The sequence below is a fragment of the Cynocephalus volans genome, chromosome 10 (assembly GCF_027409185.1).
Source record: "Cynocephalus volans isolate mCynVol1 chromosome 10, mCynVol1.pri, whole genome shotgun sequence".
Classification (NCBI taxonomy): Eukaryota; Metazoa; Chordata; class Mammalia; order Dermoptera; family Cynocephalidae; genus Cynocephalus; species Cynocephalus volans.
Window position 1 is genome coordinate 52,550,914 of NC_084469.1, and position 71,595 is coordinate 52,622,508.

Below are 71,595 nucleotides of genomic sequence, written 5' to 3' on the forward strand. Positions count from 1 at the left end.
AGCGGCAGAGGAGGGGTTAATGGGGACGGGCCTGGCAGGGGCGGGGCCTCGGCTGGTGGCTCAAGCCAGGGGGCCGGGAGGAGTCGCCGCCGTCCTGCCCCGCGGGGGCGTCCGCTGGGTCCCCGCGCCGCCGTCGAGCCGGTCGCTGCCGAGAGAGGCGCCGCCGCCCGCCCCGTCCAGCCGCCGAGCGCAGGTAGGCGCCGGTCCCTCCCCGGCCCGCGCCGCTTGTCCGGCCGCCCGCAGCCCCAGACTCCTCGACGCGGGGCCTCTCCTTTCGGCCTCCTCGGGGGCTTCGAGTCCCCACGTCGGCCGCCTCAGGCTCCCGCGCCGTCTCGGTCCCGGCCCCTCTCGGGTGCCAGCTCTCCCAGGTCTCTGGCAGCTGACTTCGTCCCTGGGTCTGTCCCCATTTCTCTGCCTGTCTTTGATGTCTCTGCGTATCTGTGGTCCCTCAGCTTCTGGGTGTGTCTCCCCTTCTGTGTCTCTGGATGTCTCTGCGTCTATTCCTTTATCTCTGCCTGTCCATCTCCGTCTGTCTCTACCTCTCTGGCTCTGCGTCCCTACCCACTGTGTCTCTGTTGGCCTCTGTCCCTCTGTCTTTGTGGAGCCCTCAGGATCTCTTTGGATCTCTCTGCTTCTAGCTCCATCTCTCCCGGTCTCTGTGCATCTCTTTGCCTTTTCGCTTCTTGTCTGTCTGTCTCTCTCTATTGCTCTGTCTCTGTCTCTCTCTATAGAATTCCCTGTTTGGGGGCCTTTAGCCCAGTCGTCACTTCCTTCCAAATCTCCAAACATGTTGGAACTTTCCTCTGGTCTGGGGAGCTGCTTGGGAGTGGGATACAGAGGTTGTAGGATCATGACCTGGAACAAATGGAATCTAAGTGAAACTGTGACCCCAGTGCCCCCTTCACAGAGTCACCCTACTGCTCCTGAGGTCGCACCCACTCCACCCACCAATTTCAGGAATTCCTGGTTGGGGGTGGACTTCCTCCCCCACTTCCTCCCTCCCAGGATTTGGCTGGCTCACCTTTAACTCCTTCCTGCCTCAGCCTTGCTCCCCCACCTCCTAGAACCGGACAACCCCCAACCAGGCTGAGAAACAGCTCTAGAATCCTGTGAAGTATCAGTTTAGGGGTGTGTGTGTGTGTGTGTGTGTGTGTACTCAGGCCAGGTATACACTGGGGGATTTGTTTGGGGGCACAGATGGAGAGGATGGGGGACACACCCCCAACGCCCCCTCCAGGGCCCACCTCCACCCCACTCCTCCTGAACCCACCAAGAGGATCCTCCCCCAGCTCTGTCTCGGTGGATGAACTTGACTTCAGGTTTGGGGTGAAGATGAAGATGATTTCCTTTGTAGTGGGGGATCCCAGTAGGAGGAGATGAGAGAGACCAATGAGGGTCCCAGAATGTATAATCGCAAACCCTTGAATGTGAACAGAAGGACCCAGAATGTTAGAATGATTATAGTGGAGGACTGGGAATTCGACATCCTTCAAATCAAAGGTCCTGGGGATTTTGAATCCTTCAATCCAAAAGGATTAGTGTTGAAATCTTGGCACTTTTCAGTGTTCTCAGCTGAGATCTCAAAAAGGCTTCCAGTGCCGTCTAGGCCAAGCCTCCCTTGCCCCCGCCATTTTACAGATGGGGAAACTGAGGCTCAAGAACAGACGTCCCCACAGTGAGTCAGTACCAGGCTGGGGGTTGGGACTTCACTTCAACTGAGGCCCAAATCCAGAGAGCTGGCTTCTTTTGCTACCACTAAGTCGGATTAATTTGGGAACCAAGTCTTCGCAGCGAAAGGGAAAAGGGAGGGATGCCGGGGTGAGTATGAATGGCTAGAATGCAAAAGGGAGGGTTTGAGAACCAGAGAAGAGAAAATATTTTTAAAACCACGGAGGTGGGGAGGGAGAGGGGGCAAGCGCTGGTTTGGGTAGAAGGGGTGGAGTTTCAGAGAAGCAGGGCAGAGAGGAAGGCGGAGGGCTGAACTCCTGCTTCTGTCTCCTGACCCTCCCCATGGAAGCCCACTGTTCCCTCGGGACAGGCCCTATAATTTGGTTTGTGTCTAGACAAATAATAACTCAGCTGGTGTGAGCGGGAGGGATGAGGCAAGGCCTGCTGGGCAAGGGGTAGGGAGGCAGCCTGGCCCCCGAGTGTCCCCCCCAGAGGGTGAGAATTTAGGGGCTGGGTGGAGGTAGTGACTAACTCCCCTCCGCACTTTCCTGTCTCCGTGAATCCATAGTATCTTAAAATTCTGCACCATCTGAGAACTCAGACTGTTGGAATGTTAAAAACCAGAATAGATAAGCGGGAAAAAAGGAAGTGGGGCTCACTGCATTTAGAGTATATTCCCATTTTTGTAAAAAAGAAAAGGGAAATACGTATCTGTGTTTGCTGGGCAAAGATGAAAATCATTGAGGATTCAATAATAGATTATGATAGTCATAGAATGTTTAAAAAAATCATAGAGCAATCTAACAATAGAACTTTAGAATCTTGGAATGTAAGACTCCTAGAATATTGGAAACTTAGAAGGGTAAGCACATACAAAGCCACAATGATAATAATAATGGATTGCAAGAAGAGTAAAGCTCTAGAATGTTATAAGAGAACATTAAACCATGAACAGGACTAGCGATAGAACCTGAAGATTTGAGAACTGCTGGAATCTAGAACATCAGAGGGGTAGAGTCTGAGGACCCTAGCATCCTTTCTGCACAATGTAGGCGTGGGGGGTGGATAGAGACGCCCTCAGTAGAAATGGAGAAACTGAGGCCCAGAAGGGCGGTCAGGGTGGCCTGACTGCCCCCTGGTTTCCGCCGGCTGCCAGGGCACCAGGTGGGGAGCGAGGCACAGTGATCACATTTCGTCCCTAATGAGCAGACCGGAGCTGGCCGGTCCCCTGGGGCTGCTGGGGGGGTGGGAAGCAGGAGTCCAAAGAGGAGGGAAGGGGGGGAGAGGCAGCCTGGTGACTTCAGGAAGAGGTTGCTGAGTGAGTTGAGGGGCAGTGGGGCTGCGCAGGGCTGCCTCACTCCTCCCTTTTATCATCAACCCTCCAGGTCCTCCAGCCTTACTGGATTTAGGGTGGCTGGCAGGCCTAAGGACCTACGGGGGCTGGGGGACAGGGTCTGACCAGTCTTCTCTGTTCCCCCACTATTGCTCCACACCTGGGCTTATTTCTCTTCCCTGTCCCTCTGGAAGGGGATACAAGGGACTCAAGGGGGAGGACTGTGAGACAGGGGGAGCTTCTGTGGGCTGTGAGAGTTGGGAGTTTGCCTCCCAACAAAACCTGAGGGAGTCAGGCAACTTAGATCCCAATCAAAGAGGGTCTTGGTGGGGAGGGGCTCTACAAGGAAGTGAAGTGATGGAGGGGCATTCAGGACACTGAGTCACTTGCTTTTTTTGTGAGAAGTTCCTATATCTTTTAGCAGATTCTCAAAGGGTTCTACGACCCCCAGAAATATTTGAGAAAAACGGTGAAAACATTCAGGAAAGGGGAAGCTCTTCAATGAAGAGCGACAGGAGGTATGACCAGTCTTGACACATCATGTGACATAGACAACTACCTTGCCCCTCTGGGCCTCAGTTTCCCCATCTGTACCAGGAAGCGTTCAGAAATAGCCTCGTACCCCTAGTTGTCACATATAGATCTGTTGCATTGTGGAATTCTAAGGGCCTGATGGTACGTGGTGACTTTTGAGGGTTCAATAGTGGGCAGGTCTCAGGTTGGGGGAGAAGGGAGGGCTGTCTAAGTGCCCTTCCCCCATGCCCAGCATCCCAAAGATCAAGGTGGGTTGGGGAGGAAGGACAGGAGGAGGGAGGGGTGAGTGCCAGACTAGTTCCCCCTTGAGGAAATTAGCAATGGGAAGTATATTTCCTCTGGCTGCAGGAAATAAGTCTCCTGCCTGTGTACCCACTCCAGTCTCAACAGAGCCCTGGGGGTTGAGAGAGGGTGGGGCACAGGGGACTCCCAGCTCTTGGTGGGTATCTCCTCCTGTTAAGAACTGGTTCGGGCCGGCCCGTGGCTCACTCGGGAGAGTGCGGTGCTGATAACACCAAGGCTGTGGGTTCGGATCCCATATAGGGATGGCCGGTTAGCTCATTGGGTGAGCGTGGTGCTGACAACACCAAATCAAGGGTGAAGATCCCCTTACCGGTCAACTTTAAAAAAAAAAAAAAAAAAAAAAAAAGAACTGGTTCAATGGGGCCGGCCCTTGGCTCAGTCGGGAGAGTGCGGTGCTGATAACACCAAGGCCATGGGTTCGGATCCCTATGTAGGGATGGCCGGTTGCTCGCTTGGGAGAGTGTGGTGCTGACAACACCAAGTCAAGGGTTAAGATCCTCTTACCAGTCATCTTTTAAAGAAAAGAAAAAAAAAAAGAACTGGTTCATTTCTTGTCTCAGCTCTCCAGTGGCCATGGAATAATAAAAATTGTTCAAATACTGCATCTTTTACAGATGCTATCACATTCTACCAAGGATTTTGACATCTGTGATGTGATTAGTATAAAGGTTGTGTCCCCTTCTACAGAAGGGAAAACTGAAGCTCCTCAAGGAGAATTAATTCCCTCAATGTCACAGGAGGAAGGAAGGAGAGACTGAGGGGCAGAGAAAGAGGGTAAGGGTGGGGGGAGGGGACCGAGGGGCAGAGAGAAGGGGGGACCGAGGGGCAGAGAGAGGGGAAGAAAGAGGCCAGGAGAGCGGAGAGAGAGGTGTTTTGAGTGACTTGATCTGGGTGGGAGGTTTCCTCTGAAGGGAGGGTTGGATTGCACTGCTCTATGGAGGAGAAGCCTCCACCCGTCCCATCACCACAGGACCCAGAAGCCTGTCTGTGAGTCTTCTGCTGAGGACCCCACAGGGGGTGGGATTGACTGAGCAGAACTCAGCCCTGACCTTTCAAAGTCAATTGTGGATAGATCCTGCCCTTTTCATTTTCCCCCTGCCCACCTCTTCCCCTGGGGAGCCCCCCATCCCCCCCACCCCCCATCGGGACTTGTTTGAGCCTGAGGTGGCAGGTGGCGCTGCTGCCCAGGGAGAGAGTGTGTACTGGAGGACGGGCTGACCAGTGCATATCCCTACTCCATGCCTCTGGCCTCTGCAAAGCTTCTGGACTGGCTTCCATGCATAATCATTAATTGAGCACTTACTGTATTTTGGGCCTGTCCTGGTTGCTGGGGACACGGGATATGGGATATGGCAGTTAAGGAGACACCCAAGATCTCTGTCCTCCTGGAACGAACATTCTACACAGACAGACAAACAGACACAAACAAGATACAGGACGATGTGAGGAAAGGGACCTGGGGGTGGGTGGGCAGGACTTTGGTTGAAGAGGGACTCCCTGAAGAAGTGAAGGAAGTAAGGAAGACAGTAAGTGCAGAGGTTTTGAGGCTGGAAAGAAGGTCATTGGCATTGAGCCTGCTGAAGCAAGGCGAGCTAGGCTGCCCAGAGCCTTGACACCTGGGGCAAGTGCAAGGAGTTTGGATTTTACTGCAAGTCCATCTGGATGCCATTGGAGGGTTTGAAGCAGAGAAGTAACAAGAGCTGGTTTCCATGTTAAAAAGATCTTTCTGGCTGCCATGTGGGAAGTGAGTTGAAGGAAACAAGAGTGGCAGCTGGGAAAAGCAGCGATGATGCCACCGCAATAGCCCAAGCAAGTGATGATTGTGGTGCAGAGCAGACAGTGGCAGGGGTTTTAGAGAGACATGCACAGATTCAGGATTCAGTGTGGAGATGGAGCCAAGAGAACTTTCCCATGAAAAGACGCTCAGGCATCTGGGGGTTTCCCATAGACCTGCTGTGTGACTTTGGGCCCATCCCTTCCCCTCTCTGGGCCTCAGTTTCTTCATCTGTCTGTCCTGGGATTCATTCAAAGTATGTCCTGGGGATCCTTCAGAGGTGGCCTCCCCACCCCCACCTCATTTCATTCACAGCACAGAGCAGCTTCTCCTTTTCACTGTCTTAGATTGGGTTTCTAGTTAAGATCTTGTTTTTTGTTTGTTTGTTTTTTAAAAAAGGTTTCACCTCCCAGAAAAAACTATACATGTGTAGACCCTTTGATGGAATGGCTTCCAAAGATGCCTGTGACGCAGGACTTCACTCCCCCTCTCTCTGGGCCTGATGAAATTCAGGATCTTTGTCCATGACTACACTTTTCCCTGTGCTTGCAGATCTTCCCAGAACCAAGGGGGTGATAGGCCCAAGGTTCTTATTAAAAAGGAGAGGGAAGACACAGTGAAAGGTGTGGTCTCAAGAGAGGGGACTTTTGGTGCTGACCCCAGGGCTTCCCCTTGCTCCCCAAATTTGACCTTGACCAAGTCCAGCACTCCTCCTCTCTCCCGTTTCCCTCAGCCCTCTGCAGCTGTGGTTCCCAGTCCCTGCTGCCATCCCCGGGATCTTATTTGTCCAACTATTCTTTGGTGGAAACTGAAGCCCAGGCTGGAGAGAAGGGCTGAGAGCAGAGATTTTCCCCCTCCAGGCATCAGGACCTTGGACAGGTCTCATAACTGCTCTTGTGCCTCAGTTTGTCAAATACGGAGAATTACTACTTTTCTCATAGGGTTCCTGAAAATTTTAATAAAATACCCACAAAAGTGCTTAGGACAGGGTTTGCTATTTAGTAGGGCTCAATAAAGTTTAGCTGTTATTATCACCATTGCCATCATTGTTGTCAGGAATGGGGTGCTCTGGGTTAGTGGTGGGAGACCGGCCCCAGCCCTGGCTCCATCTTGCTGTGCATCCCTAAGGGGGGGTGACCCAGCCTCTCTGAGTTCCTTCTCCCTGTCTGTGAAATATAGGGTTTGCCTACTCCAGCGTTTCCTGAAGCATGATACAGTACTTGTGCCAGTTTTACATGATTTCCGGAAGAAAGTTATAAAATCTGAGTTGTGTTTTTATTTTAACATCTATTAGGGAAATACGTATACTTGGCACCTCAAATCTGTGTTCTCAGACATCTGTTGCTTGGGATGGGGCTCAAGTAGCATCATCGGGGTGTCCACCCTCTGTAGTCCACAGGAATTATGGAGAGGGGCGTGGGGAGGAGAGGGTAGGACTGTCCGTGACTCCCTCACCGTTGCCCTCTCTCCCCACAGGAGCCAAGAAGTCAGCTTTGGACTGGGCTGTGAGGTGGGGCACTTCATCCCAACCCCTCAGACCCCATCAGAACCAAACCAGAGTTCCTCCCCTGCCCCCTTCCAACGCCCCCTTCCATTGATAACACTTTCTGATCTAGCCTTACTCACCTCCTTCCTGTTTCCTGAAAACCCTTCACACAGTCCCCAGGCTTAGCCCTTCCTCTTTGTCCACCCACCCCAGGACACCTCCTTGTCCTTATCTTCTCATTGATGACCTTACTTATTTCCTTATCTCCTGCTGCGTCCTAAGAAATGCCAGCACTCCCATTCCCATTGCCTGGTCTTTCCAACACTTTCTAACTGTAGTCTGTCCTATCTCAACATTGTCCTGTATATTTCCTGTGTCTTCTAGAATATTCCATCCCACCACTACTTAAGTATGATCACACTTACTTCCTAGCTCTTCTACAAACATCACCTTCTCAACACTGCCCACAGATACCCTCATTTCCTCTATAAACACTCCCTTCTGCCAATTTTTTGTGTTACCCCCATAATCCCTTATTTACACCCAGATTAAGTCTACAAACACTCCCTTGACAAACCTCTTTATTAATCCCATCATCCCCCAAACCTCCCTCCTGACATAACTCTGTCTCTCCTCCCACTTTTCCCCCTCAACTTTTCTACCCTTCCCTGCCCAGCCTGCCCCACGATTCACAGTCAACTTCATCTCTTCCCCGTGGACTGTCTCCCACCATGTTTCCCTGAGCCTCCAAGGAGGGGGCTCAGGGGGCCCCATGGCCTCCCAGCCCCTGTGGGCCCATAGCCCCTGTGGGCCAGGGGAAGTGCCTCGAAAGCCCCAGTGCCAACGATGGGCAACCGCACGTGGGAGGGCTGCCATGTGGACTCACGCGTGGACCATCTCTTCCCACCATCCCTCTACATCTTTGTCATCGGCATGGGGCTGCCAACCAACTGTCTGGCCCTGTGGGCAGCCTACCGCCAGGTGCGGCAGCACAATGAGCTGGGTGTCTACCTGATGAACCTCAGCATCGCTGATCTGATCTACATCTGCACGCTGCCACTGTGGGTCGACTACTTTCTGCACCACGACAACTGGATCCACGGCCCTGGCTCCTGCAAGCTCTTCGGGTTCATCTTCTATACCAACATCTACATCAGCATTGCCTTCCTGTGCTGCATCTCTGTGGACCGCTACCTGGCTGTGGCCCACCCACTGCGGTTTGCCCGCTTGCGTCGTGTCAAGACAGCCGTGGCTGTGAGCTCCGTGGTCTGGGCCACAGAGCTGGGTGCCAACTCAGCACCCCTGTTCCATGATGAGCTCTTCCGAGACCGCTACAACCACACCTTCTGCTTTGAGAAGTTCCCCATGGAAGGTTGGGTGGCCTGGATGAACCTCTACCGGGTCTTTGTGGGCTTCCTCTTCCCATGGGCTCTCATGCTGCTGTCATACCGAGGCATCCTGCGGGCTGTGAGGGGCAGCGTGTCCACTGAGCGCCAGGAGAAAGCCAAGATCAAGCGGCTGGCCCTCAGCCTCATCGCCATTGTGCTGGTCTGCTTCGCACCCTACCACGTGCTCCTGCTCTCGCGCAGTGCCGTCTACCTGGGCCGCCCCTGGGACTGTGGCTTTGAGGAGCGTGTCTTCTCAGCATACCACAGCTCGCTGGCCTTCACCAGCCTCAACTGTGTGGCTGACCCCATCCTCTACTGCCTCGTCAATGAGGGTGCCCGCAGCGACGTGGCCAAGGCCCTGCACAACCTGCTCCGCTTCCTGGCCAGTGACAAGCCCCACGAGATGGCTAATGCCTCACTCACCCTGGAGACCCCACTCACCTCCAAGAGGAACAGCACGACCAAGGCCATGGTGGCTGGCTGGGTGGCAGCTCCACCCCCCCATGGGGACCAGGTGCAGTTGAAGATGCTGCCTCCAGCACAGTAAACCCAACTGGTGCGGAGCCCCCCATCCTCAAAGCTCATCCCACAGTCCTTTCTCTCCTGGTCTGGTGTATGCAAATAAGTCTGTGTTAATAGTTATAAGAATACAAGAAAATAGAAAAAGAGTGAGGTTGGTGTGTCACTAGTCAACCATCATTCTCCACCATGACCCTTTAAGAGTTCAGTTTAACTGTTCTAGCCCTGTGCTAGGCCGTGCTAGTGACACAGCAGTGACAAGTGATAGCCCGGGCCCTCCCCTCATGACTCCCAGACCCTGTCACTGTCTGGGGGTCATGGAGGGCTTCCTGGAGGAGAGAACAAGTAAATTAATCAAACATTTGGTTTCCAGAAGGTAAAGACAAAAAAAAAGAAAGTTAGAATTATTTCTAACAAGGAAAAAAATCTGTGACTCAGGGGAAGGTGGAAGGAGAAATTCACTAAATGTAGAGTCATCACGTTTGCCCTTAGGAAGACCTCAGTTGTACAGGGGAGAGAGCATAAGACAGAGCAATTCTAAGTTTCTAGATAAATAGCATTTGCCAAGTCAGGATTGAGAATGAAGAGGGAAAACATCAGCACTCAAGTGAAGTGCAATCAGGGCAGACTGCCTGGAGGAGGAGTGAGCAGGGCAGGCTTGGGAAGGAGACTCAGGACAAGAGGAAGGGTATTTATTCATTCATCCAACAGAGATTTATGCCTGGTCCTGTGCTGGGTGGGGCTGGGGATACAGTGATGATCAAGACAGCCCTGACCCTACCCTCACAGGGCTCATGACAAGTATATAAATATAATGTTTGGATTTGCTAAATGTAAAGGGGAAACATAAAGCCAGTTGAGGGGATAGAGAGTGACCTGGGGGCCGACCCCGTGGCTCACTCGGGAGAGTGCGGCGCTGGGAGCGCAGCAGCGCTCCGGCTGCGGGTTCGGATCCTATACAGGGATGGCCGGTGCGCTCACTGGCTGAGCGCAGGAGGGTTGCGATCCCCTTACCAGTCACAAAAAAAAAAAAAAAAAAAAAAAAAAAAGAGAGTGACCTGGAGTCTGATCTAGATGAAGAGGACAGGGGAGGGCTCACTAGATGGTTTTCAAGCAAAGACCTGAAGGAGGTGAGGTGGTCAGCCCTCTGGCTGTCATGGGAAGAGCATTCCAGGCAGAGGGAACAGCAAGTACAAAGGCCCTAGGTAAGAGAGTTGTCTGAATTTCTAGGGACAGTAGGTATGGCAGTGTGTTCAGAGCAGAGGGAGAGGGGGGCAAGAGAAATGAGAAGTGAGACTGGAGAGGGGACAGAGGCAGATCGTGCAGGGCCATTAAGTCCTGGTAAGGACTTAGCCTTTTACTCTGAAATAAATGGAAGCCACAAGGGGGCTCTTAGCAGAGGTCGGACTTAAATGTTAATAGGATCCCTCAGGCTGCTCAGTGGGGAATAAATATGGGAGGCAAGGAGAGAAGCCAGGAGTTCAGTGAGACAGTGACTGAAATAATCCAGGCGGGAGATGCTAGTGGCTGGACCAGGGTGGGTGGTGGTGGTGGACTGAACAAAGAGCAGTGGTCAGTCTCAGGATTTATTCTGTAGGAATACTTTGATGGCAGAAACACATGGGCCTGTGGGATTATGTAACATGAACCCCTTACCCATTCTGGGAAAAGGGTGATCAGGCAGCCTGAGCGGAAAGACCCACTGGGAATAATCCCAGGCCCTAATCCAAGGCGGTTACCAGAGAGGCCAAGCGACTAGTCCAAGGTCACATCACCAATGAGTCAGCACTGGGGACCATCCTGGACTCCCTCTCCCCTCCCCATCTCTGCGTCTGTTCCCACGCCCCAGGGTGGCCAAGGCTGCCTTCCCTCACTGATGGTGTTCCCCCCTCTCCCCTGGCCTCAAAGGTCACCAGGAATAGCCATCGTTGCTCAACCAGGCTGGAGAACAGGAGGAAGCACCCAGCTCTGGACAAGCCTCTTCCCTCCTGGAAGTCTCCTCTTTCCCTTCCTTCTCTGCACAGGTGTGTAAGAGGCTCCTGAGATGTGAAGATTCTCTTACACACACACCCTTGCACCAGAAGTTCCCAGAAGAGGTTCCTGGAAACACTTCTCAGAGGAAGGAAGAGGAGGGAGGACAGGAATGGGGAAAAAATGCACTTAATGAGAAAAACGATTTTGCTAGTGGGGGGAGGGGCAGTGGATGGAGCTTGGAGAAAGCACCCAGATGCAGGAAGTCATGGCTTTAGTGCTGAGGGGTAGAGAAGAGAGAGAGGCCTGGGATATGGGAGGCCTAGCAGTCTTCCCACCATGTCCCACCACCATAAAGTTACTGGGATAGATATGTAGGGGCCAGAAACTTTTTGAACACAGTCCCCTTGGGGTATCAGATGAATGCCTGGACACTACCCCCTCCCACCAAATGCTCATTCCCATTCATTCATACATATTTATTGAGCAACTACTTGTGCCAGGCACTGTTCTAATAGTTGAAATAGCAGCAGTGGATTATACAGAAAAAACTCATATACACGTTTGGAAGTTTCCTAAACCTACCATGGGCGTCCTCAGCCCCTCAGTAAGTGTTTGGGCTTCAGGATAACACCCCCAGGGATCAAGAGAAGGCCCTGGGCTGTGACTCAAGAAATCCCAGCCTCGGCTCCACCCTGACGACCTCTGGAACCTTGGACAAATCCTTTTCTTCCTCTGGCCTCAGTTGGCCAGTCTGTAAAATGGGAAGGGGGTTGGTCCCAAGTTGACGATGGACCTCACACCTTCAGTCCAGAAGGGATCTTAGGAATGGACTGTTTTTGTGGAATCTTGGCATTCTTAGTAATTTAGAATATCTGGATTCACACACACCAACATCACCATTACCAATGAAGAAACGCAGATCCCTCAGTGCCGTGGACCTGACAAAGGACACTCAGGGAGTCAGAGTGGATGCCGAGGAAATCCCGGGGTCCTCTGACTCTGTGCCCTAAACCTAAACGTTCGTTTCCTCCGGCACAGCACATCTCTGCTCTCCTGTCTTCTCTCCCTCTGCCTCTCTTAGAATCTCTCAATTACCCACCAGCACTCCACCGTCCAGGAATTTCTCTCAACCCCTTCCTGACCTTGTTTATATGATTTTTCTCCCTGCTGGGTAAGGGAGGACAGTTTGGGACATGTCCTTAAACTCTTTCCCGAGCCGGCTCCCTGGGGACCCTCACCCCCCGATGGAGGAAATAGGGCTGCTTGAGAACGGGTAGAGTTTTATTAGCCAAAATGTTGGGCTATCAACCTCTGCAAGCTAAGGAATCTTGTGCGAGCCTCCTGTCCCTCTCTGAGCCTCGGTCTCCTTGTCAGTTACTTGAGAAAGAGCTGGATCGGTCGCTTCTGAGCGTGAAATGCACCCTCACACAGGAGTTAGCAATAATAATGCTATTACCCGTATAGTAATAAGGGCTGTTTATTGAGTGCTTACTATGTGACTGGCACGATCCTAAGCACTTAACATGGTTCACTCAATATGTTTTACACTCAAGATTCGCATGCAAGCTCACAACAACCCAATAAGGCAAGTGCTATTATGATTCTCATTTTGTAGACGGGAATACTGATAATCCAGAAAGGTCGAATCACTCGTCTAATATCACACAGCGGGTAAATGCCAGGGCTGGATCCCAACCGTAGACTGTATGATTACATAGATAGTTTCCTCTCTTACTCACAGTGACAGCTCTAACCTGCGGAGGAAGATGGATTTGGGACTCATTAGACTAATCAGGACTAATTAAGAGCCTCTTTTGGGCTGGGAAGCCGACTTGGTACGTGACATCACGAAGGAGCGCGGTGATGTCTGCCGAGACGGCCGTGGGAATCTATACACGCTCCAGCCAACAGGCGTTTAACGGCACCGCCCCCTGGTCGCCTCACTTCCGCCTCAATTTGCATATTCAGCGAACGAACGTCGAGGAGTTAGCGTCGACGCGGTGACGTCAGGAAGCGCCCCTGTGTTTTCCGCCTTTCGTGCGTGCGAACTCACGTACGTACGCACGCACGGCCACGAGCGGGCAGGGGAGGGGTGGAGAGATCCGGGGCGCACCGCCCAGTCAGCAAGGTTGCGCGTGCCCCGTGCGACCGCCAAGATGGTGGTAGGCGCGTTCCCTATGGCGAAGCTGCTATACTTGGGCATCCGGCAGGTCAGCAAGCCGCTTGCCAACCGCATTAAGGAGGCTGCCCGCCGAAGCGAATTCTTCAAGACTTATATATGTCTCCCGCCGGCTCAGCGTGAGTCTGACCCCACGTCCCTCCAACCTTTCCGTTCTCCAACCCTTCTCAGGTGGTTGCTCAGGGGTGGATTCTGTCCATGACCAATCACAGCCCGACCCGGCAAAGTCCTGAAGCCAATAGGGAGGGTTTCTGGAAGAAGGGCACGAGGGTAGCCCAGTAGTGAGGACGGGCGTGAGGTAAGGGGCGGGGTAGGGCGCCACCGCGCCCGTTTGAAATACCAACCAATAGAGGAAGAGAATGTGTGGAGAGTGACGTCTAGGCGAGCCAATAGTGTTGGAGAAGGGAGTAACTTGGGCGGGGCTTGCCAGGACAGAGCCGAGTAGGGGCGGGGCTGAGGAGACACCGGCGGAGTCCTTTGCCAGGCCATCCGTAGGCAACTTCACGCACAAAAGTCCACACAGTGCCTCAATTTCCGTCCTGCCCTGGGAGGTGGGAAGTGCTTGTGTATCATCCATTTAGGACATTAATGTGCCTCAGTTTTACTCCGGGCAGTAGGCCTGGGTTAGGAGAGTGGTTCGGCGGTGAAGTCTGGGTTTCTAGGGACGTGGCCTGCAGATCTGGCAAAAGGGGAATTTTAACTAGTGGACATTAATTTATAAATTCATTAATCCACTCATATACCCTCCATTCATTCAATAGGCAGACTGTGCAAGCTTTTCGCTTGGTACTGAGAGATACACTGCTATCCCTTCAGTGTCAACCCGGAGTGGTCAGGGCGGTGGGAGCTCTGATGTTCAGAGGAGCCCACTTATCCAAGGGCATGGGATCAGGAAGGCTGCCTAGAAGGGGGCCATCCGAGCTGACATCTAAAGAGCATAGTAAAGGCTAAAAATATGAATTACTTTAACAAGATGATGATCTCTGTGCTATAGGCCTGTGGGAGCATAAAATAAGGGAATGTAACATAATTTCCTGGGTCAGGGAACCACCATTAATCCATTCATCCATCCATTACTTTATTTAGCATCTACTCTGTGCCACTTCTTGTGCTGGCAGTGCTAGTGAAACATCAGGGACTAGGCCAGCTCCAGTCTGTGCCCTTAAGGAGCTCTCAAGCCAGTGGGCACAGACCCATCCCCCAATAGTGACAACCCAGAGTTGGGATGGGGGAACCCACTGGACAGCTGACCTGGCATGGGGTTTAGGGAGGGCTTCCTGGCATAGGAGACATCTGAACTGGGACTAGAGGGTGAGGAGAATATCACTAGACAACACTGAGACAGGGACCATGTTGAGGCAGAGGGAGGAGCACATGCAAAGGCCAGATGGTTAAGGAGAGCGCACTTTTTTTCACCTATAAGTTTGTGTCCTTAAAGTTTGCTAGAATTCTTGGTCTTTTGATGGTTGATGGGGACTCTGCCAGGGCTGCAAATCTTAGAATGGAAAAGTGTTGGAACTCACCAGAGTACTTTCCTATCAGCTGTCTCATTTGACTCTCACAACTATGTTGTCCCCATGTCAGGGGAGGGAATGACTTCCTCCACTTTACAGAAGGGAAAGTGTGGGCAGAAATGAATTGCTAGGTCACACATGGAGTTTGTACCAAAGGGAGGACTTGGACTCTGGATTCCCAGAGTCTGTTTCCTGCCACTGCTTTTCTTCTAAACACTGTTATTCTTAGCATTGTAGTTTATTTTTATTTTATTTATTTATTTATTTTTTGGCGGCTCACTGGTACAGAGATTGAACCCTGGACTTTGGTGTTATTGGCACCATGAGCATTGTGGTTTAAAAAGCGGCTTCCCAAGTCAGACTGACATAGATTTGAGTCCTGGCCCCACCCCTTCCCAGGCTGGTGACTTTGAGCTAGTCACTTAACCCCTCTGAGCCTCAGTTTCCTCTTCTGTACAATGGATATTAAATAATAGCAACATTTATGGAACACTTACTTTGTGCCAGGCCATGCACTAAGCACTTCGCAGCCCTTGGCATTGAATCCTCCCAAAGTATAATGAGGTAGATACTTTTATTATTTAAATTTTATGTATATGCTATGTATAAATTTATGCTATAAATAATACTTATTGTGATACTGTGAGGATTCTGGAGATATTTTATCACCAACTTCTTCATTTTAAATCTTCAAACCCTCAGAAAAGTTGAAAGAATATTGTGGTCATCTCTTATGTACCCTTTACCACCTAGTTCATCAGTTATTAACCTTCAATAAATTTGCTTTGTTTTTGCTTTCATATATATATGTGTGTGTGTTTGTATGTATACACATTTTTTTTCTCAACTAGCTATTTGAAAATAAGTTGTGGATATGACACTACTCCTAAATATTTCAACATGTACCTCCTAAGAACAAAGACAATCTCCTATATAACACAGTACCAATATCACCCTGAGAATTTTAACATTGATAACAAAATTATTTTATAGCTCATATTTAATATTTAGTTCACATTATAATTTCTCCAGTTGTCCTCCAAATGTCCTTTTTAGCTGTTTTTTATTATTACTATTTTTAATCTATGCTCTGCTCAGGGCTCATGCATTGCATTTGATTATCTTGCCTCTTAAACATCCTTTAATCTAAATAGAGCGGGCGATCGCCTCTGCCTGTCTTTGCAAATAAAGTTTTATTGTAACACACCCACACCCGTTTGTTTACCTGTTGTCTGTGGATGCTGAATTGAGTTTGTATGGCCCACAAAATCTAAAATACTTACTGTCTTTTACAGAAAACATTTGCTGACCCTGCTCTTTTCTTTCTTTCTTTCTTTCTTTTTGGTTGACCAGTATGAGGATCTGAACCCTTGACCTTGGTGTTATAACATCATGCTCTAACCAACTGAGCTCACCGGCCAGCCTGCTGACCCTGCTCTAGAACAATATTCCTACCCCTTCTTGTTTTTTATGACACTGACTGTGTCCCATAGTCTGGAGTTTTCTGATTGATTCGCTGATTGGATTTATGAGCATTTTTGGCAGGAATACCCCAGGTGTGATGGTGTGTCCTAAGGACGTCCCTTCAGGGGGCCACTGATGTCTGTTTGTTCTGTCATTCATGATGGTGACTTGGATCCCTTTCTTTTTTTTTTTTTTTTTTTAAACAAGCAAGGTGACATTTTATTTTATTTTATTTTATTTTATTTTATTTTTTGTCGTTTTTTCGTGACCGGCACTCAGCCAGTGGGTGCACCGGTCAGTCCTATATAGGATCCGAACCCGCGGCGGGAGCGTCGCCGCGCTGCCAGCGCAGCACTCTACCAAGTGCGCCACGGGCTCGGCCCTTGGATCCCTTTCTTAAGGTGGTAACCACAAAAAGAACCTCTCCTTTTCCTCTTAGTAATGAATAACCAGTAGATTTATTTGGAAAGTAGAGCTAACAGGATTTCCTGTGGATTGGGTGTGAGATGGCAGACTGGTGGGAGACAGGTGGGACAGAAAGGATCCAGAGCTCAGTTTGGGAAAGGTCGAGTTGGAGATGCTACTAGATATTGGAGTGTACTGACTTACTATATTTATACCTTTTTCGTTATGTCCTTGTTATCTTCACACTACCAATTATCCTTTGCTGTAGTCCCCAGCCAGTGTGTTTGGAATTTCCCAGAGTCCAGCGGCAGCTGTACATTTTCCTTGGTCAGGCCTGCTGAGCTGACGAACACGTCCAGTGTCTGTGCCTTTGGCTGAGATTTTTTTGACTCAGCAGGTTTGGCTTGACTGTCTTCTTATAGGAGAGGCTGGGGCGGTAGGTGTGGCTGCTTGAGGAAAGAACAGTAGATGAAAGAAGCATATATCATCAGTGATGCACTATGCTGGGGAGGCAAGATCTTTTAAACAAAGAATTCTTGGGGGAGAAAGAATAAAAAAGGTTGGTGATGTCAGGCAGGTTGGGGCCACTCTTGCAAAGGGTACTTCTCACGTTTCCTGGGAAGCTGTGGGATGTCTTTGGGCAATGAGAAAATTCCAGTTCATTTTTGCTTAATCCTCTGGAGTATACTGGTTATTTTTCTAGATTACCACACATTGTAGGCAGAATAATGGTTCCCCAAAGATGTTCACATTTTAAACCCAAGAATCTGTTCAATATGTTACCATACAGGGCAAAGGTAATTTTGCAAATATGATTAAATCAAGGATTTGGGGCTGGGGAGATTATCCTGGATTATCCTGGTTTGCCTGCTGTAATCACAAGGGTCCTTATTAAGGAAAGAGTGAGGTAGGAAAGGGAGTGATTTGAAGATGCTACTCTTCTGGTCTTGATGATGGAGGAAAGGAGGCATGAGCTGAGGAATGTGGTGACCTCTAGAAGCAGAGACTCCAGAGAGGAGCACACCCCTGCTAACATCTTGAGCTTAGCCTAGTGAGACCCATTTTGTACTTCTGATCAAGACAGATATGTGTTGTTTTAAGCCACTACATTGTGGTTACTTGTTACAGCAGCCATAGGAAACTAATACACCGTGATAATTACTTCAGGTCGCTGAGGTAGTTTTTTCAAAAGTGCTCAGCTCTGTGGTAATTGTCTTGAGTTTTGGCCTTGGAGTTAGTTTCAGTTTTCTTTTGCTACATAACAGCCTGACGCAAAGCTTAGTGGCTTAAAACAGTAACCCTTTTATTTTCTCTCAAGTTTCATGCCTTGACTTGGTTGCAGTTAGAGGTGGCTGGGGCTGGAGTCATCAGGAGGACTGACCATTACTGGGACATTGGAATGGCCAGTTCCCTCCTTCCCTTTCAGTGTGGTCTCAAAGCCTCTCTTCTCCATGTGGTCTTCTCAGCAGGGCAGCTGAATTTCTCACATGATTGCTCAGGGCTCCCCAAACACTGGATTTCCATGGGGGAAGAAGTGGAAGCTATAGGCCATTTTAAGGCAAGACCTGGAACCGCACAGCATCATTTTCACCATGCTGTATTGGTCAAAGCAGCAACGGGCACAGACCAGAGCAAGTGCGGGAGGGGGCTGGACAGGGCATGACAGAGGGGTCACCAAAGGCACAGTCTACCATAGAATAGGCACTCGGGTTTGGATCTTGACACCAACACTTATTAGCTGTGTGACTTTGGGCAAGCAGCTTGACCTCTCAGAACCTCCATTTCCACAAATGAGGGTATAATAAAACTTAACCTTATGGGATTCTTTTGAGGATGCGGCAAGACAGTAGATGTCAAGGCCCTGACCCAGAGCATGCATATCTGGTCGTTAATACTGGCTGGGAGTGCACATAGAATCTCTTCTTACTGTATGTGGGCCTTACTGCCTTGAAACTAAAAACTCTACTTGTAGAGAAACCTTCCTGCACTTAGATCCCTGCTCTGCCATTTACTCAGTATGTGTCCTGGTGAGTCACTCTATCTTTCTATACTTTAATTTCCTCCTCTGTGTAGTATAGCACTCATCTCATAGATCTGATGCAAGAGTAGCCTTAGCACAGGGTGTGGCATATTCGAAGTTCAGTAAATAGTGTGATCAAGAGCCCAGCCTCTGGAGCTGGACTGCCCGTGAGTCTGTCCCAGCTCTGCCACTTTCTGTGTGGCCCCAAATGAGTTATTTAACTGTTCTGGTCCTCAGTTTTGTGGTCTGTAAATTGGATTGTTGTCTCAATTCCATGAGTTAATATTCATAAAGCAGGGACCAGTGCCTAGCCCTTACGTGCTGTGTAAATGTTTGTTGAATGTATGAAAGTGACTGGCACCATTGTTATTTTTATCATTATCATCTTAATGCTAAACCTTCTAGTGCTGTCCTTCTCAGTGTACACTCCTGGGTCGCTTGTCATAGCTGATAATCAGTACTTCACACCTCTGCATTGCCTGGATCCCTCCTCCTCAGTCAGCCCTCACAGGCTTACCACAGGTGGAAGGGTCTGGCTTCCAAATGAGTCATTTCTAACTAGCATGGTGGTGATGACTCTATCTGATCAGGAGCTGGGATTGGAGTTATATCCCTGAGTAAGGAAAATGGGAAAGTCAAACATAGAGGGCAATATGGCTGAGTTGAGAGCCTCCCACTGCATGACATCTAATGCATCATAAAATATTTAAAGCATCCTTTGAAATAAATGGTTGTCCTTGCAAGGAAAAAGCAGAAGCAAGAGCCAAAGAGGGGACTGAACATTGAAGCCACCTGATACTCTGGGGGCGTTTACAGACTCACATGGCCTGGGAGATGGGGACTGTTCTGTGGGGAAGCTGGGCAGGAGACCACCTTGTGTAAACTCAGGTCTTGGGCAAGGTACCTGGTAAACTCAAATATCCCATGCTGTGAAGGCACGCAAGCCTCAGCTGTAGGTGGAGATTGGTAAATTCTCCTCTGAGAATTTGTGGCCACTGACTCTCTCTCATGTGTGTTTGGGGCCAAATTATACTCTCTGAAAGGTCTTAGAAGTAGCTGGCTGAAAACAAACCCTAGTCTGTTGTGCCCCTAAGCTCCTGGCAATGTAAACCCTCCCTGAAGGAGTGCTCTCTCTGCCCAGGCCATGGAGAATTCCTTCAGATAGAGTTCCAGCACATGTGGGCTCCCAGTAAAATATTATGTATTGTACAAAGAAGTAGGCACCAGAAGCAAAAGTCAGCAGAAACAAAACATGGCAGGTCAGGATTGCAGATAATGTAATGATTAGATCTGGATATAAAATACCTAAGTCTATATGCTAAGAGGATAAAAGAGAGGAATATTAAAACACAAGTAAAATCAAAAATTGCCAGAAAGGTGGAAAAAGAACCAAATAGAACTTCTAGAAATGACAGATATAACAGTTGGTGTTCGGAGCGCAGTAGAAAGGCTAAACACCAGAATAAACACAGCTGCTAAGAGGATTGGTGAGTTGAAAGATAGATGGTGAAGAAAAAGAGTGAACTTTGTGAGGTCACCTCTTAGATACCAAGGAGTGCCACCTGTAGGTCCTGATTCGGTGACCTGGGGAAGGGCTGGACATTTTTAACACCGTCCAAGGTGGATTCTCACTTGCACCAGTGTTTGAAAATCACATCCCTGGAGTCTATTTATAATCTCGAGAATGTCTCACCAGTTATGTTACATGACAGCCAGGCTCTTCCTGGTGACCTCCGAAGGTTTTTTATGATATTCTTCTACTAAGGAAACATTTTTGAGCATTCTCTCCTGGTACGTATGTGCGTATTTGTGTAAATATATAATTATTTAGCAGTCATGTATACTGCTAATATATGAGTATAATAGTATGGCTATATTAAGTACATTTAAAAATATACACAAAAATTGTAAGGGATGAAATAAACAATATTTTTAAAATAAAATTTTAATTTTATTTATTTATGGCCCCCCAAATATTTTTGCTGTCACTAAAAATATTTTCCTATACAGACATTGTTAAAAGAATTTAGAAACTCTTGGTGTAATCCTTTGTGAGAATCTAGTTTTGGCATTCTTTGTCTAAGGCAAAGACAAAGACCTAACTAAGGTGCAAAGATCTAAGGGACTGCATTTAATCTTGCTGTTCGTTTTTCAGTCTCACTCTTCGTTATGCAGAGGCATTTGTTGGAATTTGCTCATGTGCTCATTGTTAGATCTTCAGTCCATGGTTTTTGAGCAGGAGTCTTTTTAAGAAGCCCCCTGTGTGAGGGCTGGTTGATTTGCAACCTGAGACTGTTCAGAGTCTACTTGCCTGGGCTGAAAGCAATATGCTGAGTGGACAGGAGAGGGCGCCTGTTTCAGCTCTTCAGCGACTGGGTCCAGCACCCCAGGGATGGCGCCTCAGCTGAGGGAGTACCAGAGCCTGTTTCTATTTGACCCTGGTGTATCTCTGTGTCTGTTCGTGCTCATCTGTAGTTAATTGAAAACCCAGCCAATAAATCTTAATCAAACTTTAAATCAAAAGGGTATTTGTTGCTGGCTTTACAGTAAGCCCTGAGGAAGGCAGCTCTGTGGTTGGTTTGGTGACTCAGTGCTGTTATCAGGAACGTGTGGACTCTTTCTGTTTCTGCCATCTTTTTGTTAAGGCAGTTCTCATGGCCTTGAAGGGCTGCTGGAGCCCTAGGTATTGAGCCTTTATACGAGGGCACTTCAAAAAGTTCATGGAAAAATAGAATTAAAAGATAATATGAATCTTTCCATGAACTTTTTGAAGTGCCCTTGTGCTTCCAAAGGGACGAAGTTTGTGTGTATGTATGGGAGAGTGGGTGGTCAGGTAAGTGAGAGAGAACTCCTCAAGGAGGAAAATCCTTTCCCAGAAGCCCCCAGGAAGTGCAGCCGTATAACACCAAGGTTAAAGGTTCAGTTCCCCATGCTGGCCAGCTGCCAAAAAAAAGGTTCCAGGAGACCAGTCACTACCAGTTTACCAAAATTGAGTCACATACCACCTCTTGTGTATGAGAGAGGAGTGTTGGCTTCTAAAGTCTAATGGAGGCCTGGGAGGATGGAGTTAATAAGGCAGTTAAAATAGTACTAGTGACAGAGGCACCAAGATTGTTCTAAAATCTGTACATGTATTAAATTTTTCTCACCACATCCCTTGAAGTAGGCTATCATCATTACCACTACCTTACAGATGAAGAAACAGCAGGGCTGGTTAGTAACCTGCCCGAGGTACACAGGTGGTAAGTGGCAGAGCTAGGATTCCAGTCCAGGTAGTCTGGCCCCAGTTTGCTTCTTTATCCCATTCCATTCCCCATGGGCAGCCATGCTAAGTCTCCCACTAGGCTTCTTCAGTTCATGCACAATCCGTTAGTGAGCCAACATCCCTGTAAGCCAGAGTTTGTGATCCTCATTTTGCAAAAGAGGAAATGGAGGTGCAGAGTTGGTTTTGAAACTTGCCCACAGCGCCAGCCCGTGGCTCACTTGGGAGAGCGTGGTGCTGACAACACCAAGGCCAAGTGTTTGGATCCCTATATAGGGATGGCCAGTTAGCTCATTTGGGAGAACGTGGTGCTGACAACACCAAGTCAAGGGTTAAGATCCCCTTACCGGTCAACTTTTGGGAAAAAACAAAAAAGAAAGTTGCCCACGGTCACACAGCAAGTAGGTAGCAGAGCCAGAAGTTGAACCCAGGATCACCCAACTCCAGAGCACACTAAACTCTTGGCCTCTCTATTACCAGCTTCCCCTGAGCCTAATAAACTCCCACAAGTCCTCTATACTAAGTTGAGTTGGTCTCTGCCTGTCTGGGGGTGGAGTAGAGGTGGGGATTATCTTCTGGGGTGTGGCCATACTTCAGTCCATTAGGAGGCTGTGTAAGTTACTTAAGGAATCTTTACTTAGTGCCTGCTGTGTGCCGGAACTGTCCTGGGAGGTATGATTAACTCAGAAATCAACAAAAGAAATAATTGTAAAAATCTCTGCTGTTGTGGTACTCGCATTTGAGGGTATTAGTTACCTGCCTAGTGATCCCAGGGCACAGGAAGGTTCTTCCCAATAGTTATCCCCAAATTCCCAGGCTGAATCTCAGTGGCCCAGCTTGGGTCACATCCGCATCCCTGAACCAATCACTGTGGCCCAGAGAATGCAGTGCTCTAATTGGCCAAACTGAGGGCTGGGGTTAGCCCCACCTGAATTTCTTAGACTAAAAGTTGAGGAGATTGGATTCCCCCGTATACTGGTCAGGCAGACCAATGTGCATAGCTGTTGTCTTGGAATGTGGTAATGGAGGGTTGGGCCCAGGTCTGCAGGAGGAAGTTCCCACCCGCTGTTGTGACTACCACAATTCCATGAACACTTGGAGTACTGTTAGGGTGAGCTTTAAACTGGCTGGAACACATCCAGGGAAGGGCGACCAGGGCAGGGACTGGCTCGAAGCTATGTTCGTTCTGAATAATAATTTATTAATTTATTAACTGATAATAACAGCTTTCATTTAATATGCTTTCCATTATCTCCACAAATGATCTTAACCACTGTATTAGGGAGTTTATGATCATGCTCATTTTATGAGCGAGGAAGTATTTCAGTAAGAGAAGCAAGCTCCTTGAGACAACATAGGATAAGATATCAAATTCTACTGGCTCCAAAACTTCTCTTCTTATGTTTAGTTATTAATATTTGATACTTTGTATGTTCTTTATTGAGATACCTATTCAGTGCAACATAAGAATCTAAAGGTATAGTTCAGTGAGTATTGATAAATGCATATACCTGTGTAACCAGTATCCAAGTTATAAAACATTTCCATCACTCCAGAAAGTTCCCTCCTCCCCTGCTCTGTCACTCTATTTGACTTCTTTTAGTATTGACTAATTCTGTCTGTTGTTAAACTTCATACAAATGGAATCATACAGTATGAACTTTATTTTTTAAAAAAATTTTTGTGGCTGGCTGGCTGGTAACAGAGATTGAATCCTGGACTGTGGTGTCATCAACACCATGCTCTAACCAGCTGGACTAACCAGCCAGCCAGTACAGTATGAACTTTACGTCTACATTTTGAGATGCTTTCGAGATATTTGTTGCTGCATGAATCACTAGTTAATTTCTTTTATCACCTTCAGTTTGTATTCTTTTCTTTTATTCCAATATATGAATATGCCACACTTTGTTTAATCACTTTCCTAACGATGGACATTTGGGTTGGTTCCAGTTTTTTGGTTATCACAAGTAAAGCTGATATGAACATTCCTGTACAAGCCTTCATATGGATGTTTATGTGGAAATTCTCCCAAGAATTACCTAAAAGTCCTGGGTTATATGGTAAGGGTATGTTTAATTTTATAAGAAACTACCAAAGAGTTTTCCCATTTAATTCCAATTGCTCCACATCCTTGCAATATTTAATGTTTTCACAATTTAATTTTAGCCATTCTCATTGCTTTTCTTTGATGAATGGTGATATTGAGTATTTTTCCATGTGGTAGTAAAGAAACATTTATTATCTCACACAGTTCCTGAGAATCAGGAAATTAGGAGCGGCTTAGTTGGGTGACTTTTGGTCGGGTTTCTCAAACCAAAAGCTTGCCTGGGACTGGATCCACTTTTAAGATGATTTACTTACATGAGTGCTGTAGGTCTCAGTCCTTCACTGGCTGTTGGCCAGAGTGGCTTTCCCCAAGGATCTCTTTCTCAAGGCTGTTCATGACCTGGTGGCAGGTTTCCCCAAGGAGAGTGATCCAAGAGTGAAAGTGACCAAGACTAAAGAGAGGCAGTGTCTTCATAACTTTGGAAGTGATGCACTACCACTTCTGCCGTATTCTGTTGGTCATACAGACTGACGGGTATGTGTGGGAAGGGCTATACAGGGTGTAAATACCAGGTGACAGCAATTGTTGGGGGCCATCTTTGAGGCTGGCTAGCAACGTTCTGTTACTACCATGGATTAAAATTACTGATTTTTTTTTTTAGAATATTAAGTCAATCTTGTATTCCTGGATAGACATTACTTGATCACGGTATATTATCTTGTTTATATATTGCTGGCTTTGATTTGCTAATACTTACCTAAAAACTTTGTATTTGTGGTCATGAGTGACATAGTCTGTAATTTTATTTTCTTGTATGTCTTTGTCAGGTTTAATATGGTTTTTCTGATCTCATAAAACAAGTTGAGAAAATGTTCGCTCATCCTCTGTTTTCTGCAAGATGTTGTGTAAAATTGGGATTATTTCTTCCTTAAATGTTGAATACAAATGTCCATCTAGGCTTTTCTTTAAGGGAAGGTTTTTTTTTTTTTTTTTTTTTTTTTTTCCGTGACCGGCGCTCAGCCAGGGAGTGCACCGGTCATTCTTATATAGGATCCGAACCCGCGGCGGGAGCGTCGCCGCGCTGCTAGCGCAGCACGCTACCGAGTGCGCCACGGGCTCGGCCCTAAGGGAAGGTTTTTAATAATAGAATTCAATTTCCTTAGTAGTTATAGGGCTATTGAGATTTTCTATTTCTTCTTGTGTCCGTTTACATGAATTATATCATATAAGTTGTTCAATTTATCGTAATAAAGTTGTTCATAATATTCCTTTGGTATTCGTTTAATATTTGTAGGATCTGTATAATGTCCTCTCTCTCATTCCTGATATTTGTAATTTATGTTTTCTTTTTTCTTCAGCACTAGTCCTGCTAGTGGTTTACCAATATATCTCTCAAAGAACCACCTTTTGGCTTTATTTTCCTCTTATTTGTCTGTTTTGTGTTACACTTTCCTCTTTGTAACCAAGACGGAAAAAAGAGAAAGAATTCACTCAATGTACCATCAATGAGGCCTGGAGGGACTGCCGCCCATCAGGGGAGCAGCCCTGATCCAAAATTAGCCTTTCTTTTTATTGACAAGACAAGGAAGTTTCACAAGAAAAATCAGTTGATTCAATCATCAAAGAAGGACATAAAAACAGGCAGTGTAAAACTAGTAACAGCAGTAAATTAACAATGTGACATTCCAGAATGTAATTTGTAAAAAGCTAGGTCAATTTACCAACAAACAGCTTGTCCTTAGTAAACATTTCTTTTCTAAATACTTCCTACAGCGATTTCTTTAGCATATTTAAACAGCATTCAAGCAGTTTTCTTAACATATCTAAAGAACAATCAGTAGGTTAAATAATCAATAGTCATTCAAGCCAGAATCAAACCAGCAACCTAAAACAGTCAAAGTACACAATCCCATCTCTAAACAGTGATTAGAATTGATTAAGATGGCTTTTGCCAAACTTATCTGTGGACTTTTGTCCCCTACTCAAGAGCCTTGTGGCTCATTCATGAATTACCTAAAAATCCTATTCTAAGATCAAAGGAGAATCAAGATTTCTAACCCACTACACTTTTGTCTTTCATTGATTTCTGCTCTTTATTGTCTATTTACTTTGGGTTGCTCTCTCTAGCTTAATAAGGTAGAATCTTCGATTATTGCTTTTAAATCTTTCTTTTTCTATATGAGCGTTTACGTATAAATTTCCCTCTAAGCACTACTTTAGATGTATACCACAAAATTTGACATGCTGTGTCTTCATTATCATTCAGTTCTGTATATTTTCTAGTTTCTCTTGTGATTTCTTCTTTGACTCATGTGTTGTTTAGAAATATGTTGCCTAGGGCCGAGCCCGTGGTGCACTCGGGAGAGTGCGGCGCTGGGAGCGTGGCGACGCTCCCGCCGCGGGTTCGGATCCTATATAGGAATGGCCGGTGCACTCACTGGCTGAGCGCCGGTCACAAAAAGGACAAAAAAAAAAAAAAAAAAAAAAAGAAATATGTTGCCTAACTTCCAAATCTTGGGGTCTTTGTAGAGTTCTTATTGTTATCGATTTCTAATTTAATTCCACCATGGTCGGTAATGATGTGCATGGCAGAAAAATTCAGGTGGTGCAAATGGTAATATGGTGAAAAGTATATGTTTCCCATCCCTGGCTTCTTGTCTGCCTGCCTGCCTGTTTTCATTCTTTTCTTTGTTTATTAAGAAACGTTTATTGATCCCCATACTGGCCAGCTGCCAAAAAATTTTTTTTTCTTTGAATGCTTACTATTTGCCAGCACCAAGGATGTAGTTATTTACAAAGAGACCCAAATTGCTGTTGCCCTTATGGAGTTGAGATTTTCCTGATAGGAGACAGATAATAAACAAAATAAAAAAGTAAAAAATGGGGCCGAGCCTGTGGCGCACTTGGGAGAGTGCGGCGCTGGGAGTGCAGCGACGCTCCCACCGCAGGTTCGGATCCTATATAGGAATGGCCGGTGCACTCACTGGCTGAGTGCCGGTCACGAAAAAGACAAAAAAAAAAAAAAAAAAAAGTAAAAAATGTGTTAGGTGGTAATAAGGAAAAAAATGAAGCAAGGAAGGAGGAGTCAGTGTAATGGGAGAAGGTATGTGCTATATTCAGTTGGTTGTAGGGAATGCCTCTCTGAGGAAATAAATGTTGGATTAGACTTGAGTAAAGAGGATATTTGGAGAAGAGTGTTTCAGGCAGAAGACCCAGTGAGTGCAAAGGCCCTGAGGCCAGAGTGTGCACACTGGGTTCCAGGAGCAGTAATGCAGAGAGGATGGGCGTGGCTGGAGCAGCTGGTGAGGGGGAGAGTAGGTCAGAGGTCAGAAAGGGAGCCACCAAAGGCCACCCTCCAGGCACCTTCCAGAAGTGTTCTCTGCATAATCAAACATATTCTGGGTGTGAACATGTTTAATTCACACAAATGATACTATACTATGCACCCTGTTTTGTGCTGTTTTTTCCTTTTAGCAGGGTACCTTGAAAATCCTTCCATTTCACATGTTTGGAGCGCCCACGTTCTTTTTCATAGCAGTTGCTACATCGTGTGGATATACCAGGCCCCTGTTGGTGGACATTTAGGTTATGTCTGGGTTAAACCAGCCCAAAGAATGCTGCCATCAGTCTCCCAGCACTTGGCAGGCAGCCTTCACACCGTGGTACTGCCCCCTTCCCCTCCCCCGCAGGGAGGGTTTTTTTTGTTTTTTGGGTGGCTGGCTGGTTAGGGAATCTGAATCCATGACCTTGGTGTTATAAGGCTGTGCTCTAACTAACTGAGCTAGCCAGCCATCCTCGCAGGGAGAGTTTTAAGGGAAACCTTTCCAGACCTCCCAAGTTCACCTGAGGAATCTGCTGGGCCTTCCTTCCTTTCCTTTTCAATGGCTCTGCTTCCAGGAAAAGAAATTATGAGAAATAAAGTATGAAAAGAAAGTCAAACCGCCACCTCCCTTTCTGGTCGTACAACGGTATATAGCTCTAGGGGTAAAAACTTCCAGGATCACAAATGAACAATTTGAAATATTGATGGCAGAAATGCCTTCCCCAGTCTACCTTATTGAGGCATGCATTTCTGGTCAAATTTACTTCTTATGCTTAATGATTATGCATCAAATTGTGTAATGTATGCTGTGTTGGTCAGTAGTGTACTAATAATAATTTTAATGTTAATCCAAGAGAAATAATTTCTTTTACGTTTTTTATTTTTTGGCAGCTGACTGATACAGGGATCCCAACCCTTGACCTTGTTATCACCACCATGCTGTAACCAACTGAGCTAACTGGCCAGCACAGAGAGAAAATTTTTATTTATTTATTTATTTATTTTAAAAGATGACCAGTAAGGGGATCTTAACCCTTGACCTGGTGTTATCAGCACCACACTCTCCCAAGTGAGCTATGTGCAGGCTCTCAGAGAGAAAAATTTTAACTGAGCTTTCCAGAAATTAAAATTTTGATTTTAATTTATAGACACATTTTTGTTTCAGAGAAATACGATAGGACATTTGAGCACTAAAATATGTTACATTAGGTGGCCGGCCCGTGGCTCACTTGGGAGAGTGTGGTGCTGATAACACCAAGGCCAAGGGTTCGGATCCCCATATAGGGATGGCCGGTTGTTCACTTGGGAGAGCGTGGTGCTGACAACACCAAGTCAAAGGTTAAGATACCCTTATCGGTCGTCTTTTAAAGAAAAAAAAAAGTTAGGATAAAATTTTATAGGGAAAGTAGAATGTAGGTTGAACTTCAGAGCAAGGAATAATGAAAATACTCTGTTAAAGAAGAACTGGTTGGTGTATTTTAAAATGGCTTTGGAGGGAGAGAGAGGAAGGGTCTGTGTTACTAAAGAGGGAGCAGGAATCTGGGAACCACTGGGATGCCCTTGGCTTAGCTCTTTTTTTGTTGTTGTGGAGCATGCTATATAATTTATTCCAGATCTTTCCAATGACTGAGAGGCTCACAGCTGAGCAGAGCCCCTTTCTGTACCTCAGTGGGAGGTGTGGTTTCACCCCATCAACTCCAGCCAGGGTCATTGGGATTCCAGGCCAAGGTTGAGGGGACTCTTGACTTCCACCAGCCCCATGCCAGAGGGCAGGCCTGTTTTCAGCATGGCACTGGCCCCTCTCAAATGTTTCTAGATTTCCCCTGGTCTGGTTCAGCCTGTGGGGTTCTGGGGGTTCTCTGCTTAGACTCACTCTCAGAGTCACCTGGTACATGTGCTCCTAGGCTCTCCACTCCATGTGCTTCTCATCTCCCTGCTCTCATGGGTGCCTAGGCCTCAGCCTCCCTGCTGGCTCAGTCAGTACTTCTCAGCCACCTGCTTCCAGCCTCCACGCCTGCATGATTCACTCCTTTCCAGTCCATTCATCCCCTGATCCTTTTCTTCTTGGGGCTTCTAGCTTCTTTCCACACCAGCTACCATTTTAGTGGGGCTTGAGGAGGGAGCAGAGGAATGAGTGTCTACATTCTACAGGCTGAACTAGAAATCCTGGGTGCCGGGGTGGATTGTTAGATCTTTTTTTTTTTTTTTTTTTTTTTAAAAGATGACCGGTAAGGGGATCTTAACCCTTGACTTGGTGTTGTCAGCACCACGCTCACCCAGTGAGCGAACCGGCCATCCGTATATGGGATCCGAACCCGGGGCCTTGGTGTTATTAGCACCGCACTCTCCCGAGTGAGCCACGGGCCGGCCCCTGATTGTTAGATCTTTTTGAAAAAAGTTTTAATTACTTGTCTTGGTAATAAGTTCTCAAATTCTCATAGTTCCAGGTTCAAAAGAGTATGTAAGGAAGTCTCTCTCCATCTCTTTTCCCCCAGGCACCCTGTTCCCCTCCATGGAGGCAATTACTGTTACCCTATATATTCTCCAGAAAAAAATCAACAAAACACAAACTATGCATTTCAAATAATTACTGATATGCCTTACCACCCCACTTGTTTCCATGACTGGTAACAAACATTCTCCTAGTCCTCCCTGACAGTTATCCTGGAGACAGTGATCTCTCAGCACGTTAAAAAAACTAATTTACTCTTTATTTCAGCTGCTGATGACAGAAATACTGGAAATTATGAGATCGTATATGGGTATAGTCTTATAGTGTTTTTTCTGGCTTTTTAATTGTTATTATAAACTGTGCTTCAGGATTAATGTACCTGGCAAGGCCTTTCATACCTGTGCAGGCAAATCTGGCATAAATTCCCAGAAGTGTAACTACTTAGTCAAGGGTGTACACAGATTTGCTCTTGCAAATGTATGAGAGAAGTGTATGAGAGAAGGTCCATTTCCTCACAGTCTAGCCACTTGGGGGGGGTTTGCTTTTTTTTTTTTTTTTCTTTTTCGTGACCGGCACTCAGCCAGTGAGTGTACCGGCCATTCCTATATAGGATCCGAACCCGCGGCCGCTGGGAGCGTCGCCGCGCTCCCAGCGCAGCACCCTCCCGAGTGCGCCACAGGCTCGGCCCTGCTTTTTTTTTTTTAAATCTTTTTCCTTTGAACTAATTTTAGACTTACAGAAAAATTACAATATTAGTACAGAGGGTTCCTGCACATCTTTCACCCAGCTTCCCAGGATGATAACATCTTGTGTAACCACAGCACAATGAGCAGACCTAGGAAATTAAAATTGGTACAGTAACATTACGTAGACTGCAGACCGCACTTAAATTTAACCAGTTTTTTCATCAGTCTCTTTTCTTTCTGTCCCAGGATCATATCCAGTATCCCCCATCACATTTAGTTGTTATGTCTTTTTACTTTCCTGTGATCTGTGACAGTTTCTCACTCTTCTTTTCTTTCATGACCTTAATCCTTTTGAAGTGTACTGTTCAGTTATTTTGTAGAAATGTCCTTCAGTTTGAGTTTGTCTGATGTTTTCTCATGATTGGAAGGAGATACTGTACTTTGGGCAAGAATACCACAGAAATGACACTGTGTCCTTCTCAGTGCACTATGTCAAGGGGTTGATATCAGTCTTATTATTGTGATGTTGACCTTGATCGCTTGGTTAAGGTGGTATCGCCGGGTTTGTCCACTTTAAAGTTACTATCTTTCCCTTTGTAGTTAATAAATACCTTGGGGAACACGCGTTGAGACTCTACAGATACTCTATTTCTCTTCAAACTTTTCTCCACTAATTTTAGCATCCATTGGTGAATCTTGTCTGCAACAGTTATTATTGTGGTATTTGCCTAATGTTAATTTTCTATTTCCCTCTTACCTTCTACATTTATTAATTGAAAGTCTACTGTAAGAAGAACTGTCCTTTCTATTTGGGGATTTTTAAGCTTTGCGTGTGTGTGTATGTGTGTGGCTGGCCCTTGACTTTGGTGTTATAACACAGCACTCTAAACAACTGAGCTAACTGGCCAGCCCTCCTTGGGGATTTTTAACAGCCTTTTTACTACTGAGAAAAACTGGGTTCATTGAAGAAGTGGAGATTAGATATGAGCCCGTGCCCCCGCCTGTGGCTTTGACCTTTCACAGGAGGAAGGAGGAGCCTTTAGGTATTGCTAATGGGATGTATTAGTCCATTTCTGTTGCTTGTAACAAAAATACTTGGGACTGGATAATTTGTAAGAAAATGAAATTTATTGCTTACAGTTTTGGAGGCTAGGAAGTCCACAGTCCAGGGAACACATCTGGTGAGGTGACTCTACAGCATTGCAGGATGTCACATGACAAGAATGGTGGAGCAGAAAAAGAGACACTCTCATCTGTTCTCCTTTTAAAGCCCTCAGAACCATGCCGATGACCACCCCATTAATCCATTCATTAGAGTGTGGTCCTGACAATATAATCTACCTCTTCAAGGCCCCACCTTTCAACTACCGTAATAGGATTTCCCATCCTCAACAGTTACAGTGGGGATCAAGCTTCTAATACATAATACTTAGGGGACACAATTCAATCCATATCACGGGGACCTCATCTCCCAGACCTCCAGAGAACACCCCAGTGTGTTTTCTGTCATCTTCCTTCACCATCCAATGAAAGCTTTCAGTTTTGAGATTCTGTGGCCCCAGCCTGGCCTAAGTATGTGGGTACTTCAAAAAGTTCATGCAAGGATTCTTATTGTCTTTTAATTCTATTTTTCACAAACTTTTTGAAGTACCCTTATATAAACAACAGTGGCTGCTCTTTATGGAAACCTTTGGGTGGAGTGAGTTACAGTCTTGTTACCCAGTGGGTAAGGATTATTATTAAACCCATTTTATAAAGGAAGAAACTGAGGCTCAGAGAGGGAGTGTTGCTGGGACTCTGGCCTGGGAACCCCTGAATCCACATCACTAACTTAACCAGCAGTTTCTCCTGCATGAGGGAGCCCAAGGGAGTGCTTCCCACCTTCATCTCAGGCTTCAACAGGGGAGTCAGAGACCCAGTGACTCTTAAGGCTCCTATTCTTGGGGCCTTTCCTTAGTGTTGTACCCAATTCTGCCTCCAGTCCCATAACATAGATTCTTGGAATGAAGGGCCTGCTGAGTGACTACCTAGTCCTCGAGTCCTCCAAGTAGACTTGGCAGGGGGAGAGGGAGGGAGGGAGTGAGGGCAGGGGAGGATGCCATCCTGGGGCTTAGATATTCTTCTGTTTGTATTTCCTGCAGTCCTCATAATCTGACTTGGTGTTGTCCTTGGGAATGACGAGGAACTCATTCATTCTGGGTGAGCAGCATCTCTGGGAGCCTCAATGGAAGGAATAGAGAGGCCCACAGCAGCTCCACTTGTCATCCTTAGGGTCCAGGGCTAAACTGCCACAGCGTTTCCAGGACTCCATGTGGGTCACCAGCACTTTGCCTGGGGTCAGAAACAGCTCAGCCTAGGCCTGGGGTTAGCTCTGGACTCCCTTTTGTACAGCTTTTATCTCACTGCTAGGGACTGCCCCTCTGTCTCCCACGGTGTCCCGTCACCCAGCACCCACTCATTTTCCTTCCTGGCTGGTATATATCCTGTTCTGTTTTATTTTATTCTATTTCTTTTATTTTTATTTTCTATGGATTTATTGAGGTATAATTGACATTCGGTAAACTGAACATACTTAAAAGTGTGCGATTTGATTTTTTTTTTTTTTTTTTTTTTTTTTTGATGGCTGGCCAGGACAGGCATCAAACCCTGGACCTTGGTGTTATCAACACCACACTCTGACCAGTTTAGCTAACTGGCCAGCTCCTAATTCGATAAGTTTTTTTTTTTTTTTAAGTCATACTATGTGCCAAACATTTATTTAAGTTTTCTCATTTTCCCCACACAACTCTGTAGGGAAGGTATCAATTGTTTCCCATTTTATAGTGGGCAAGTTCAGGCTCACAGAGAGTAAATCCGTTTTCCAGAGTCACACATCTGGTAAGAAGCAGGAGTGGGGTTCCGTCCTTCTCTTTCCCTTAGAGAACCCCGAACAACTTCCCTTTTAGAAGATGGGCTTCTAGGGTTTAAGAAAGAATCAGATTACACTCCCCTGCTGTTGTGGCCCACTGATCCTCACTCAACAACCCTCTTGGTGATGAAGATGATGGAGGAGATGAAATCTGCCCTTTGTGCCAGGAGACCTGGATATAGGGCCATGGGAGTTGGCTGATTCCTGAAGTGGAGAGTGGGATCAGGCAGAAACTCAGGCTTGTGAAGACTAAGAAAGTGACATTTACTGGCTTATGATGAAGGACACAAATGAACAGCCAGATGGAAAAGATGCATAGGGTGAGGTATGGGGAAGGGGTGCAGAGCTTTCGTGCCCTCTCTGGGTGCACCATCCTCCAGGAACCTCTACTTGTTCAGTTATCTGGAACCCCCCTAATTTGGTAAGTTTTGGTAGACATATATACCATGAAACCATCACCACAATCAAGATAATGAACATATCCATCACCTCCAGGGTATCCTTGTACCCCTCATAATCCCACTCCCTCCCCTCTCCCCCATCCCCAGGGAACAGCTGATCTATTAGAGATTAGTTTGTATTTTTAGAATTCTATATGAATGGATTTATACAGTATGTATTTAAATTTTTTTTTTTAAAGAAAGGCTGGTCATGATACACCAAGTTGATTTTGCAACTTACAATCATAGACTTGCAGGTTTTAAAAAAACCTGCTTGGTAGACTGTGGTACCCCCAAGCCACCTCACTTGTTTGCCTCCACTCAGAAGATCCCAGCCTTCCCACCAGTACTCACCCCTGTACTTCCCACCTGTACTCACCCCTGGATTCCTGGTTCAGGGACGGCATGGGAGACACAGGCCGTCCCTCAGAGAGTGGCTGGAGCAGGAGGCAGAGGGCTGAGCGTGAGAGAAGAGTAAGGGCTGGGGGTGGGGCCCTGGGCAGGGGACAATGTAAGGGGGCCCTGGGTAGGGAAGTGGGGGCCCCAGTACCTGAGAAGAGGAGGAGGCTGGTCCTCCAGCTGGAACAGGCCCTTGGCCCCATGACCCTGGTTGTTGGCCCTGCACAAGGTTCTACCGGTTGCTGCAAACCCACTCCGAAGCAGCAAAGCTTCCTGAGAAAGATCCACAGGCCCCTGATATCCCTACTTAGCTGCTTCCTGATTAATTTCCTACTAGCCCGTCATCCCCATAGAGATGACCTTGCCACATAACCATAAAACCTTTGGCCTATCAAATAGCATCATGTACCACTTATGTGCCTCTTGCCCTAGAGGTCATCCACAAACCCCCATCCTTATGAGTCTGTCGGTACCATGGGTCAGCCCCTTAGGGGTGGCCAGTGCTCTGGAGCGCCCACTGGATGACTGAGTGCAGAGTGGATCCCTGGCCTGGAAGCTGAAGGAAGCTCCTCTCTAAATGTACCAGGCATGTGGGAAAGGGGGTCAGGGTACTTCCTCTGGTATCCGGATCTTTCTGTAAATCCATGACTTCCTTTCTTGGAAAACAAGGTGATAAATTTCTAGAATTAGAACTGTGGTTCCAAGAATATGCAATTAACATTTTTTTTCTTATTTTTAAAAATAGAGGAGCAACCCGTGTTTATTGTAGACAAATTAAAAAATACAGGTAAGAAAAAAATAGAGCACCCCATATCCCAGCATTCACTAATAACCAAAAGTTAATTTTTGGTGTTTCCTTCATGTGTTTTTTTCATTCACCAAACTCTCTCTGGAGTGTCCACTCTGGGCCCAGCATTGTGCTGGACAGTGCTGGAGACACATAGCAGTGAGTGGGAGAGCCCTGTGTTGCTCTCATGGGGCCCAGAGTCTGATGGAGGAGACAGACCCATTCCAGTGATGGGGACAAGTGGGCAGGATTGGGACAGAGAACCCAAGAGGCTAGGAGAGCCTAGAGGTGCCACTGAACTAGCCTAGGGTTCGGGGTGGGCTTCTTGGAGGAGGGACCATGAGCTGAGCCTGTGGCTGAGGGAGCACGTATATAAAGAGGACACAAAATGATTTCAACACTGAAAAGCATCCCACATATATGGAGGAATCGTAGTAAAGGATACGCTGATGATATGGGACCTTTAGGTCATTCTAAGGAGACTGGACTTTATTCTAGAGTCAGTAGAAGCCACTGAAGGATTCTAAGCAGGAGAATACCTTGATTCGATTTTCATTTCTATATAATGGGTGACTCCAGGTATGGAAGGTGCCTGGGGATGGGACCGGGAGGAGGTTGGGCCAGTGCAGAGGGCTGGAAACCCAAAGGCAGTGCTTACGTTTCTGACTCAAACAAATCACAAGGGTCTGGCTGGTTAGCTCAGTTGGTTAGAGCATGGTCTTATAACACCAAAGTCAAGGGTTGGATCTTTGTACCAGACAGCCACCAAAATGCAAACAAAAACAACACAAAAAACATGTTTATGTGTTTTAAAAATTACAGTTATTACTAATTTTAAAAGAACAAGGAGTACAAGTACAGATGCTCCTTGACTTAGGATAGGGTTACATCCCATCATAAACCCATCATAAATTGAAAATATCATTAAGTCAAAAATGCACTTAATACACCTAACCTATCTAGCTTAGCCTAGTCTACCTTAAATGTGCTCAGAACACTTACATTATCCTACAGTTGGGCAAAAAGGATCTAACACAAAGTCTGTTTTATGATGAAGTACTGAATATCTCATGTAATTTATTGAATACTGTACTGAAAATGAAAAACAGAATGATTGTATGGGTACCTGGGTTTCTCCTGAATGTATATTGCTTTTGTACTGTTGTAAAGTTGAAAAACTGTAAGACGAACCATGCTAAGTCGGGGACCATCTGTACTTAGTTTAGAGATTCAAATACTCGTGTAATTTATGATAAAAAGAAGAAAACCCAGCCATCTCCTTTTCTACATCGATTCCTGCTCCCCACAGGTAACCACTTCACCTCTTTCGGTTGTTTTCTGGTATTTTCCACCATATTTGTAAATAAGGGACTTTCCGAATACTCCTAGTTTTAATTTTGTCCCCATTTTTTAATTACCTGTTGACTTCCTAATGTGGAAAATAAGGATTTAGTGCTTTTACTCTCTCCCTACCCCCATATTAAAAACCTCTCCCCTCTCAATAGTTAACGATTCCCATATCAGTTATGCTGTATTTAGCCTTTTGGTATTTAGCATTAACCTCACATCCCTTTCACCATCGTGGGTAGCATCAGTAGCCGGTGTGTAGTTACAGCGACTCTTTCACCATTGCTCACAGTAGAGTGATGGCCCTTACAAGAAACACATTTCCTTTACTTCACAAGGAAGTGGCCATTGTTTGTGGGCATGTTCCCAGTAGTGGGGGAGAGGCACTATGTCCTGTCTCATTTGTCCATAAACTCCTGAGGCTTCTGGCCCCCCACTCTGGAGGAGGAGGTATCCCTGTCTTAGCAGCACATTTCCTGAAGAAAGGGTTTCATTCCAGCAACCTGCAGTCCCATGCTCAGGAAAACACTTGAACAATAACAGTTAACTGTGGCCAAATACTTGACTATACTTGACTCCATGGATTAAGATATCTCTCCTTTCCCCTGGAAAACTCCTCCTGGGGGCTGGTCAGCCATTGTGATGTGATCCTGAGTGTCTGAGGTGGCCATAGCCAGGAGCTCTGGGGCTGGGAGAGATCTGAGCCTGGGAGTTTGGGCATGAGAGTCTGAGTTGCCCCTGGAAGTGGATGTGACAGTCGAGTAAGAAGGTCTTGGACAGTGGTCCCCTGAGAAATGCCAGCCACTGAGGCCAAGAAAAGGGGTCTATAGCAGAGACAGAGAAGGGGCAGCCTGAGGGAGAGGAGACTTGGAGCCAAGAAAAGCAAACATCTCCCAGAAGAGTGGGTGTTGCATGGTGCCACATTCTGCTGAGGGCACAGATGACATAAAAAGCATCAGGACAGAGAGAAAAGGGGGATGGTGGAGCCAGGTGACAGAGAGAAATGCCTGGTGACAAGGAGCTGTGCTTGGTGTCCATGATTACCTACTGGGGACTTCCACAGATCAACCTTTTCACAGAGAACCTGCTCTGTACCCAACTCAGGGCTAGGGACACTGCAGTGACTGAGTTAATTTCAGATACTACCCTCATGAGTCTCACAGTCCAGTTGCGGAGACAGACTTGTCACCAACACGGTGACGACTCAGAGTGGTTAGAGCTGGGGTGGGGGAACCCTGGGGTCTGGGGATCATGGAGGACTTCCTGAAGGAGAGGACATCGGAGTTGGGATACTCTGGTGTGGAGGACAGATCAAAGTGGATAGATCTGGGGGCAGAGAGATCAGTGAGGAGGAAGAAGACTATTCTATGTAGCCCACAGGCAGAGCTCAGACCAATGGGTAGGACATATTTCCGGGAATAAAATTCCTAACAGGAGACAGGAAGAGGATGCTAGATTAACATTTACTAAATTGAGCATTTTCTCACTTACTCTCTCATTGCCGTTCTCCCAATCCTGCCAGTTGAGTATTTTGACCCCCAGTTTACTGATGGAGAAGCACTGAGGCTCAGCTTGCACATCCAGCAAGTGACAGAGCCAAGATTTGGGTCCAGGTCTGTGTGACTCCAAAGTCCTTGCTGCCATTTATTAAGCCTAGCCCTGGACTGGGAGGTATTTGCACAATCTCATCTAGTCCTTTCAGCAATACTGTTATGTAGGTGGGAGGGTCCTCATTTTGAAGCTTAGAGAAGAAGAGTCCCTTGCCCACAGCCAGGTGTCCCAACATGGGCTCAGTGGCCTGTGTGACTTCTCATCAGGGACACAGGCAAGAAGTGAAGGCAGTAGCACATGACATGGTGTGATACGAGAAGTGCCAGTACAGTAACAAAAGGGCAGGTGACCAGCCTGGGTGGGTATTGCTGAAGCAATCTGTTAAATTCTAACCCCTAATACTGACCAGCTGCATAAATCAATCAATCAATTAATTAATTAATTAAAAATAAATTAATTAATAAATTAATTCTCACTCCCATGGGAAAAGCAGCATTTTTTTGATTCTTCAGAGGCAGGGTAAACATCAAACAGTAAAGGTGTAAAGTTAGTAATGGTCAAAAAAGTTTTGACAGAATTTGGATACTTAAAATAGTATTAAATAAATTTGAAGAAACCTAAAGGAAATATGAGCCATTCACTCATTAAACATTTCCTGAGTGCCTTTTTTTTAAAAAATTTTATTTTGTCGATATACAATGTGGTTGATTATTGTGGCCCATTACTGAAACCTCCCTCCCTCCTCCCAATCTTCCCTCCCAACCAACAATGTCCTTTCTGTTTGCTTGTCGTATCAACTTCAAGGAATTGTAGTTGTTATGTCTTCTTCCCCTGCCCCCCCCCGTGTGTGTGTGTGTGTGTGTGTGTGTGTGTGTGTGTGTGTGTGTGTGTGTGTGTGTGTGTGTGAATTTCTTTATTTATTTTTAGCTCCCACCAGTAAGTGAGAACATGTGGTATTTCTCTTTCTGTGCCTGACTTGTTTCACTTAATATAATTCTCTCAAGGTCCATCCATGTTGTTGCAAATGGCAGTATTTCATTCGTTTTTATAGCTGAGTAGTAGTATTCCATTGTGTAGATGTACCACATTTTCTGTATCCACTCATCCGATGATGGACATTTGAGCTGGTTCCAACTCTTGGCTATTGTAAAGAGTGCTGCGATGAACATTGGGGAACAGGTATACCTTCGACTTGATGATTTCCATTCCTCTGGGTATATTCCCAGCAGTGGGATAGCTGGGTCATATGGTAGACCTATCTGCAATTGTTTGAGGAACCTCCATACCATTTTCCATAGAGGCTGCACCATTTTGCAGTCTCACCAGCAATGTACGAGAGTTCCTTTTTCTCCGCAACCTCGCCAGCATTTATCGTTCAGAGTCTTTTGGATTTTAGCCATCCTAACTGGGGTTAGATGGTATCTCAATGTGGTTTTCATTTGCATTTCCCGGATGCTGAGTGATGTTGAGCATTTTTTCATATGTCTGTTGGCCATCTGTATATCTTCCTTAGAGAAATGCCTACTTAGCTCTTTTGCCCATTTTTTAATTGAGTTGCTTGTTTTTTTCTTGTAAAGTTGTTCGAGTTCCTTGTATATTCTGGATATTAATCCTTTGTCAGATGTATATTGTGCAAATATTTTCTCCCACTCTGTTGGTTGTCTTTTAATCCTGAGTGCCTTTTCAATGCCAGGTCCTGACCTGGGCATTTCTGGAGACCTGCTCTTACAGAGCTCACAATCTAATCTCTAGGCAGTGACAAAAGAGTTATCCATAGAGCTGGGGGAATTTGCTAAAGAGAACTCAAGGAACTTGAAATCAGCATTTTCTCTGGTGAGGCACACAGGGCTAGCTGAAACATATTTTTATAACCATTTTAGAAACAGGGAGACTCTAGATCCATATTTTAAAAAAAATTCCACCCAGAATAAACAGTGTTGTGAATAGGGAAGCCCAGGGAGCTTTGTGAACCTTGAGGATGTGTCTGACCCAGCCTAGGATTCAGGGAGGGCTTCCTGGAGGAAGGGGCAATCCAGTGATATCTAAAAGATGAATTGGGAAGAAGTGGGAAAACAGGAGTGGAAGAAGGGTATCCCAGGCAGAAGTGAATCTAGGCATGAAATGGAAGGGTGAGCAAAACAGCCCTGGGCCCAGCCCTTGCAAAGCTTATGTTCCAGTGGGAGAGACAGATCTGTTACCAGTGATGGCAAGATTGGTCAGGGCTGGGTTGCAGGAGCCTAAAGAGCTGAGGGAGCTCAGGGCACCTGATCCAGTTGAGGATAAGTCTGAAGTAGGCCAGAGGATCAGGAGTTGGCGGAGGGGGAGGGGGGGCCTTTGACTTTACATTTTATAGTTTGAGTACTTTGTTTTCATGCAATGTGTTCATTTTTTTAAATTTGTTTTTTATTAGCATATTCATTATTGCAAATCATACTTATTCTTTGTGTCCCTTATCCAATCCCTCACATTCCCCCTTCACCTCCTCTCACTAATAACCATAGATTTGTTCTCTCCATCTGATAGATTAACTCTTCCTCTGTAGGTTTGTTGCCTAGATGATCTGTCCAGTACTGAGACAGGTGTGATCAGGTCCTCTCCTAGTATCGAAAGCAGATGCTGCTTCTGTTACTCTGGAGTGTGTTTATGGAGAGAGAAAACCTCTTCTTCTTTTTTTTTTTTAATGGTCTCTCCTGGTTCCTGTATTGTGTCAATGCAGTTGAGAGTCTGATAGGCCATCTGCACGGTGTCTATGACTACTCCTATAGAGACTAGCTGCTTTTGTGGCAGCCATGGCAATTGCGATGGCTATGGTGGGCTACCCACATGGAAATGGTGTTTTTGGTGTGCTCTTTACCTGGTTGCAGCTGGGTTTGGCTTCCCCTGGTTCCATGCCTCAGGACCCCAGTAGGGCCCCAGGATGGTGGCAGCAGCTTGCCTATTTGTGGCTGGGTTCAGCTTCTCCCAGCTCCATGCCTCCCAATGTGTTACTTTTAAGAACAACAACAAAAAAAAAGGTAGGGTTTTTCCTCCCTTTAACCAGCGACTTCTGACTGCTGCATGGAGGATGATTACAGGGAGTAGTCTACAGCTACACTACCCTAAACATGCCCAGTCTCATCTGATAATTGCAGGGAGTGAGGCTGAGGCAGGGACCCGTTTATGCATTGAGCAAAGATATACTGAGCATTGTCTGTGTGCCTGGTCTCGTACTGGGCTGTGCTAGGGACACAGCAGTGACCGTGACAGCCCTGGATCCCACCCTTTTGGGGCTCACAGTTCAGTGGGGGAGACAGGTTGCAAACAAATAACTGGATAACTATCATTTGGGGTTGTGGTAAGCACTCCAAATGGAATATACAGGGTGTGTTCTTCCTATTCAGGAGGTCAGGGAGGGAAGGTTGGTCAGAACTGGGACAGAGCCTGGACCAGGACAGCAGAAGAGGGTGTGGAAGAGACATTCAAGAGGAAGAATGGACCAGATACAGGGATTAGAGGCTGTGGAGTTAGGGGAGCATCTGGGATGAGGCCCAGGTCTCTGGCCTGGGGACAGGGTGGACCTACCAGGAGGAACAACTATGTGTGGGGTAGAAGCTGGGTTTGGGTTTGGACGCACTGAGTGTGGGGTGTCTCCCAGACACCTGGGGGCCTGTTGGACCCCCAGGTCTGATACAGTCCTCCTCAGTCTTGTCCCATCCTGGCCCTTCAGAGCTACCTCTTCTTTATAGCCCTCCATTCCCACCTAGACCTTGTTTCCTGAGCCCCAAATCTGACCCCTGGCCTGAGGGAGAACCCCTAATGAAAGCTCTCACACGCACACACACATGTACACACCCCTTTGACTTAATTTCCTGTGCCCTGGACATGTGTCCACTCCCATTTACATACCCAGACCTAGCCTCTGGCCCAGCTCTCCATGCTTGGTCTACACTAAGACTCTTGCAAATGCTTGCTGGGACACTCACCCAGGGGTGCCAGCAAAAGCTGGTGCTCTGTCCCCTCGCCACTCTCTGGCCACCATGCTAGGTATTTCTGACATCAGGGCTGGGGTATGGTCATCATCAGGAATGAGGCAGGTGCTGTTTTCTCCCTGTCTTACAGAGGCAGCTCAAGGTGGGCTGTTACTGATCAGGGCGTGGACTACAGGTCAGCCTGACGCTGAGACTTCAGTGTGGGAGGGGTCTCCACAGCCTGGGCCCCAAGAACCCCACAACCCCGGGCCTAACCAACAATCAGCTCTACCAGTGACTGCAGCAGCTGATGGTGACTGACAGGGCCCTGGGCATGCGGGATCTTATCTCCAGCCCCAGCAGAGCTTGTCAAACACTCTAGCTGCCCCACCCCTTTGAAGATATTGAAAAATTATATATCCTCTAGTGCATTTTCAGGTTGACAGCTAAAACTTCTTAAGTTTAAGTAGTTGTAGAACATATAATTTCTGGCATGTTATGAATATTGACATTTTCAAACAGAGCTGGTGCATGCTTCCTTTGAATGTGTTTATTGCAGTCCACATACTCTAGTGATTTGATGCCCACCAATGTCTAGTATAAACAAATAAAAAATAACAAGCTCTTTTACAGTGTGAAAATTTACATTGTTCTTTTTTGTCCTTGAACTTTTATATTTACAGACCCCATCTCCACAGGATTCTGTCTAATGAATTATATATTGGCAACCAAAATATGTACAGAATTGTACATTTTAATTTCCTGTGACTGAAAGGTTCTAAATGCTAAAATATTTCCTTCTGGATTGAGTTAATTTAAAAATTATTATTAGTGCACAATTAATTTAAGACATTCATATATTGCACATTTCGTGAGTAATTATTAGACATTAAAAGTAAAATGATACATTGGAAATGAATTTTCAAAGGAGCTAGACAGGGTTTTCCCCCTATAATTATCTGTACCCTTAGATTAATATTAATTATTTCGGGAGTGAGTTAGGGTTTAGCATCGGTTTTAGGTTGGTTTTAAAGACTCAAGGACTGAGAACCTTCCTTCGTAAAGAAGCTGCTAGGCAAGCAAGTTTTTGTTCAGTAGCACCACTCAACTCTCGAGCTGCTACCAACGTATGTGCCCAAAACCTCACCGTGAGGAGCTTCAGGGTTGATGAAAATCGAGGATTGGAGCCACCATACTTGCGGAAAGGATCGGTTACCCTGTGCTCAGAGGCACTTAGCATGGACTTCCACATTTCACCTGTTCTATATTTGGAGCTAGGAGGTCGCCCTCCACCGCAGCCCTACCTCTGCATTTTGGGAAGATAAGGAAGGAAAGGGAGTTGGTATTTCTTCTGGGAAGGGGGGGGTGGTAGTGACAGTGCCAGGGTAGAGGACCGCAGCACCGCGATTTAGGGAGAGCAAAGGTAGCTAAGCATCTGGCAATTGAACCTTTACACCTTCGGAGAAGGTTGAGCTCTGGAAGCTTCTGGTGACCCTCTAGAGGCTGAACTCCCAGTCTAAGGACCGCCTCTCCGGGGCAGTGTTTCTCATCCCCAGCTGCTCGCCAGAATCTGCCGCTTTTAAGAGATGCCCTCCGTCACCCCAGGCCAGGTGACTGCATTACCTTGGGTGAGGCCAGGCGCAGGTCTTGTTTAAAGCTCTCCTGCAAACCCCGCAGCTATTCTGGCTGCTTCGTCCCCGTCGCGTTGCTCCGACGGAGACGCCGAAGCGCGAAGGGGTGGGGTTTGCCGGGGGCTCCCAGAGCGCGTCCTGACCCCTTTCTTCCCCTACAGTGTACCACTGGGTGGAGATGCGGACCAAGATGCGCATCATGGGCTTCCGGGGCACAGTCATAAAGCCGCTTAACGAGGAGGCGGCTGCTGAGCTGGGCGCGGAGCTGCTGGGCGAAGCCACCATCTTCATCGTGGGCGGCGGCTGCCTGGTGCTGGAGTACTGGCGCCACCAGGTGCAGCAGCGCCACAAGGAGGAGGAGCAGCGCGCCGCCTGGAACGCTCTGCGGGACGAAGTGGGCCACCTGGCGCTGGCGCTGGAGGCGCTGCAGGCGCAGGTGCAGACCGTGCCACCACAGGGCGCCCTGGAGGAGCTGCGGGCGCAGCTGCAAGAGATGCGCGTCCAGCTCTGCGCTCAGAACCTGCAACCGGAGCCCCAGGCAGTGTCCACGTCCCAGGCAGTGGCTGCGTTCGAGAAATAGGAGGCTGCCGAAGCCTGAACTTGGACGTGGTCATATGTGTGCCCTGATGTGGGCTTCTCCCCACCTAACCTCTGCCAGTGCTGGCCCAGCAGAAACCAACAGGATGTTGATGCAACTTGGCATTCGGTTACCCCCTACTGAAAGACCAATGGTAACCACCTCTTGGACCACCCCCCAGCAGGTGAAATGTTCCAATACAGCCCTCTCCGTCATCCCTCACCCCACCTCTCTCCCCCTCTCCCCCCCACAAACCACGTCAACCTACAAGGTCCTGGTCAGCAGGACATCATGTGTACTCTTCTGGCAAAAGACAAAATGGAACCTGGGCCTGAGCTGAATCAACTTGTCATTATGTTACCCTATCCCCCATTTACCTGGACCATTGTAAGGGAATGCAGTTTCTTTCATTGGCTGCTTCTCCCCTCACCTAAGGTCAGCTTTAGCTGGGCATCACTGCTTTATCTGAGGCGGGGAAAAGGATCATGGGCTGCAAGTGATCTACCAAATCCTTATATCTTCTCCCTCAACCTGATCTGAGGTACCTTCCCCTGAGACCCCAAGTATAATATTCTGACAGCACTCCCTTCCTCTTTTAGTCTGTGGCACAACCCACTGGAATGGCTGTGCAGGGTCTTATCTGGCAGTGTGCCCCAGACTCCCCTTCTGTAGTGTTAAATTTGATCCTAACTAGGGCCAATCCAACATGTCTTTCAGCTTCAACCAGCTATTTACTTATCCTCAAAGTCCCTGGACCTTGTACTATGTGGTGTGTCCTTTCCTACCTTCCCCATCATCCTTTTATTGGCATTTCTGAGGGGCCTGCTGGCCCATGGATTAGATTGTCATATCCCCCATCTTCCATCCAAATCTATTGATCTGTGTGCTCTTGCCCTCTTAGTCCCCCCTTCTTGGAGCACTACCCTCTGCCTCCATAGCCTCAAGTGCCACCTCCTTCCCATTGGACTAGGCCATCAGTTGGTCTTACCTTCTTTATTAATTTCCTGGGATCGCCATAACAAATCACCACAGACTTGATAGCTTAAAACAACAGGAATATATTCTCTCACAGTTCTGGAGGCCAGAAATCTGAAATCAAGGTGTTGGCAGGGACATGCTCCCTCTTCCAGCTTCTGGTGATTCCAGCCAGGGCTCTGCCTCCATCTTCACATGGCCGACTCATCCTTCTCTTCTGTGTCTTATAAGAACACTTGTTTTTAGGCCCACCCTAAATTTAGCATGATCTCACCTTAAGATCCTTACATCTTTTCCCTTTTCCCAAACAAGCTCACATTCAGACTCTGGGGATTAAGACGTTCAGTCTTTTTGGGTCCGCCACTCAACCCACTACACCATCCCACCTCAAGAGTATGCTGGGATTCCTGCCAACCCCGTGGGCCATTTGGCCTTCCCCACCTGAGTGAGAGGAACAGTCCAGGAACCATCACTACGTGGTTTCTCTTCCAGGATTCACCAATGAAGCGGGGAGGGCTGTGGGCCCCACCAGTCTGCATTCTGTGTTTTCAGCTGTAGCTGTTTCCTAATTAAAGGGGTGAGGAAGGCAGTTTAAGGATGTATCTGAGAACCATAATATGGATCTCCAAAATGGGTACAAAGCTCATTAAAATTAGAGAATCTGGGAGGGTTCTGGTGAGGAGGAGGCCGAGAGTTCTTTCCTGGATGGAGAAACTGAGGCTCAGGGAATGCAAAGGGTCTTGCTCAAGGTGCCACAGCCAGTGAGGGACTGGCTGCTCAGGGTGGTAAAGTAGTAGTAGGGGTAGAGTGAGGGTTCCAGGGAGGGAGACAGAGAGGGAGCCCAGGTTACCCTAGCTGCGGGATGTCTGAGGGCACTGATGCAGGGTGAGGAGGACGATGAGGGGAAGGTGATTACTTGGGGGGGGGCAGGTGGGGGAGGGAGCTCTACAGGAGGCCCAAGGCATCCTGGAGGCAGCATTGAGAGTAGGGACCCTCCATCCCCTATCAGGACAAACTCAGATCACACCCGAGATCTTAGCATTTAGTAAACAGGGCAGATTCATTCCACTGGAGCCCACTTCCATGAAGCTGTAGATGAAGTTGGGAAGGGTGGGGCTTTCCTTCATTTCTCCCCTCACCTCCCCAGAGGGATAAAAATGACCTGGACACAAGACCTACCCAAATAGAAAACCAAGAAATGGGTTCTGAAACAGCATCTTAATTCCTTCTAGAAGAAGGGGAAGAGCTAGTGTAGAGGGAACTGAGATGAGTCTTGGGTGGGAGTGTCTTTAAAACTGGGAGTGACCTAATGGGTTAAATGATTAGGGAAAGAAGGCAAGGGACAGATACCACTGCATGAAGGGGTGATGGAGCCAGGTTAGTACATGGTTTCCGTGCTTACCACTCAGGAGGTCCACTCTGGCACTGACATCTCTTTGGAGGCAAGGGGCTGTGACTGCACCCCCATCATGTCAATGAATAGTAGTCATTATCATAACACATCAAGTTTATTAAACTGGTTAGGCGTGAGGCACAGTTCAAGTGCTTTGTATAATCCCCACATTATTTTCTCCATTTTGTTGATGAGGAAACTGAGGCATAGAGTGGGAACGTCACCTGCTCAAGGTCACACAGATGGGGGGGAAAAAAAGGTAGGATGTGAAGACAGGCCAGAGCCCCAGCTCCCGACCCCAGCGCCGTCCTGACCCTGCTGAAGCGCTGCTCTCACTTCTTGGACACGTCAAACCCAGCCTTGGTATGTCCTTACAAGTGGCCGGTCCTTGTGGGCAGCAGCCATCAGCCTCACCCACTGTGGTTGGGGGTGGGGGGTGGGATCAGGGTGTGTGGAAGTAGAAAGAACCCCCTCTCAAAATGCATGAGGCCAGATGATGGTTCATTGCTCTGGTTTCCTACTAGCTAAAATTTTGTATATTTTGTGATTTGGGGAGAAGGGTTAGAATAAATTTATAAATGAAACTGGTTGTCTTTAAGTTGACGCATTCTTTTTTCATATTTAAAAAAGTCCCTGGGCTGGCCGGTTCACTTGGTTAGAGCGTGGTGCTGATAACACCAAGGTCCAGGGTTCGATCCCAGCCAGCTTCCAAAAAATTAATTAAAAATTACCTATTAACTTTAAAAAAGATTTCCTTCATTTATTCTTTCATTCAAAAAAACTTTCACCAAGTTGCCCACTTTGTACCCTACCTTGTTCTGTGATGTGCTAGTGTATGGTTACAGCAATAGCTACGCTAACTGTCTGGTTGGGGCTATTGTCAGACTCCTGCCATACTGTATTGTTAAAACAATTCATAACTAAAGCCAAAACGTTTCATTATTTTAGTTATAATAAGTTATCATTTGTATTGTCAGAGCTAGGGCTCAGACCCTTCAAACCCATTGTACCGACTGGGTCACCAGACCCCTCACATGCCTGGCTGTGTCACCAGATCCCTCACACACAGGTCCATGCTAGGTAATTGGGAAAGATCCTGGGAGCCATTGGCAGATGACACGAGCTCAGTCCTCAGCAGCAGTGGCGGTGGCCTCGGGGCATCCCGGGGGCACTGGCAGCAACAGCCTCCGGCAGCAGTAGTGGCCTCTGTGGATCAGAGACACTTGTCCTTTATTCTTAAGTCCATAACCCAGGACACCTGGGTGCACATGCGCAATTACATTAGACAATAACCAAGGAACACCTGGGCACACATGCATATTTACATCAAATGCTTGGCAAGATTCTGAACATCTGAGGGGCCCTGACGATTTTGCTTCACTTTCCCTATAGCTGGGGTCATAGCAGTGACTGACACAGCCCCAACCCTGCCCTCAAGGAGCTCACAGTCCAGTGGGGGTACAGATGCACAAACATTCCTTTTCCATTGTTACCCTGACCTGCGGCTATTTCAGAAGAAGGGGCTGGCCTTAATCCAAACTTCTCCCCTCCTCAGTGACAAGACCTGAGGGTATAAAGAGCAGAAAACCATTCATGCTGGCTCACCCAAACCCCTCAGATGGTGTCCTGAGGGTTCTGCCTCTCCCATCTCTTGGCAGACCCTGTTGTCACCTGTGTTGGTTCCTTGTCAGGCAGGCCCTTGCCTGGAGGGGGCCAAGATGGCTGAAAGCCACCCAGGAGAAAATGAACTTCACGTAAGCCTCCATCTGATCCGTTGGCCTACAGGGCTGTCACTTTGATGCTGAGTGGCCTGGCTTGGGGCTGGAATTGGCATGGACACAAGGAGAGGAAAAGCATGTCCAGAGGAGAATCAGGGTGGGCATCATCCACCTGCTTGTTAGGCACATTTATGGACACCTACTGCGCACCTGCCCCATTCATGTAGCTGGGAATGAGCTAGGAATGGGACAGGACACTGCCTTCATGGAGCTGACATCCTAGTGCAGGAGACTGACAGTGAAGAGTAAAGAGCCAATGTAGTGTCAGGGGGTGAGGAGGGCCAAGAAGAAATAAGGCAGGAGAGGTCAGGACTAATGGGGATGGTGATTTAAATCAGGTGGGCAGGGAGAAGCCACGTTTGAGATGACTCCTGAAGGCAGCTGCAAGGGAAAAAGAAAGGGTCATTAGTATCTGTGAAAGCCCTAAGACAGGTGTGGGGTTGGACTGTTACTGCAACAGCAAGAGGCTCTGGCTATCAAATTAGAGCAGGGGTTAGCTGACTAAGGCCCTTGGGCCATATCAGGCTGGCCCTGCTGCCTGTCGCTGTAAATACAGATTTAGTGGGGCTAGCTGGTTAGCTCAGTTGGCTAGAGCACAGTATTTACTGGAACACAGCCCTGCTTGTCCATTTACATATTTTCTGGGGCTACTTTGCACTATGATGATAGAGCTGAGTATTTGCAACAGAGATCATAGGGCTCTCAAAGCTGAAAATAGTTATTATCTGGCCCTTTACAAAAAGTTTACCTACCCCTACAATAGAGTGAAGGGAGAGGGATGGATAAGGGGGCCAGGCAAACAAAGGTCTGCCCCTTGCCTCAACTGGCACAACTCTGGAGGGTCATTCCTGCTCCAGAGCCCCACATAGGATCACTGAGACCTTCGTCTAAGCTGGATCTTGCTTCATCTTTTCTTCCTGCTGCATCCTTCCCTGACTCCCCACAGGAGCTGTCCTGGAGCACCCAGCAGTCACCCTACTGCATGCAGATCCAAGTTTCCATCTCAATCTATGACAAAGAGCCATAGTAAGAAATTTAGGGGCCAACCCGTGACTCACTTGGGAGAGTGCAGTGCTGATAACACCAAGGCCACGGGTTCGGATCCCTATATAGGGATGGCTGATTAGCTCACTTGGGAGAGCGTGGTGCTGACAACACCAAGTCAAGGGTTAAGATCCCCTTACTGTTCATCTTTTAAAAGAAAGAATTGAGGGCCGAGCCTGTGGCGCACTCGGTAGCGTGCTGCGCTAGCAGCGCGGCGACGCTCCCGCCGCGGGTTCGGATCCTATATAGGAATGGCCGGTGCACTCACTGGCTGAGTGCCGGTCACGAAAAAGACAAAAAAAAAAAAAGAAAGAAAGAATTGAGTTTATATAATCCACCATGTACATTTATACAATAATTCAAAATTCCATATATGTATTATAAAATTGTGTAGTTCATGCATTATGTGACATAGTACATATAGGATATAAAATATATTTTTTATGTAATATGTACCATGTTGTGTGTGTATATATATATATATACTGTATATCATTGTAATGAAAGTTTTACTAATTACCCTTAATTTTATTGTATTCCATTTCATGAAGAAAAACTACATGTATATATAGATATATATGTATTCTATATACCTAGTATGTATTATTAAACATATAAAAACCACTGTATGAGATATATAGCACATGGATTATATGTTAATATCATGCATTATATATTATGTCTTATTAGAACAAAAGTTTCACTAAATAATAATTGGCCTTACTGTGTGCAATGAACTGTTACTTTCTATTCTTTTATTTCAAAAAGAAAAGCATATACATATATATGTATTATACAAACCTACATAATGTGTGCTGCCTTGGGCCATGGCCAAAACTTTGGCTTTTACTCTGGGGGACGGGGAGCCACAGGAGGGCTCTGAACAGAGGAGGGACAGGAGCTGACTTAATTTTAACAGATCCCTCTGACAGCTGTGTGGGGAGCAGGCTGTGGGCGGGAAAGGTGGCAGCCAGGAGCCCGGTGTGCGATATGGATGGTATCAAGAGCAGAGACATTGGAGGTAGGGAGAACTGAGATGGAGCAGACAGGATTTGCTGAACGATGGGATGTGAGCAGTCCCATCCCATGTGACTTCAAGGTTTTTGGTCTGCGCACCCGGAAGGGAGGCGTTGCAACATCCTGAGATGGTGAGGCGGCAGCAGAATCAGATGCGGAGAGATATGGATAGCCCCTGCCTCTCCCTACCCTCAGGGTGCCGCAGATTTGGGTGCCTTCTGGGGGGCTGATGTTTGTTCTGAATTGTGGCCAGCAGAGGCTGGGGTGATCATCCTCACCATTCCTGTAAATGCGTGACTTATTGAGCTTGTCCCCATGCTGTGTAATTGACATTTTTTTGTTTTTGTTTTGTTTTGTTTTGGCAGCTGCCAGTACTGGGATTTGAACCCTTGACGTTGGTGTTACATAATTGACATTCTTTATTTCATTGACTTCTCTATGAGGGGACTCCCCTGGGGTCCATTTGGGAAGTCCTGGAGGAAGGAGGTAAATGAAGGTGGCAGGCCTGGACCTGGGACCCTGGCCTTAGGACTCCCTTCACCTACGGCATGGCAGTGCCCAAGGGAGTCTTCAGAGGTGCCACCCCCCAGGGGAGGGCTGGTCATGGACCTGGGGGCACTGTGGGCTTCATCACATCCAAGATGCCCTCCTCACACAGGACATCCCTGTGCCTTGATAGTTCTTTTTTTATTATATATATTTATTTTTTCTAAATTGCACAGTCTCTTCATAAGTTAGTTCAGCCATTTCAGAGAAGCCAAAGTCTCTGGAAGAATCCTGTCTCCAGCTTGGGGGATTTTTTAATTTAATTTTTTTTATTAACTTATTTTTTTTTTTCACAATGGCAGCACATCAGTTTGGAGGATTTTTGCAGACCCTGTTCAGGAGTGGTCTGGCCATGCAAAGTTTACTTAAGCATCCCTATTATGTGGGCATGACCACTGTCCTCTTCTTTCCTCTTGCAGTAGTCAGCAGTTTGCATGTGCCTCTCTGAGGCAGCATGAGCATTTACTCAGGGAGATACTAAGAGCTGAAAGAACTGAATACTTTGGAAACATTCATGATATTGGTCAAAGGGTACAAAATCGCACTTATGTAGGATGAGTAAGTCGAGATTTCTAGTGTACAGTGTGAGGACTCTAGTAAAAAAAATTTTTTTTTTTTTTTTTGCTGCTGGCCTATACTGGAGTCTGAACGCTAGTTAGCAATATTTTATTGCATACTAGAAATTTGCCAAGAGAGTAGATGTCAGGCACTGTTGAGCTCTTTTTCCTGCCCATAATCCTGCACCAACTGGGCCAATTGTCGTGCTAGGGTTGGGTCTGGAGCTCTCAGACCCCTCAAGCCCATTCACAGACTGGGTCACAAACCCTTCACACACCAGGCTGGGTCCCAGACCCCTCACACACAGGTCTATGAGCTAGGTAACCGGCAAACAGGTCCTTGGGAGCCGTAGGTTGGAGAACATGGCCATGCAGGCGGACGCCTGAGGCAGTCAACGCCAGCCAAGTCACGGGGCTACACATGTGCACTAACTCCACCCATGCGCACATGCAATTTGCTTACAAAGAATATGCTGCACCACCCCCCAACCAGACCTATGGTGAGGGGGCCTGATTAAATTATTATATTTTCCCAACAGGCACTTTTACCACACACACACAAAAGGTAATATGTGAGGAGCTGGATATGTTCATTTGCTTGACTGTAGTAATCATTTCACTATGTATATGTATATCAAAACATCATGTTATGCATCTTAAATATATATTATTTTTAAAAAAAATTTGAGGCCGGCCCGTGGCTCACTCGGTAGAGCGCGGTGCTGATAACACCAAGGCCACGGGTTCGGATCCTATATAGGGATGGCCGGTTTGCTCACTGGCTGAGCGTGGTGCTGACAACACCAAGCCAAGGGTTGAGATCCCCTTACCGGTCATCTTTAAAAAAATAAAAATAAAAATAAAAATAAAAAAAATAAATAAAAAAAGATTTGGAAGCCAACAGCAAAAAAATAAAATTAAGTTAAAACATTTCTAGTTAATATTGAAACAAAACAAAATTAAAAACCCAACTAAAAGCTCTTCCAAGTAACAGAATTGTCAGTACTTGAATTATCAAACTTAAAAAATTTTTAAACCTGACAAGTACATGGTAGAACTTCATTTCTTTCATTTGCATTTTCCTGCTTAACCTGTAAGCTGAGCATCTTTCTAGCCTTTTATTGGATATTTGTCTTGCTTTTGAAAAAAGCCTGGTTTCACCATCTGTCCCATTAATATTTGTTTCTGGTGTTTTTCATTTTAAAATAACAATCTATTAGTCTTTTCCTTTCAGGCATTTGATTTTTCTGTCTTCACTTGAGAAGGGCTCTTCTACCTCAAGGATTTATATCTTCAACTCTACCTTTTAATATTTTTATTCAAGTTTTGTGTTTAAGTCATTCACTGAGATAATTTTTTGTTTGTTTTTTAAGCGTGTAAGGCTGGGATCTGCATTCTTCGTTTCCAGATCAAGAGTGGCTGATGTCTCTCAGTGTGTGGAACAGTCCCTCCTTTCCCTCCTTGTCTGAGACTAGATGGCAGCCCCCTCTGACTTCCCTGGACACAGGCACCTTTCTCAATCCTGTGCTGCCATCTGTTTGTCTATCACGTTTTGAATGACAAGAACTTGAAAGTATGTTCTGCTCTTTTCTAAGCAATCCAGTAGTCTTTTTTTCTTATTTTCAAACTAATCTAAGTTATTCTTATGCCTTTGCTCCTTGATATGCATTTTTAAAAAATTTAATAGATTTTTTTGTGTGTGAGCAGTTTTAGGTTTACAGAAAAATTGAGCAGGAAGTACAGAGTTCTCATATGCCCCCCCCCCACATAGTTTCCTCTGTTATTAACATTTTGCATTAGTGTGGTATATCTATTACAACTGATGAGTCAAAATCTATACATTATTAACTTAAAGTCCACAATTTACATGAAGGGTCACTCTTTGTATTGTACATTCAGTTGTGTAGGGAAAATACAGAAAAATCGTCAGGGCCCCTCAGATGTTCAGAATCTTGCTGAGCATTTGATGTACCCAACCAGACATTTAGTGTAGCTATGGCCTAACCTGACAAGCGGGTTTTGACAAATATATAATAACATGTACCCACCATTACACAATCATTCATAGTAGTTTCACTGCCCTAAAAATCCCTCTTGTGCCCTATTCATCTCCTGCCTTGCTGAATCAGTGAGTTCCTGAGAGTCACGAGACACCTGGCCAAATACAACCCAGCAAGTCCTTCTGCCCTGTAGTGGGATGAATTGTGGCCCCAAAAGAGATCAGGTTCTAATCCCTGGAACCTTATGTGGTATAATTTTGCAGGTGTAATTAAGTTAAAGATCTTGAAATGAAGAGATTATTGTGGATCACACAGCTGGGTCCTAAATGCCATCATAATGTGCTCATAAGGGACAATCGGAAGGAGAAGACACAAAGGAGAAGGCCATGTGAAGACAGAGGCAGAGATTGGAGTGATGCAGCCACAAGCCAAGGAATGCCAACAACCGCCAGAAGGTAGAGAAGCAAGGAAGGAGATTCTTGAGTCTTTGGAGAGAGCCTGGCCCTGCTGACACCTTGATTTCAGCCTACTGATACTGATTTTGGACTTCTGCCTTCTAGAACTGTGACAATAACTTTTCTATTGTTTTAAGCCTTCAAGTTTATGGTAGTATGTTACAGCAGCCACAGGAAATTAGTACACTCACACATTCTCTTTATGAAGTTCATGCTGAGTAACTCTAACCCTCAATTAAAGGAGTAAGCCTACTCCACATTGCTGGAGATGTAGAGGGCCTGAATTTTCCAGGCCTGTCATGGCTTTCTGCCATATTGTCAGGGAGAAAAAGTATTTCAACTCTGGGCTTGGGTGGCACATTTAAATAGTATATGTCATAATAGTAATCAGACCTTTATGAGCTCATTTTTTTAAAAAAAGATGACCAGTAAGGGGATCTTAACCCTTGACTTGGTGTTGTCAGCACCACGCTCTCCCAAGTGAGCAAAGCGGCCATTCCTATATAGGGATCTGAACCCGTGGCCTTGGTGTTATCAGCACCACATTCTCCTGAGTGAGCCACGGGCTGGCCCTTTGTTTATGTTTTTAAAGGGTGGGAGAAGTTGGGGAGGGCAGAGCGAGGGCTGAGTGGACTTCTTAGTCTATGAGCTCATGTTTGATTGAGCAGTGTATTTTTTCCAGATTTTCAGAGCTGTTTCTATTCTGTAGAATTTTTCTTATTGGATATTTCCCTTTTTTCCTTCTAACTGGGTTTTTCTCTTTCTTATTGGATGTATTTCTTTTCTTCTAATTTTTTTACTTGGAAGATAACAAACAGCACTAGTATGTAGCTCAGTGAATTCTTACAAATAGGTGTGCCCGTGTAGTGGAACCCAGATCAACACAGAGGACATTTTTTTTTTTTTTTTTTTTTGACCGGTAAGGGGATCGCAACCCTGGGCATGGTGTGGTCCACATCACGCTCAGCCAGTGAGCACACCGGGTATCCCTATGTAGGATCCAAACCCGCGGCCTTGGCGCTACCAGTGCCACACTCTTCCGAGTGAGCCATGGGGCAGGCCCAACACAGAGGACATTTCTAAGGCTCCCTCCTGCCTCTTCCCAGGCAGTACATCCTCCTCAGCTGTAACCACTATTCTGAAATCTATCACCCTAGATAAGATTTGCCTGTTTCTTTGTATCAATGGATTGGTAGGTGTCTGGCTAGGCTAAGGCCTGGAATCCTCACAGCGCCTGTTGTCTAGCTAGGTGACCACGACTACACCAGTTGTGGTGCTCTTTTACCTGCTGGTAATCCTGCACCGACTGGGCCAACTGTCGAGCTAAGGCTGGGTCTGGAGCTCCCAGACCCCTCAAGCCCATTCACAGACTGGGTCACAAACCCTTCACACGCCAGGCTGGGTCCCCAGACCCCTCACACGCCAGGCTGGGTCACCAGACCCCTTCACGCAAGTCTATGAGCTAGGTAACCAGCCAAAAGGTCCTTGGAAGCCGTAGGTTTGGAAAAACATGACTGCACAGGGTGGACGCCCAAGGCTGATGCCCGCCCGCCTGCTTCACTAAAACTCTCTCTCTCTCCTTCCCTCCCTCTCTCCCTCATCAACCTCTCAACAGAAGAACACACGAATAACAACAAAACTAAAAAGATACATTGGCGCGCGTGCACACTAAGTCCACACACACACACACACATACACACACACACACACACACAAGATTTGCTTACAAAGAATGCTGAAGCACACCCAACTGGACCCGAGGTGAGGGCCCTGACCAAACTACTCTATTTTCCCAATGGTAGGAAATGTTCTCTTTGGGATCTGGCTTCTTTTGCGAAACATAATATCTGTGAGATGCATCTGGGTTATGTGCCGCAGTAATTTGTTCTTTTTTGTTGCTGTGTAGTATTCCATTGTCAACCATAACATGCTTTGTTTACCTATTCACCCATGATCTGAATGCAGGTTGTGTCCAGGCTTTGGCTATTGTGAGCAATGCTGCTAGAACCACCCTGGTACAATGGTTTAGGATGTAGCACTCATTTCTCTTGGGAATATTTAGGAGTGGGATTTTTGGATCACAGGACAAGTTTACTCGTAGGAGAAACTGCCAGTTCATTTCAAGTGACTGTAACATTCTCCTCTGCTCCCTCCTTCACTCCCCTCCCCCATGTATGAAAGTGCAACAGCTCCATGTCCCTGCTAATGCTCAATATGGACAGTCTTTTTTCTCTTTTTTTTTTTTCTTTTAAATTTTAACCATTCTGGTAGGTGCATGGTGGTATCCTATTGTGGTTTTAATCTGTCTTTCTCTGATGAGTAATGATGTGGAGCAACTTTTTCTTTGTTTATTGGCCATTCTTATTATCTTCCTTTATGAAGTATCTGTTCAGGTCATTGTATTAGTTTCCTGTGGCTGCTGTAACAAATTAGCCCAAATTTGGTGGCCTAAGACAATACACGTTTATTCTCTTACAGTTCTGGAGGCCAGAATTCTGAAATCAGTATCATGGGGCTGAAATCAAGTTGTCAGCAGGGCCGTACTCCCTCCAAAGGCTCTAAGGGAGAATTCTTCCTTGTCTCTTCTGGCTTCTGGTGACTTCATGCATTCCTTGGCTTGTGGCTGCATCACTCCAATCTCTGGCTCCATCTTCACATGGCCTTCTCCTCTGTATGTCTTTTCCTCTTCTGTCTCTTATAAGGACACTTGTCACTGAATTTGGGGCCCACCTTGGTAATCCAGGGTGATATAATCTTGAGATTCTTAAATTAATTACATCTGCAAATGCCCCTTTGCCAAATAAGGTAACAGTCACATGTTCCAGGGATTTGGATGTGGACATACCTTTTTTAGTGCACCCTTCAAACTACTACTGCAGTTAAATCTCATTCTATCTCCTTCTAATAAGGACACTTGGGGTTGCATTTAGGATCCTCTAGGATAATCCAAGATAATCTCCCCATCTCAAGTGACTTCATCCCATCTGCAAAGTCCCTTTTGCCTTATAAAGTAAGGTTCACAGGTTCCGGGAATTGGGTTGTGGACATATTTGGGGGCCGTTATTTAATGTACCACGGTCATTTTTTTAGGCTGCTCTGTCTTTTTCCTAGTGATTTGTAGGTGCTCATCATAGAATCTGCATTCTACCCCGTTGTCTGAGGTGGAGAGACACTCTGGCAAACCTCTTGCTGGAGCCTTTGGGTGAACGGTTGCAAGGGGTACGTGGTCTGTGCTCCCCTGTGCATCCCCATGGGTTGAGCATATTTTCAACTGTTCATTGGCCATTTGAATTTCCTATGAGAGATGATGGCTTTACTTGTCCTTAATGGTTGGTTATAGTATCTTTTGTCTTACAAAAGTCTTTTGATTTTAATAAACCAGGTTTTTCTATCTTTTCTTTTGTGACTCTTACTTTTGTTGTCTTGTTTGGGAAAAGCCTCTTCACCCCAAGTTATAAGCATTCCCACCCTAAGAGGACAGGATGATTACGATCCCCATTTTGCAGAGGAGGAAACTGAAGCACGGAGAAAATGAATCTCTTCCGTTTCAGATTTCCTGGCTTCAGGCACCGTGTGAAGGATTTTACATGAATCATATCTTTGAACCTTTGCAGCTTCTTGTGTTGCAAAACCACCCTCAGTTTCAGTGATTTGCTAGGACTCATGGGACTGAAAACACCTACTATACTCAGTTATGGTTTCTCACAGTGAAGGACAGAGATTAAAATTAATAAAGGGGAAAAGGTGCGTGGGGTGGAATACAGAAAAAAGAAACAGGTGGAAGAAGCTTCCAGGAGTCCCTTCCCAGTGGACATATCCTATGGGAACCACTTAATTCTCCCTGCAATGCTGTGACAACACATGCTAAGTATTGCCAGCCATGGAAGCCCACCCAAGCCTTGGGTAGTATCCAGTGTTTTTATTTGAGATCAGTCACGTAGACATACAGTGCTCCCATGACTGACCTTAGCTACTCAGCCTCCAGCCCCCCAGAGGACAAACTGATAGAACATGGCCCAAGGCCTCAGAGAAACACAAACACTTATCAGGCAGAATATTCCAAGGGCTCAGAGATTATCTTGCAGAAGCCAGTCAAGGGCCAGTCCTGAAGACAGGCATTTCTTTGGAATGTGCAGGGTTTAAACAACCCAAGACTGCTGAGCTGACCCTTCACTGCACACTCTCCTTATAGGTAAATGTTGTCATTTCCCCCATTTTGCAGATGTGGAAAGTGAGGCACAGAGAGATCAGGGCCTCACAGCCAGGAGGATTTGGAGCCTCCTCACCACTCTTCGCACTGACTGCAGTAACCAGGCAGGGTTCCAGACAGTGGATGGGGCTGGGGTAGGGGAGTCCTGGAGGCTTGGGGAACCCAGAAGGGGTTCCTCATCCAGTCTGGGGATTCAAGGAGGGCTTCCTGGAGGGAGTCCAACCGAGTCTTTAGGAGTGAGCCAGGTACAGAGAAAAGGAAAGGGTGTCCCAGGCACCACATTAAGAATTTTGCATAAATTATATCTTTGAATCCTTGAATCTCCTTTTGTCGGGGGTTCCCAAGACCACCCCTCAGGCTCATTGATTCACTAGAATGACTCACAAGACTCAGAAAAGATGTTAAACTCATGGTTATGAGTTATTACAGCAAAAGAATACAGATTAAAATCAACAAAGAGAAAGTCTAAGGGAGATCATGTGCAGAGGGAACAGCATGTGCAAAAGCCCAGAGATGACAGCAAGAAGGGTATGTGCAAAACATGCCTCGGTGCTGGGGGTTAGAGTGTGCAGCATGTTGGGGCAGTAATGGGGATCAGTGACCAGGTCACATAGGGCCTGGGTCCATGGAAAGGAGGATGTGGACTTTGTGCTGAGGGTGCTGAGCTGGAGGGGAGTGGTTGAAGAGGAAGTAAGCAATGGAAAGGAATTCCATCCCAGATGCTCTTTCCCTCTCACCATGTTATGACACAGTAAGAAAGCCCTCACCAGATGTGGCCTCTCGACCTTGGGCTTCCCAGCTCCAGAACTTGACCTCTCCAGTGACTTATTATGAGAAGATTTATGTGCTTTAATGGCAAAATCAAGAGAATACAAGAAGTCAGGATGCGGAATTCAACTGGGTTTCACTGCGAAATGGAATAATCCTTTCATCACTTTGGGTTTCAATTCCCTTCTAGAGGCTATCAGTCCAGTCATGTCATACTCATCGCCCACTCAATTATTCAACCAACTCTGTTCTCTGAAATACAGCCAAGAGTGAGATGTCCACTTGCTCACTCCAAATCCAAAATAGTTTCCAAAATCCATGGACCGAAGTACGGCTGTTCTACTAATAAATGAGTTCTCATGCAACAACAACAAAAAGTAATTCCATTCCAGTCATTTCTTTGTTTCTCAAACATTACTTTCTACTTATTCCAAGGTACACCAGGCTCACTTCAGAAAATTCAGCAAACACTGAAGAGCATAAAATGTAATGAAACCATCACGCATAATCCCACTGCCCAGAAATGATTAGTGTTAACTTTCAGTTGTGTTTTATGCCCTAAATGTGGTGGTGGAGGGGTGGGGGGTGGGGGGGCATGCACATTCAGGGAGAAAGGAATTATACACTGTATATATAGAGACAGATATACAAACGTGTGCAACATGGGGATCATCCTGTAATGTGTTCTGTATCCATCTTTGAAAGTGACCAGTATGGAGCCATGGATGAGCAGGTGTCACTCTTGGCCTGGTGAGGGCCTTATTTATGACCCTCTCTCCAAAGCAGCTGATGCTGAAGCTCTGGGATGGGAGGGCAGGGTATTCTAGGCAAAGGGCATTGCATGTGCAAGGGCCTGGTTGTCACAGGGAGTGGTCGAAGTAGCTGGAATAGGGCAGGAGTGGGGTGAGATGAAGCTGGGGAGGGCTGGTTTGTGCAAAATCTCGAATATCAAGCTAACAGGGGCCCCTGAGAATCTGGGGAACTGTGTGAGATTTTTCTGTTTGTTTGCTCCCTTAAGTTTTATTTACTGAAGAGAGTTCAGCACAGGACAATTGTGGGCAGGTGTGGGCAGGGTGAAGGGCTCCAGGGAGGGCCACTCAGGACCCCAGCTGGAGATCTCAGAAGGACATCAGGAGCGGTTCCCCAATGGCAAGTGCAGGAGCTGAGGTCTGAGGTCAAGGGCACAGTCACTGTGGGCCAGTCAAAGGTGGGGTGGAGGGAAACATGTCCAACCTCTACCTTCTCCTATTCTGCCCTCTCCTGTCAGCACTGCCCTAAAAGCATGCCCGCCAGAATACAGAGGACAGGGTCTTGGTGATGCCATCCCAAGCACTCTGCCTCCTGGGTGCAGAGCAGGGTGGCAAACTATGGAGAGTGTGTCTGGGGACCTAGGGCAGTATTGCAGCCCCAGTGTCCCCCAAGACCAGGACCTATAGCACCAGCCACTCCCCCAGGCTGTCCCCTCTGAGTCGAGTTGCACCAGCACGTTTACACCGAATGTTTGTACCCAGCCTCCACCAAGTTATTTCCTGTGATCTCGCAGTTACTCTGACAGGCTCAGAGCTGAGGGCGGGACTTGGGGAGTCACAGTTGCAGCATCAGGTTGGTTCCAGGGTTTCTGTCTCCTGTCCAAGTGGGGCTCTGCTAGCAACGGCCCTTGGGACAGCAGAGGGATAGGATATCCTGCAACACAGAAGACTGCACGTGATTGCGAGTTCGTGGTTCCTGGGGCAATTCCTGGGACACCTCCCACAGGGCAAGTGGGGCGCATACTCCTGGGAGAGGTCCACTTCGTGGCCCACTGAGGTTCTGCTTCTCAGAAAGGAGACTGCTTTGTCCTTTTATGCTTCTGTAACACCTGCTCATTTAAAATATAATCAGCCACTGGGAAAAGAATAAAGAAAACAGTCCCAAATGCCTAGCCTGTTCTTAATATGGTTTGTTTTTCATCAAAACTAGATCATAATGTACGCCCTCCAGTAGCATGCTTGTTCCATCGAGGACATCTGTGCATGAGTGTGCACACCAACATAATCATCGATTTTCATTTCATTCTGTGATATATAAAGAGAAACCCAAACACCCACATGGAAGGAATGTTCTGTCATGACCAGCCCAGGTTCAGAGACAAGGCTTCAAGGAACTTTGAAAGTGTCCTTGTGAGACCCTTGAAGGGGGAAGAAGGTGCCACTCTTGTGATCACTCAGGTGATTTTCCACTTGGCCATGACTTAAAACAGCAGGGAGATGAGTCTCCTTTTTCTGCCCCTACCCCCCATACCTGCCTCATAGGGCAGAGTCCGATGTTCTGGTGGCATATCCATGGGACGCTCCATTACACATATATCGGGGCACTTGTGATTATCCTTGGTGGTACTTGTGATTATCCAACTTTGTGGTTATAGCCTTCCATTGTGGGGTTTTTTTGTTTGTTTGTTTTTTGTTTTTGTGACCAGTAAGGGGATCTTAACCCTTGGCTTGTTGTCGTCCGCACCACGCTCAGCCAGTGAGCGCACCGGCCATCCCCATGTAGGATCTGAACCCGCAGCCTCGGCGCTAGCAGCACCGCACTCTCCCAAGTGAGCCATGGGGCCGGCCCTCATTGTGGTTTTGACTTGAATTTCTCTGCATCTGTTCATCTTCTACCCAGCACGATGTCCAATTGGCCTTTGTCACAGAGCAGTCCTGTCCCTTTTCCTCTGACTGCCTCCTTTCTTATCCACCTTCCTCCTGAGCCCTGGCATGGGATCTGTACTGAGTTCTCAGGCTCTCAGTGGCTCTTGACCTCATGGACCAGGTTACTGACCACTCAGCTTGGGTACACAGATCACAGCCAAAGAAGTGCAAATAGCCAATGGTCACACAAAACAATGATCAGCCTCACTCCTCAGACTACAGAATGAGAATGAGAACGAGAGATGCTCTGTCCACCATCAGACTAGCCAAATGACCAAGTTGATGCTGGACAAGGGGACTGAGGGTGTGAGGAGTGAGCACCCTGGCCCTGGAGGGAGGGCAAAATGGGAGCGTGGGGGTCTGAGGTCAGCCTCTTTTAACAGGCAAACCTCTGCCCCTCTCTGGCCTCACACCCTCTCCCGGGTGGGCACAGCATACTCTTCCTCCCATTCGACAAGCCCTCAGCCCTGGTGTGGGAGCTGGTGGCACCAGCCCCTGGCGTGTCACCAGGTGACTATTCCCATCTTCGTTTCTTGGCTCACTCCCCACATTCCTTTCAGCCCTCACCCCCTCACCATGTCTACCTGGTCCTTGGGCTCCTACTAGGATTGAAACTAACATCATTGCAGCATGTTAGGAGTTTGCTTAGAAAAGTAGAAAAGAGAGGACAAAGCAGGGTCAGGGTTCAAGCCTGTTCTCCCCTCTCCTGCTGTGCAGCCTCAGGCAATTAACTTCACCCCTCTGAGCCACATTTTGCCCACCTCTAAAATGGGACTTTCTAGGGATAGCGGTTAGCTCACTTAGTGAGAGCACAGTGCTGATAAAATGGGCTTTTCTGTCTCACGGGGGTGTCACACAATGTGAAAGTGGCTGTCAGGTAGTTGACGCCAAGTGAGGTAGGAATAAGGGAATTCTAAACAAAAGCTTCACTAACTGGGCCTGTGGTGGAGACACACATGGGACTCTGGATTTCGGATCTTGGCTTACATGCCCCATTTCTGCTCCCTCCTGTGAAGGGCTCCCTATGCCCCAGCCCTGCACTCACATTCAGCAGGAAGGGACTGGCATGTGGGATCCTCACAGAGGCTACCCCAGGACCCCAGTGGTAGGAGATGGAACAGAATTGCAGCCTGCAGCTGACATTTCAGCTGAGCAGGAGTGTGGAGGTCTTGACCCCCCCACTGGTCGATAGCTCCCATACCCTTCCTCTCTGGGCTCTACCCGGAACCCCCCAGCACCAGCTGCCCTCACTGTACAGGCTCCAATGGGCTGAAGGGTGGCACCCCCCAGAGGGCAGCTCTATCCTAGGGACTCTGCCTGTAGGATTCCTGTTTGAGGTTTGCAGAATTACCAGTTTATGAAGTCTCCAAGGGACTGACACTGTCTCCTAAGGTTTTCGTGACTCCCACTCATGGCACTGCCATCCCGCTCTTGTGAGCTTTGCTCACACAAATGTTTACTCCCTTGCTTCCCTTCAGAGATAGCGGCCTGTGCTTCTGGGGGAGCCAGCGGCCTTCATTCTCAGCCCAGGGCTTCCAGCACCTCCAGAAGTTCAGGCTCAGCTCACCACTCAGTGTCTGGATCATACTGGCTGATATTTGATATTGGCCTCTCAGACATCCCCAGAAAACCCTCTCCACCTGTATCAGTCCATTCCTGTGCTTATAACAAAATACATGGAACTGACCTGAAAGGCCAAAAAAAACCAAAAAAACAAAAAAACATGGAACTGGGTAATTTATAAAGAAAATGAAATTTATGGCTTACAGTTTCTGAGGCTAAGAAGTGCAAGGTCTAGGGAGCACATCCTGTGAAAGCCTTGGTGGTGATGACAGTGACAGCAGGGTATCATGTTGTGAAATGGCAGAGAAGAGAGAGCAGAGGAAGAGAAAGACAGACTTTCCTCTTCTTTTAATGCCCCTGACCACCATTTTTAATCCATTCATTGCTGCATGGTCCTACAATCCAATCACCTCTTCAAAGCTCCACCTTTCAATTATGATAATAGGATTTTCCACCCTCTCAACAGTCACAGTGGGGGCTAAATTTCTAATACATAAAACCTGGGGTACACAATTCAAGCTTCAGTGAGTTTTGGAGGGACATAATTCAATCCCCTACATTCTGCCCCTGGCCCCCCAAAACTCATGTCCTTTTCACATACAAATATATTCATTTCATCCCTAGTCTTAACTTGTTTCAACTCAGAAGTCCAAAGTTCGAGGGCCAGCCCGTGGCTCACTTGGGAGAGTGTGTGCTGATAACACCAAGGCCACAGGTTCGGATCCCTATATAGGGATGGCCAGTTAGCTCACTTGGGAGAGCGTGGTGCTGACAACACCAAGTCAAGGGTTAAGATCCCCTTACCGGTCATCTTTAAAAAAAAAAAAAAAAAAAGAAGTCCAAAGTTCAAAGTCCCAAAGTCCCATCTGTGAAATCAATATAAGTTATCTACTTCCAAGATAAAATAGTGGGACAAACATAGGGTACATATTCCCATTTCGAAAGAGAGAAATAGGCCAAAAGAAAGGTGTAACAGCTCCCAAACAAGTCCAAAACCCAGCAGGGCAGGCAGTAAATCTCAAAAGTGGTAAATCAGGTACCTTGACTTCATGTTCGATATCCTCTGCACGCTGGTATGAGAGTTGGGTCCCCAAGTTCTTGGCCAGCTCTGCTCCTATGGCTTTCCTGGTCTCAGGCCACACTTCAGCTCTCCCAGGCTGGTGTTCCACTCTGGTAGCTCCACAGGTCTGGGGTCTCCATGGTGGTCCCACTCGCATGGCTCCACTAGGTCTGGCGCTGTTGGGGTTTCTCTGCTGCAATTCTGACCCCATGTTTTTGCTTGACATTGCTCTAGTGAAGGGCTGTCTGCAGTGACCCTACCCCTGCGACAGATCTCTTTCTGGGTCCCCATATATCTTTTGAAATCTGGATGGAGGCTCCCAAGCCTTCCCAGCTCTGGCATTCTGCGAGCCTATAGACCTAACACCATGTAGACTCTGCAAAGGCTTCTGACTTGTATTTTCCAAAGCTGCACATCCAGCCACACCTGGGGCCAATTTAGCCACAGATGGAGCAGCCAAAGCAGCTGGGGTGCTGGTGTGGGGAGGAACATCACAAGGTGGCCCTGAGCAGAGAGCCCATGAAGGGCGCCTTTGTCCTGTTCCCCAAGACCATTCTGTCTCCCTAGGCCTTTGGGCCTGAAATGGAAGCGTTGGCCCCAGAGGCTTCTGCAGTGCCTCCAGGACCTTTTTTCTCTTTCTCTTGATAATCCTGTTCTTTTGCACTAATCTTCTTAGCTAAGGGTCACTGGGCTGGACCACTGTATGCTCTCTGCTTCTCTACCACATGGCCAGGCTACAAATTCTCTAAATCATTACACTATGTTTCCCTTTTAAATTCTGGCTCAATGTCGTGCCTTTGCCACCATAACTCCGAGTAGGCTGTTGGAAGTAGCCATGCAGCTTCTTGAATGCTTTGCTGCTTAGAAATTTCTTCTGCCAAATACTCTGGTTCACAACTTCTAAGTTCCAACTTCCACAAAGTCCTAGGGCATGGACACAATCCAGCTAAGTTCCTTGCCAGTTCACAGCAAAGGTGATCTTTGCCCCAGTTTCCAGTAAATCCCTTGTCATTTACATTTGAGATTTTCTCAGAATGGTCTTTACAGTCCATATTTCTATCAGCATTCTGCTCACCACCACATAACAAGTCTCCAAGACATTCCAAACTTACCCTTGTCTTTTTGTCTTCTGAGTCCTCCAAACTCCTCCAACCTTTGCCTAATACCCAGTTCCAAAGCTGTTTCCACATTTTCAAGTATTTGTTATAAGCAACACCCCACTTCTCTGGTACCAATTTTCTGTATTAGTCCATTTCTGTTGCTTATAACAAAATACATGGAACTGGGTAGTTTATAAAGAAAGTAAAATTTATTGCTTACAGTTTCTGAGGCTAAGAAGTCCAAGGTCCAGGGAACACATTTGGTGAGAGCCTTGGTGGTGATGACAGTGACATTGTGAAATGGCGGAGCAGAGAGAGCAGAGGAAGAGAAAGACAGACTCTCCTCTTCTTTTAAAACCCTCAGTACCACGCCCCTGACCACCATTTTTAATCCATTCACTACTGCACAGTCCCACAATCCAATCACCTCTTCAAGGCTCCATCTTTCAATTACCGTAATAGGATTTCCCACCCTCTTAACAGTCACAGTGGGAGCTAAGTTTTTTGTTTGTTTGTTTGTTTTTGTTTTTGTTTTTTAAAGATGACCGGTAAGGGGATCATAACCCTTGACTTGGTGTTGTCAGCACCACGCTCTCCCAAGTGAGCTAACCAGCCATCCCTACATGGGATCCGAACCTGTGACCTTGGTGTTATCAGCACCACATTCTCCCAAATGAGCCATGGGCCAGCCCTGCTAAGTTTCTAATATATAAAACTTGGGGGACACAGTTCAAGCTTCAATGAGTTTTGGGGGGACATAATTCAATCCACTACACCATCCACTGCCCCTCACCACTTCCCAGCCACCCCAAGGGTCAGATTTCTCTTCCCCCAAGCTCCACCCTCACCTTTGGAGGGATGGGGACATCCATGCACCATGAATGGGGCAGCAGGAGGAAGGGAGCTGCAGGGTAGACAGGTGTGAGGGTGGGAGAAGCTGGGGTGGGGATGGGCGAGGCCTTTACCTGAGAAGATGAGGAGTCAGACTGCCAGACGGCACTTGTCCTGGGCCACAGCCTGCATGTGGCTATCCTGGGGATATCCATTTCCCTACACAGAGCTCGATGGCTGGTCAGCACATGTTACAGGGACCACAGCACCTGAGGGAGACAATTTGTATGCTCTCTATGCACCTAATGTATTAAGTCTCTCCCTTAGTAGCTGTGGTGTAAGGAATATATCTTGTCTTTGTCCCCAGTTCCTGGCACAGTGCTTCAAAGTCCCTTAGAACTTCTCGAATGATAGGAGTGTCTTTGTTATGCTAATGAGGCAGCTCTTGGTGGAGCTGATCACCAAAAGAGCAAACACAAGATTAGAAGGTTGAGACTTTGAGCCAGCCGGACCTCCCAGCAGGAGAAGTGGTTGGAGACCAAGTTCAATCACATGGCCACCATATTTTATCAGTCTTGGCTACATCAATTGTGTAAGCCTGGAAAAACTCTGGACACCGAAACTCAGTAGAGCTCTCTGGTTGGCAAACGCACTGATGTGCCTAGGGGTGACACGAGGAGAGGGTGTGAAAGCTCTACATTCTCTCCTAGACCTCGCCTGTGTGTAGCTTTCATAATAAAACTGGAACTGTAAGTATAACGCTTTCAGTGCATTCTGTTAGTCATTCTAGTGAATTATCAAAACCCCAAATTTGTAATCAGAAGTACAGGTGGCTGGGACCCCACTTGTAGCTGTCATCTGGAATGAGGGCAGTCTTGTGGAAGACTGAGCTTTTACCTTGTGGGGTCTGCACTAACTCTGGGTGGTTAGCGTCAGAATCCTATTGCAATACACCCAACTGAGGGTAAAACAGAAGAGTACCTTAACTAATTTCTCTTTTCAACAAGTTATCTTTTTTAAAAAATGTGATAAAATATACATAACATAAAATTTACCATTTTAGGGCTGGCTGGTTAGCTCAGTTGGTTAGAGCATGGTACTGATAACACTAAGATCCAAGGTTTGATCCTTGGACCAGCCACCAAAAAAAAAAAAAAAAAAAATTACCACTTTAGCCGTTTTTAGGTGTACAATTCAGTGTCACTAAGTAAACTCACAGCGTTGTGTAAGCATCACCACCATCTAGTTCCAGAGCTTTTTCATCATTCCAGACAGAAACTCTGTATCCCTGTCTTAGTCAGCTTGGGCTTCTATTACAAAATATCACAGACTGGGTGGCTTAAACAACAGATATTTATTTCTTACAGTCCCGGAAGCTGGGAAGTCTGAGATCTGGGTGCCAACGGATTTGGTTTCTGGTGAGGACCCTCTTTTCTGGCTTGCAAATGGCTGCCTTCTCACTGTATCCTTACATGGCACAGAGAGCGGGAGTGATCTGGTCTCTTTTCCTCTTTTTATAAGGATACGTGGGAGACTTGCCCTGACCTCATCTAATCCCAGTTACCTCCCAAAGGCCCCACCTCCAAATACTATGACATTGGGGGTTAGGGCTTCATCATACGAATCTGGTGGGGAGGAGGCACAAATATTCGGTATATATTTAATCCATATCTGCCTTTGGCCCTCCAAAATTTGTGTACTTCCCACATGCAAAATACATTCATTCCATCCCAAAAGGCCTAAAGTCTAAAGTCTCATCTAAATATTATCTAGGCCTGGCTGATTAGCTCAGTTGGTTAGAGTGCAGCCTTGTAACACCAAGGTCAAGTGTTCGGTTCCCCTTACCAGCCAGCCACCAAAAAAAAAATAAATATTATCTAAATCAGGTATGGGTGAGACTTGAGGTATGATTCATCCTGAGGCAGAATTCCTCTCCAGATGTGAACCTGTGAAACCAAACAAGTTATGTGCTGCTAAAATATGATGGTGGGGCTGGCTGGTTAACTCACTCAGAGCTGATAATGCTACCCATGGAGAGGGTCTGGGGAGATTGGATAGCTGACCTCATCGCACCCTGTCTTCTACCAGGTTCTTGACTCTGCCACAGGAAAGAGTTCAAGAGCAGAGTCACAGTAAAAAGTGAAAGCAGGTTTAATGTAAAGAGTAAGAGATACAGACTTCACAGGGAAAGTGTGGCCTGGCTCCAGAGAGTGAGTGGCAGCCTTAGCAAGTTTAATACAGAAGTAAGAAATAACACACTCTACAGATAAAGTACAGACCAGTTCCGGAGTGGACAGCAACCTGCTAAAGGCAAGTTTAACACAAAAACTGAGAAATATACACCTCATAGGAGAAGTGCGGGCTTGCTCACCTTCTTCCTGGATTCTACATTTGTAGTTTGGCTGTCTATACATACTTATGCTATCTAATGAATATTCAACTAAGATGGTCCTCGGTTATGTAACCTAGCCTTGCACATGCTCAGCTGGTCTCTTTTAGAGCATGCTCATTGGTCAAATTCCACTACATACCTCTCTAGTGCCTCCAGTGGAAGGTCATTTAAGGGGTAAACTCCTTTTTATTGAGCATGCTTGGCCACCGAGATTACACAAGTTGGCCTCTTGTGATCTCAGTCTTTAGGTATTGGTACTGAAAATAAGTGCTACAAGCCACCATAGTTCAAGTCTAAGAGGCAAGGCTTGAGTCCTAGGGGAATGGTTTGAGACCCAGGAGGGTGGCCTAAAACCCAGTCCCAGGGGGACTGAGCACCTCCTATCTCAATGACACCTAGGTCAAGTGTTCGGATCCCCATACCAGCCAGCTGCCAAAACAAAAAAACCACCCACAAAAAAATATGGTGGTGGGATATGCATAGGACAGACATTCTCATTACAAAAGGGAGAATTAGGTAAGAAGGAAGGAGCAACAGGTCCCAAGCAAGTTCAAAACGTAGCAAGGCAAATACATTAGTTCTTAAGGTCCCAGTATACTCCTTTTTGTTTCAGTGCTCTGCCTACAGAACCCACTGGGGCTGTGGTCCCACCTCCATGGCTCCGCCAGGCAAGGGTCTCACCCTCAAAGTTCCTGACAGCTACTGTCTGGCCTGCCGAAACTGAGGTAATGCCTCCCCCCCCCCTTTTTTTTTTTTAAAGATGACCAGTAAGGGGATCTTAACCCTTGGCTTGGTGTTGTCAGAACCACGCTCACCCAGTGAGCTGACCGGCCATCCCTATATAGGATCCGAACCCGGGGCCTTGGTGTTATCAGCACCACATTCTCCCGAGTGAGCCACGGGCCAGCCCTATGCCTCCCATTTTTGAAACCAAGGTGGAAGCCCTGATGATCTTGGAATCACCTTTGGGGCCAACCCCGTGGCTCACTCGGGAGAGTGCAGCGCTGGGAGTGCAGCAGCGCTCCCATCACGGGTTCAGATCCTATATAGGAATGGCTGGTGTGCTCATTGGCTGAGCGCAGGAGGGTTGATCCCCTTACCGGTCACAAAAAAGAACGAAAAAAAAAAAAAATCGGGAATCACTTTTGGGGTCCTTCTTCCCTTGTCTTGAAAAATAGTGCACATTTGCAGCTGAATAGCTCTACAGTCCAGTCCTTTAGGACCTAAGAATTCTGACAATCTTCCTTCATTTCCACCTGTCTCTGTTCCATTCAAGTCAAACTGGAAGTGTTTATGCTAGAGTGGCTGATTAGGTCTGCAGTTCACACCCACACTAATCTTCTTATCAAATGGTTGTTCAGCCACACCCTTAGCATTCTCTTCAAAACAGCTTTCTCAGTTTTTGCAATATGGATAGGCTGAGAATTTTCTGGTTCCTTTTTGCTTAACGATTCTTTCAACTCATCTCTCTCTTCTCGTGTTTTACTATAAATGGTCAGGAGGAACCACAATGCTTCTTCAGCAGTTTGCTTAGAAATCTCAGCTAAAGGGGCTGGCCTGTGGCTCACTTGGGAGAGTGTGGTGCTGATAACACCAAGGCCACAGGTTCGGATCCTATATAGGGATGGCTGGTTCGCTCACTGGCTGAGCATGGTGCTGACAGCACCAAACCAAGGGTTAACATCCCCTTACTGGTCATCTTTATTAAAAAAAAAAAAAAAGAAAGAAAGAAATCTCAGCTAAATATCTAATTTCATTGTTCACAAGTTCCACGTTCCACAAAACACTAGAACATGAACACAATTCATCCAGGTTCTTTGCCACTTTATTACAAGGGTTGCCTTTTCTCCATTGTCCAATAACATGTTCCTCATTTCAATCTGAGACCTCACCAGAATGGCCTTTACCATCCATATTTCTACCAACCTTAACCTTCTGTTTGTTTCTTTTGTTTGTTTTGTTTTTAAAAGATGACTGGTAAGGGGATCTTAACCCTTGACGTGGTGTTGTGAGCACCACACTCTCCCAAGTGAGCTAACCGGCCATCCCTATATAGGGATCCAAACCCTTGGCCTTGGTGTTATCAGCACCATACTCTCCCGAGTGAGCCACGGGCCGGCCCTAACCTTCTGTTTGTGATTGTTTATGTATTCTTTCAGGGAATGGAAGCTTTCTCTCCAGCTCTCCTCTTTTCTTTCTGAGCCCTCACCAGAATCACCCTTAATGTCCATATTTCAAGCATACACCTCAAAACTCCTCCAGCCTCTGCTTAATATCCAGTTCCAAAGCCACTTCTGCATTTTTAGGTATTTGTTAAGCAGCACCCCACTTCTTAGTACCAAACCTATCTTAGTCAGCTTGGGCTGCTATAGCAAACTAGTGCTGTAACAAATAACATGGACTGGGTGGCTTAAACAACAGATATTTATTTTTCACAGTTCTGGGGGTGAGGAAGTCCAAGATCAAGGTGCTGGAAAATTCGATTCTTGGTGAGTGTAGTGGGTTAGAAATCGTGATTCTCATTTGATTTTAGAATAAGGTTTTTAGGTAAATGCACGTATGGAGCAATAGCCCTCGGAAAGGGGGCCACAGCCCGTGGACAGTGTGGCCCATCTAATGAACTCTTAATCACTGGTTAGGTATGGGACTGTGTACTTTAATTATTTTAGAGATAACAGGCAGTTGTCATACTGGTTCTGTTAAGAGATTTTAAGAATTGCTGAAGGGAAAGTTGTGGAAAAGATGTTTGCTAGGGGCAAGCTGTCTGTTGGGGGAAACTTTAGAGATAATTGTATTTAGATTTTATCATAAGAGTTTAACTTTTCTTTAAGGAGAGGTCATACTTTAGATAATGAGCCAGTTTGACCAATTTAGCCCTTTACTAATTGTACTTTGGAATGTCGCTTTAATTTACTGGTGTTACTAGTTTCCATTGTTAAGCTATACTTAGCCATAGACAACTTTTGTAACACTACCCATGTCCTTATGTTCTACTTTGATGATTGAATCCACTGATTTTTCTTGTAAAACTTCCTTGTCTTGTCAATAAAAAGAAAGGCTGATTTTGGATGGGGGCTGCTCCCTGATGGGTGGCAGTCCCTCCAGGACTCATTGATTGTATTTTGAACGGATTCTTTCTTTCTCTTTTCTCCGTCTCAGTTACACAGAGGAAAGTGTAACAAGTGGTGAAGTAAATCAAAAGGACTTGCCATGCTAATTGATACTAACTTTGCTTTAACAAAATGCTTTTTGTCTTAACTGTGCCAATCTGATCTATAGTTTTGCTTTTCTTTTAAATAAATAAAACGGGG

At 46.6% G+C, this 71,595-nt stretch overlaps 2 protein-coding genes across 2 annotated transcripts; both read left to right on the forward strand.

Moving 5' to 3' along the window:
* The first annotated feature begins 7,344 nt into the window (after positions 1-7,344).
* GPR4 (G protein-coupled receptor 4) lies at positions 7,345-9,095 on the forward strand. The gene has a single exon (XM_063112828.1). The coding sequence runs from the start codon at positions 7,945-7,947 to the stop codon at positions 9,031-9,033; it is 1,089 nt and encodes a 362-aa protein (XP_062968898.1). The 5' UTR covers positions 7,345-7,944; the 3' UTR covers positions 9,034-9,095.
* A 3,979-nt stretch (positions 9,096-13,074) lies between these two features.
* On the forward strand, positions 13,075-44,249 carry LOC134388286 (optic atrophy 3 protein). The gene is made up of 2 exons (XM_063111210.1): positions 13,075-13,277; positions 43,505-44,249. Exons 1-2 carry the CDS (start codon positions 13,136-13,138, stop codon positions 43,921-43,923), a joined length of 561 nt encoding a protein of 186 aa, XP_062967280.1. The 5' UTR covers positions 13,075-13,135; the 3' UTR covers positions 43,924-44,249.
* Positions 44,250-71,595: the final 27,346 nt, after the last annotated feature.

What these genes read in the sequence shown, in the direction of transcription:
- GPR4 (XM_063112828.1), top strand. Translation starts at nt 7,945, where the DNA reads ATGGGCAACCGCACGTGGGAGGGCTGCCATGTGGACTCACGCGTGGAC.
- LOC134388286 (XM_063111210.1), top strand. Translation starts at nt 13,136, where the DNA reads ATGGTGGTAGGCGCGTTCCCTATGGCGAAGCTGCTATACTTGGGCATC. An exon ending in ATGTCTCCCGCCGGCTCAGC is followed by an intron (nt 13,278 to 43,504) that starts GTGAGTCTGACC and finishes CTTCCCCTACAG; the next exon opens with TGTACCACTGGGTGGAGATG.